We start from the raw sequence: 72,089 nt of genomic DNA, 5'->3' as shown, positions 1-72,089 counted from the left end.
TGGGTAGCTCAGTGGATTGAGAGCCAGGCTTAGAGACAGGAGGTCCTAGGTTCAAATCTGGCCTCAGACACTTCCCAACTGTGTGACCTTGGGCAAGTCACTTGACTCCCATTGCTGAGTCCTTACCATTTTTGTGCCTTGGAGCCAATATACAGTATTGATTCCAAGATGGAAGGTAAGGGTTTAAAAAAAAAAAAAAGAAAGAAAATGGTCTAGAGTGCAGAGACCTGAGGAAATGGAGAAGGAATAGACGCTACTTAGAGGTGACAAGGGCCTGAAGTAAGGTAGTAGTTGTGCAAGTAGAGAAAAGGATTCAAATATGAAAACTGTTTAGATAAAAATGGCATGATTTAGCAACTAATTGGCTATATGGGGGTGGGGAGAGTGAGGAGTCAAGGATAATACTAAGGTTACGAGCTAGAGAAACTAGATGGTGTCTTTGATATAAAAGATGGGGAAGTAGGGAAGAGAGGGGTAAGGTTGAGAGAGTTGATGAATTCTGCTTTGGATATGTTGACTTGGAAATATTCCCAGGACAGACTTTTTGGAATATCCATAAGTTATTGGTGAGGTGGAATGAATATGCAGAAAGAGAGAGAGAGAGTGGTCAATTGGTGTCACATGTAGCAGATAGGCTAAGAAAGTTCAGAGTGGCTACTGGTAATAGTGTCTAAGTTCAGCATTTGGTTTGAATTATTTCCTTGAGTACCCTGATAACTGAGGGAACCTTCAAAGGGGAACTAATTCGTTGTTATACCATTTGCTCTGTGTAGCTGGGAATTCTCATGAAACAGGTTAAACTTCTCTGCCAGAATGGAAGATAATAGATGTTTCTAGAGCAGGAAACGCTTATGAAGGCTAAGAAGTATAAGTGTGAATGGGGTGGCTATTTTTATTTTCTTACACAGAGGCCTAAAGGGCCAAATTCTGGTGGTGGCCAACATTACCAACAGAACTGCAGCTGATATCTGTCTCTCTTCTTCTCTCCTAGGACATAACAGCCTTCTTAGGTAGGTAAGTGTTACTTTTTAGTGTTCTCATTGTCTTTATCTGGGCCTTTGATGACTATCTAAGAAGAGGTACTTTGTGTTCCCTTGCAGCTTGGAAAAAGGAATTGAAGTATTAGCCCCAAGACACTTCATTTCTGGGCAACTGAGCCTGGGCAAGTTCAAGGGCCCTATCCAATACATGACATGGAAGGAAATGAGATCCATCCTCACTCCAGGTATCAGGGGAATGTGGCTAGTTTTTTTCTGGGGCTATTAATCCCTTATACCTCTGGGATATTCTGTGTTCTTACAGTTTGTTCAGTCATTCCCCAGTGGATAATAACCCATTCTGTTTTCAATTCTTTGTTTCTACAAAAAATGTGCTATAAACATATATATGGAATTTTTCTTGTCTTTTGACCTTCTTGGGGTATACATCTAGTGGTGATGTTGTTGGGTCAACTGGTATGCACAATTTAGTGAAATTTTTTTTTGCTCTAGAATGGTCAGACCAATTCATAACTTTTCTTAACTTTCTTCAGATAAAATGTCCCAACACTTACCATTTTGTCTTTTACAAAGTTACTTAGTTTGAAGCTGGCTCTCTAGGGTGATTTACTTTATATTTCTCTAATTATTATTAATTTGAAGTATTTTTTCAGGAAGTTGTTGAGCTGTAATTCTTTTTTTTTTTTTCAAAGCCACTCATTCATAACCTTGGATAATTTTTCTAATGGGTAATGGGGTCTTGTTCCCTCCCCTCACCCAAGCTGGGATGGTAAACAATTTCATAGATTTTACATGTGCAATTATGTAAAACATTTTTCCATATTAATCTTTTGTAAAAGGAAACTTGAATAAAAACATTTTTTTTTAGTGAAAAAAGTTTGCTTTAGCTGAGATTCAAGACTCCATCAGTTCCTTCTCTGTAAGCAGATGGCATTTTTTTTCGTGAATTCTTTGGGATTGTTTTGGATCATTGTATTATTGAAAAGAGCTAAGTAATTCATAGCTGTTAATGGTGTACTATTCCTGTCACTAAGTACAAAGTTCCTCTGTTCAGCTTACTTCATTCTGTTTCAGTTCCAGTCTTTTCAAGTTTTTTTGAGCTCCTCCTACTCATCCTTTCTTATAATACAATAGCATCCCACTACTATTCCATCATATACTATTAGTCAGCCATTCATCAATTGATGAGTATCCCCTCACTTTCTAATTCTTTGGCCTTCCCTTTTTTAATTTTTTGCCTCTTTGGGACACAAGCTAGTACTAGTATTGCTGGGTCAAAGGCTATGTAATGTTTTATATAGCCTTTTGGGCACAGGTCCAAATTGTTCTCCAGAATGGTTCACGACTCCCCTAACAGTGCATACTGTCTCAATTTTCCCTCATCCCCTCCAAGTTTTGCCACTTTTCTTTTCTGTTGTAATAACCAATCTGATACATGTGGGGTGGTACCTCAGAATTATTTTAATTTGCATTTCTCTAATAATGATTTAGGGCATTTTTTGCAGGACTATAGAGAACTTTAACTACTTTGAGAACTGCCTATTCATAGCCTTTAACTATTTATCAATTAGGGAATGACTTGTATTCTTATATATTCAATTCATTTCTCTATGTATTTGAGAAATGAGATCTTCATTAGATAGCCCTGTAAAAAGTTTCTGCACCATTATGATTACTATGTATTATTCTCCATCCTATTTCCCCCCTGTTTAATTTCCAACCACCACCTCTCCCAATTTGTTCTCTTTTCTATCAGCTCCACTCCCCTTCTTTTATTCCCTCTCCTCCCCACCAGCTTTCTTGTAAAGTCAGATGGATTTCTATACTCAATGAACTATGCTGCTTGTTCTTCCTTCATTGAAACAATTCTGATGAGAATAAGGTTCATGTGCTCCCTTCACCACTTCCCCCATCTTCCCCTCCATTGTAAAGCTCTTTCATGTCTCTTTTATGTGAGATAATTTACCTCATTCTACTTTTCCTTTCTCGTCCCAATGCATTCCTCTTTCTCATGTCTTAATTTTATTTTGTCTTTATATCAACTCACACCCTTATCATCTATCTATGTATACTCCTTCTAACTGCCCTAATAATGATAAAGTTCTTAGAAGTTATACGATTCATCTTCCCATTTAAGTATGTAAATAGCTTAGTCTTATTAAATATCTTTTGATTTCTCTTTCCTGTTTGCCTTTTTTATGCTTCTCTTGAATCTTGTATTTTAGAGTCAAATTTTCCATTTAGCTCTGGTCTTTTCATCAGGAATATGTCTGAAAGTCCTTTATTTTATTTAAGGATTATACTTAGTTTTCCTGGGTGATTCTTGGTTGAAGTCCTAGCTCCTTTGCCCTCTAGAATATCATATTCCAGGGCCTCTGATCATTTAATGTAGAAGCTGCTAAATTTTGTATTATACTGACTATGGCTCCATGATATTTGAATTGTTTCTTTTTGGCTACTTGCAAAATTTTCTTCTTGACCTGGGAATTCTGGATTTGGCTATAATATTCCTGGGAATTATCGTTTTGGAATCTCTTTCAGGAGGTGAACAGTGGATTCTTTCTATTTCTATTTTACTCTCTGGTTCTAGAATATTGGGTTGGTTTTCCTTGATAATTTCTTAAAAGATGATGTCTAAACTTTTTTTTTGATCATAGCTTTCAGGTAGTCCAATAATTTCTTGGATGATCTCTTCTGGGTTTATTTTCTAGATCAGTTATTTATAATATAAGTTATAAACCAATTAGATATTTCATGTTTTCTTTTTTTTCAGTGAATATGTGTACTTCTTTTTCTATTTGGCCCAATTCTGCTTTTTAAGTAGTTTTTTCAGTTGACTTTTGTGCCTCTTTTACCAATTGGCCTATTCTGTTTTCTAAGGTATTAATTTCTTCAGTATTTTTTATGCCTCCTTTACCAAGCCATTGACTTAAAAAAAAAAGATTTTCTTATTATATTTCTCATTTCTTTTCCCAATTTTTCTTTTACCTCTCTTATTTATTTTTAAAATCTTTTTTTGAGCTCCTCCATTAATTCTTTTTGGGCTTGAGATCAATTCATATTTTTCTTAGAGACTTTGGATGCAACAGTATTGGCTTTGTTATCTTCTGAGTTTGAATGTACCCTGTTACAAAAATAACTTTCTATGTTGAGTTTCTTTTTTGTTGTTTGCTCATTTTTTTCTTTTCTTTTTCTTTCTCATTTCTTTTAATTTAAAAAACTGTTAAGTTGGGCTCTGTAACTGTGGTGCTTTCCCCTGAGATTGTGCCCCAGGACTGCTACCTGGATCTGTGTATAAGCAATGCAACAAGAGTCTTGCACCCAGAGCTAGCAAATGGACCCCTGTAATTACCTCCTGAGCAGTTGTCTGATCCCTTACCAACTGTGATTGAGAGCTCTGGAAGCCTTTGCTGCTGATTCAGCTGCTTTCAAGGCCTGTTGCTGTGGTGAGGTCTGCCTTGTTATGCTGCTTTGTACTCTACTTCCACCTATGTACACTAGATATTTTGTGGCAGCCTTCTAAGTTGTTTTGGGCTGAAAAATTATTTCATCCCATATTTTTCTGGGTTATACTGCTCTGAAATTAGTTAATTAATTAATTAGTTTTTTGTTTTATCATATTTTTTATTCATTTTGTCGAATATTTCCCTTTAAATCTTTTTTAAAATTTTTAATCATTTATTAATATTCATTTTTAACATGGTTACATGATTCATGCTCCTACTTTCCCCTTCATCCCCCGCATACCCCCACCCCCACCCATGGCCGACACACATTTCCACTGGTTTTATCATGTGTCCTTCTGAAATTTACTTTGAGGCATTATATAATAGTTTTTTGGGGGATAATTTGGTAGGTCTGTGTACCTTCTCTGCCATCTTGGCTCTGCTATACCCAAACTATTCTTAGCGATGCACTAGTCACACCTCAAAGACAGCCAGGAATCAAAGTGCCTTACTTGAATGAGAAAGGAGTTTGGATCCTACTCCAATTATTGTGGCCAAAGCAGCTTAAGGGACACAATGCTGTAGAAGAAATGAAAAAAAAGGTCTAGACTTTTTGATCATAGATGCCTTTTGCTTATGGATCATACATCTGCTCAGCCTATAAATAAAATTGTCTTAAGAATCCATTAAATTTTAACATTTAAGAAATATTGATTCTAACTTTAAATATGAAGAGCAAAAACCATACAAGGGTAAATAAATGTCACAACAATGTCTTTTCTGCATATATTAATTTATGTACATGTTTTCTTATATCTGACATATATACCTCTTATCTCTTTCCCTTTATGTTCCTCTTACCAAATTGATTGGTCTTGTCTGGTTACCTAACACATATGCCTGACAACATCTCTCATAGCCTTTTTAAAAAACAAAACAAAAACAAAAGCCTTATCTTCTGTCTTATTATTAATTCTAAGACAGAAGACTTGGCAAGAGTTAGGCAGTTGGGGTTAAGTAATTTGCCCTGAGTCACAGAGATAGGGAATGTCTGAGGCCAGACTGAACCCAGGTCCTCCTGACTCTAAGTCTGGTGCTTTATCCACTATGTTACTTAGCTGCTCCTCTCATAGACTTCTTGCTCATATTTTAAACTCCAACTACTCCAAAGTAGTCTTCTACATTTTTTAAAAGTTTTATTTGGGTTTTTTTTCAGTAAGCAAAAAATCTGCCTTCTCTCTTTCCTACCAATTGAGGAAAACAAAATTATTGTTACAAACACAAATAATCAACCAAAACAAAATCCTGAATTAAAAAAAAAAGTTGCATCCTACACCTGTGGTGGTGAATGAACAGATGGCATGCATGCCCTCTTTGTGGGCACACCTGTAGTCGCCTCAGCACAGAGTTCACCAGAGTTTGTTGCTAGAAAGTCAGAGGGATGTGGGGCTAGATTGCTCCTCCCCCCCCCCCCTACACATGCACCTGAGGACATCACCCACCCCTCTAAAAGGTTCACCATCAATGTACTTACAGAGTCCTTTCTAACAGGAGATAACTAGAATGTCTCATCATTGGTCATCTGGAATTGTAGTTGGTCATTACACTAGTCAGAGTTCCTAAGTCTTTCAAAGTTTGTCTTTACCACATTGTCATTGTATAGATTATTTTGGTTCTGTTCACTCTACATCAAATCATATACATCTTCACAGGGTTTCTCTGAAACCATTCCCTTCATAATTTCCTAGAGAACAATAATATTTCTCACATTTAAATACCATAACTTGATGGGTACTTTCTTAGATTCGCATTCTTTGCTACTTTATCCAGGAAGTCAGAAAGTTGAGTTGAAGAAGAAAGACATTTTAGGAATGAGAGATAGCCAAAGAAACTGCCTAAACTGAGTGACAGAGTGTCTTGTTTGTGGAATAGCAAGGAGGCCAGTGTCACTGGAATAAAATATAAATGCTGGAGAGTAAGGTGTAAGAAGAGTAGAAAGGCAGGAGGGGCTAAGTTATATAAAGGCTTTGAATGACAGATGAACAGAATTTTCTATTTGATTCTGGTATAAAAAGGGAGTCACTAGGGTTTAATGCATCAGGGAGGTAAAGAATGACATGATTAAAACAGCATTTTAGGAAAATCATTTTAGTGACTGGAGGATGGATTAGAGTGGGAGAAACTTGAAGCTGACATATTAGCAGAGTAATTGCAATAGTCCAGGCATGAGATGATAAGAGCCTGTATCAAAAGAATTTGGCTTGTGACTGAAGGGAGTTCTACACTTGAAAGTGGGAACTGTGCTCTATAGGAACCAAGCTAAGATTTAAACCTAATGCTTTCCCTTTCCTTAGAGACTGAAGTGGTGCAAGATGGGAAGGGAATTAAGTTCCACTTGTTGGGGGAGCATGTCTTTTTTTTAAACCCTTACCTCCTCTTAGAATGAATACTATGCATTGTTCCAAAGCAGAAGAATGGTAAGGGGATTAAGTGACTTGTCCAGGGTGAAAAGTTAGGAAGTGTCTAAGGCTAGATTTAAACCCAGAACCTTCCATCTTTAAGTCTGGCTTCCAATACACTGAAATGCCTAGCAGCCCCCTCAGTTTTGTCTTATGCTTGCTAATATGTCTTTGAAGTAAATATACCTTTGTAAAAAGTAATCTGCTCTTCTATACTTTAAGGGAACACTTTTGGTGGGGGGCTGGAACCAATGGCAGAAAACCTAAACATCCTAAACCTTCTTATGGATAACAGAGAATCCTGGGGGAGGAGTGAAAAGTAATCTATCTGGTCCTTTAGTTAATGAGGTCCATAGTAGTTGTGGTTTTTTTATACATATTTTTATACATAATGGGTCCTTTTCCTCTTTCTTTGATCTTTTTGGGGGTATATGCCTAGTTATACTATTGCTGGGTCAGAGTATGCATAGTTTAGCAAGGACTTTTTGGGGCAAAGTTCCAATTTGCTTTTCAGAATGGCTCAACCAATTCACAAATCTATCAATAGAACATTGAAGTGTCTTTTTTTTCTTCATTCCTTCTAATATTTGTCACTTTCCTTTTTTGACAATTTTGACAATTTGATAGGAGTGAAGTAGAGTCTCTGAGTTGCTTTATTTGTCTTTTCTCATTATGGATTTGAAGCATTTTTCCACATATATATATTGATTGCTTGGAAATTGCTTCCTTAGAAAACTGCCTGTTCATATTATTTGACTTTGTAAGTTGGGTAATGGTTCTTATTTTTATATATTTAAATAAATTTCTTATATTTTGGAAATAAGACCTTTATCAGAAAAATTTGCTTCAAATATCTATTAACTCTAATTTTTCTAGGATTTCATTCGCCTCTCTTATCTCTTTCTTATTTATTTTTTGGTTTGATTTATCTAGATCTGATAGGGGAAGGTTGAGGTCACCAAGTAGTATAATTTTGCTATCTATTTTGTCCTTGAGCTCCACTAGCTTCTCCTAAAAATTTGTTTCAAAGATTCTTCCCTCCCTATTATTTACTTCTCTTCTAATTTTAGTTGCATTGGCTTTGTACAAAATCATTTTCAAATTTATGTTATCAAAATTTTCCATTTCATCCTCTTTAAAACTCTCCTTTCTCTGGTCATGAACTTGTCTCCCTTTCTATAGTTCTGAAAGGTAATTTTTTCCTTGTTCCTTTATTTTATGATGCTACCTTTTTATGTCTAAGTCATGTATCAATTGAGATTATCTTGGCATATGATGTGATAAATTGGACTATACCTAATTTCTGCCAGATTGCTTTCTAAAGATTAGCACTTTTTTTTTTGCTGAAAATATTATTTTTCTTATTAGATTTCAAATTCCTTGAGGGTCAAGAGTGTGCCTAATCTTTACTATGAACTCCTAAATTCCTATTTTGTTAAAAAAAAATACAGACTAACTTGCATGACACTGTGTCTAAATGTAATTCTCAGTAAAGGCACTGCTGAAGGTATAAATGTGACATAATAGGAGTGGGAGGTGGAGGTATTGCACCATTTGTGCCTTCTCCTTGTCCTAAATTGTCTTTTATTTTTTCCCTCCTCTAGACATTAGTCTGATAACTCTGGACCCCAGAACGGCTCACCCAAATTTGGTGATATCAGATGATCAAACCAGTGTATGGCATGGTGACATCAAGCAGATGATTCCTGACAATCCAGAGAGGTTTGACTCAAGTGTGGCTGTGCTTGGTTCAGAAGGCTTCACCTCAGGAAAATGGTACTGGGAGGTAGAAGTAGCCAAGAAAACCAAATGGACAGTGGGAGTGGTCAGAGAGTCAATCAACCGGAAGGGCTGTTGTCCTTTGACTCCTATGGATGGGTTTTGGCTCCTCCGGCTAAGGAACCAGGTTGAGCTAAAGGCCCTAGATGTACCTTCCTTCAGTATGGTGCTGAAATGCAAACTCAACAGAGTGGGAATATATTTGGATTATGACGGGGGACAGGTGTCCTTTTATAATGCTGAAGAGCTGTGTCACATTTATACCTTCAGCAGTACCTTTACTGAGAAAATATTCCCTTACTTCTGCCCCTGCCTGAATGATTCTGGAGATAACTTAGAGCCACTGAGCATCATTCACCCTATAACTTAGGCTAATACAAGCAGTAATGATGCTTTGTTGGTTTGGAGCTTTATTAAAGGTACTGATACAATTTCTTGGATTCAAGACTCATTCTTATTTCAGCCTTCTGTCTTTGCCTCCCTAACTTGATTGGAACAACATCAGTAGCTATAGTAGAAACCTGACAAATTAGTTTCTAGTTTTGCTGTTTTAATTTTACTTGACAAGAGCACTGCAATCATTAAATATCAGAGTTAGAAGGGACTTCAGAGGTATACAGAATACATAAATTCCCACTGCCTTCAAAACCCCAGAAAAATGGTCAATTGACCTGACACCTCTAGTGAAAGAAAACTCATTACTTCCTGGGGCAGCCCATTTAATTCATCTAATTGTTGAGAAGTTTCTACTTGTACTGTATTACTAAGCTGGTTTTCAAAGTGTCCATCTCATTCTTTTAGACTGCTTCCCCTTCTATCTTACTAGGTCAAATGATCTCTTGAGATCCATCATCCTCCATGAATACTTTTCTTTGGTCAGAATTTCTATATCAGAAAATTCTAATATGTTGATATCACATACATCATTGTGTGGCCCACAAGTGGATAAAATTTATTTTTCAGGTACTTTCCCACCTCTACTTTTCACATACCTCTAAGAATTCAGTATTTCCTGGCAGGACAGATTACCCCCTGCCTCCACAGCCCCCTTGCTACCTGGGCCTGGTTTCTCCAGTGTATTGTCCAAATGATCTTTTCTATCCTCACTGGATAGTCCACTAACTGGACCCTCCCTAACTTATCCCCTTTTCCTGAAATAACAACCACAAAATGACTCACATGAAACTCTTCAAGCTTTTTAATTCCATCTGGAGGGTGATCTGATGAATCTAGATTTCACTCAGATAACTAACTGTTAACTGACATGTTAATACTTCACTTGTTTAAAACAAAAGAGTTAAATTTCTATGGAGGAATTTCTTTTAGCAAAGTATTTTTGAAGAAATGGGTCTTTCCAGTCTAAATCCCACCATACAGATCAACTCTACTTAAGACTTATACTGTCCAATATATCTTATAACTTTAGAAGGATAGATTAATGTTCTGTGAAATAGTTTAGAGGAAGAGTAAATTTAGTGTTTCTGTATAGTAGAGAATATAGAGAAAAATAAGATATAAGAAAACTGGAAAGGCAAGAAATAGCCAGATTATGAAGGGCTTTAAAAGCCAAACAGAGAATTTATTTGATCCTGGAGGTAATAGGGAGTAATTGTAGTTTCTTGAATGGGGAGATGAAATGGTCAGAGCTGCATTGTTAGGAAAATCATTTTGATAACTGAGTGGAGGACAGACTGAAGTGAAGAGAAACTTGACACAAGAAACCAACCAGAGGCCTCCATAGGCCAGGAATGAAGTGAGGAAGGCCTATGCTAGGGTGCAGATAAATGGTCAAAGGATTGGGACAGGCACTTCTCAAAGAAATACAAGTGATCAATAGCTATATGAAAAAAAAACCCATTCTATTAGAGAAATGGAAATTAAAGTAATTCTAATGTTCTACTTTAGCTTGGGCAAAAATAAGAAAAAAAGGAAAAGGATAATTGTTAGGGAGGAACAGGAAGACGGTGTAAAAGAAAAATACTGGGAAAAGACCCTCTAAGCAAAACAGATTTTATTGTGGCAGAGTTTCAAAACACACTTAGCCTGGTCTGAAACTCTGAGCTAATCAGCTGACTGATATTTATGTTTAATGCAAAATAGTCAGATTATACAAACTCCCTTGAGAAGGGAAGTTGTCAGCTATATCTTTTTTTCCTTGAAAAGGGGGCACTCACAATTTTTTCTTCTTGAAGGAAGAAGGTCAGATTAAAAAAAAAAGTCAGATTTTTTCCCCATATCTTCTTTCTATGGGGACAAATTACATAGCTGTCTGTTCCATATATACTGAAAATAAAAACGGGCAAGGTAATTCTGTAGTTTCAAAGTCAAATGAGATTATCATAAAGCCATGGCCTCAGGCATGTCCGGACACATTCTAGGATGCTGAAAGCATACACAAACTCCCCTTGGCAAATATATATTTTTTTTAAACCCTTGTACTTCAGTGTATTGTCTCATAGGTGGAAGATTGGTAAGGGTGGGCAATGGGGGTCAAGTGACTTACCCAGGGTCACACAGCTGGGAAGTGGCTGAGGCCGGGTTTGAACCTAGGACCTCCTGTCTCTAGGCCTGACTCTCACTCCACTGAGCTACCCAGCTGCCCCCGGCAAATATATTTTGCAGAGAACACATTTTCATTTTACTTACACTATGATTATTGCTTAGTGATTTTCATACAAAATTATTCAATCAACAATTGGGATTAAATCTTATGATTCAATTTATTATTAAGACTGGATATCTAATAGACTTATATGCACAGGACTTATAGACTTATAAAAAGGCATAAAACAATAAATATAAACTGATTAAAGCTACTTAATTAGATTATCCTTTACAATTAGGCATACTAATGCATCACTGATGGACTTATGAATGGTTCAACTATGGAAAGCAGAAGACACTAAATTGTGCATTTCTCATTGACACTACTATAAGATTCATAACCCACAAGAGAGGGAAAATATCAATATGTACAAAACTATCTCAATTTAAAAAATTTTAACAAAGAAATGGAAACTAAGAGGAGTGCCCATCAATCAGAGAGTGACTGAACAAATTATGATATATGAATATAATGAAGCTACAAGAAATGATTAAAGGGTTTCAGAAAAACCTGAGGTCTAATATGAATTGATACATAGTGCAGTGAGCTGCTATAGATATTTTTGTACATATACATCATGTTCTTTTTTTTTTTTTAAAGCTTTACAGACCTAGTAACAGTATTGCTGGTTCAAAGGATATGTACTAGTTTATATCACTTTGGGCAAAGTTCCAAATTCCTTTCCAGAATGGTTGAATCAGTTTACAACTCCCCCAACAGTGCATTAGTGTCTCAATTTTCCCACATCCCCTTCAACTTTTGTAATTTTCCTTTTCTTTCACAATAACCAATCTGATGGATGTGAGGTGGTACCTTGGAGTTGATTTAATTTTCATTTCTCTAGTAGTAATTTAGAGGTTTTTTTCACATAACCATAGATAGCTTTGATTACGTCATCTGAAAACTGCATTTTCATATCCTTTTTACCATTTATCAATTGGAGAATGACATATTCTTATACAGACTTGTTTAGCCACGTTTTTAAGAAATAAGGCCTTTATTAAAGAAACATAAAAAATATTACTCATCTTATTTTCCTCATTCATCCTATTCTCTCTCCTATCCTATCATTCTCTTCAAAAGTATTTGTTTTTGGGGGCAGCTGGGTGGCTCAGTGGATTGAGAGCCAAGCCCAGAGAGGAGAGGTCCGTCCTTCAAATCTGACTTTGGAAACTTCCTAGCTGTGTGGCCCTAAATAAATCACTTAACACTCATTGCCTAGCCCTTACAACTCTTCTGCCTTGGAATCAATACACAGTATTAATTCTAGGACAGAAAGTAAGGGTTATAATGAAGAAAAAAAGTATTTGCTTCTGACCACTGCATCTCCCAATCTGTCCTCCCTATCTTCTTTTATCTCCTTCCTCTCTTACTTTTCTGGTAGGGTAAGATAGATTTCTATGGCTGCTGGGCATCAGCTATCACATGTGCCTCCAGGTATGGGGGTGTGGGCACCTCCAGTTGGCCCTGTTGTTCTTCACTGCTGCAGGCTCCACTATCACACTGGCTGGGCTCCACAAGGATGGGGTTTGCTTGGGGGGAAGGCAGGGTTGCCTCTGTCTGGGCTAAAGGAAAGGGGCTGGAGTGGCCACCCCATAGAAGTGATAGGAGGCCACCCTACAGAAATCCACTCCTTGGGAGAGTGGATGCTAGTGGTAGTGGGAACAGCTCCCTAGTGGAGATGAAGGTAGAAGGGCTGCTCCCCAGAGGATGTGACCCAGGGTGTGTGTGTAAAACTCAATGCTCCCTAAAGAGGTCTCTGGGTTGGTCTAGGGCACTACTGGATTGGTTGGGGCTCTAGATGGATGTGGGGGTGGTTTTTGTGGGAGTCCTGGCAGGGTATGTGGAGGATTCTGTGTGTGGAGGACAAAAGGAAGGAGGCCTCTAGTGTGATCCCTGGGTAACCTTGGAGGAAAGAGGGCCTCCGAGGTGGGAAGAGATCCATCCTCCTGCCAGAAGACAACGAAATAAGTATGGCAGATGGTGTGTTCTGAGGGGGAACTTGGATGCCTGTGGGGATCCCAGTTGGGGAGAGCATGTTACCCTGGAGGGAGGAGAGGGATAGGTATTTCAGGGTTGGGAGGAGTTCAGGGAGCTAGGGGTTCTAGGTAGGATGAAGGGGACGATGATCTGGTGCAAGGAGGGGAAGGCCATGGCATGGGGAAAAGGGGAAGTGCTGGTTAGGCTGGGTTGCGTTTCTAGCCCATGACAGTGGAGGCGATTATGGAGAGACTCGAGATTAGATGGTCAAATGGGGTAGAGAGTGTGTGGGGAGGGTCAGAGTCATGCTGGCTGGGAAAGCACTGGTAACAGGTACAGAAGTGGTGCTTTGGAAGAGAGTGAAGGATTAATCCTGGAAAAGCAGAACTTAAAAGTGTATTGAGTAGGGTGGAATGGGAAGGAAGGGTTAAGGTGTAATGTAAAGGAAGAAGGCAGGGGTGGGGGCTCTATCTGTACCTTTGGGAGTGCCTTACAGAGGTGGAGGCCAGAAAATGTGACTCACTTGGGGAGGAATTATGTCTGTGGGGACTTCCTAAATGAGAAGGGGCTGGCTGCTCTTGGAGGGTGGACAGAAGGGAAGCAAGGATCTCTCCTTTTGGATCTCCATTGTGTGTATGGTTGGAAGTCTGCCTTCTCTGTCTTCTCTAGTTGAAGGGCAACCTCCCCAACAATCAGTCAATCATAAGTCAGAGGCAGCTTAAAATGGTGCATGTGTGACCTTGTGGACCAATTCTGTACCTAAGTGGTTTTTGAAAGGCCCTTCAGATTCGCCTGGAATGTAATGCTTCATACAAAAGTGAGGGTATGAATAGGTTTGATGTGGGTGTCAAGCTGTCTAATATCAGTTATCACTTTCAGGTTCTGCAAGATCACTGTGATTTATTTTTGAGAGGGGAAAGGGAGTGTAGCTCCCAAGTGGTAAAGACTGCACACACACACACACAATTCTGCAATATTAACTGAATAATAAAATAACAAATATACCAAGAAAAGATAGATCTCTATACTCAATTGAGTGTGTATGTTCTTCCTTCATTGGGCTAATTCCTATGAAAGTTGGTTCAAGTACTCCATGCTCCATTCCTCTATCTCTCCCTCTATTGTAAAAGCTCTTTTCTACTCTTATGAGATAATTTACCCCCTTCCACTTACTTCTCCCTCCATTTCTCAGTGCATTCCTTTTTCTCACCCCTTATTTTTATTCTTTTAGATATCATTCTATCATATCACAGTTGTGTCCTCTGCCTATGTATACTTCTAATTGCTCTAATAATGATAAAGTTCTTAGGAGTTACAAGTATTATCCTCCCATATAGGGATAGAAACAGTTTAACCTTATTGAATCCCTTATGATTTCTCTTTCCTGTTAGACTTCTCTTGAGTCTTGTATTTGAAAGTCAAAATTTTTATTCAGCTTTGGTCTTTTCATTAGGAAGAGTCTTTCAAGTGCTCTATTTTGTTGAATCCTGTTTTTTTCCCTTTAGGGAAAATACTGAGTTTTGCTGAGTAGTAATTCTTGCTTATAATCCTAACTCTTCTGCCCTCCAGAATACATTCCAAGCCTTTCAATCTTTTATTGCAGAAGCTGCTAACTCCTGTGCTATCTTGACTGTGGCACCATGACATCTCAATTGTTCCTTTTTGGCTGTTTGCAATATTTTCTACTTGACCTGGTAGTTCTGGAATTTGGCTATAATATTCCTGGGAGTTTTCCTTTTGGGATCTCTTCCAGTAGTTAGGATCTCTTCCAGTAGTTGATCAGTGGATTCTTTCTATTTCATTTACTTTCTAGTTTTAGAATATCAGGGTATTTTTTCCTTGAAAATTTCTTGAAAGATAATGCCTATACCGTTTTTTTTTTTTATACTTTTGATTATATCTTGATATATCATGGCTTCTGCTTGCCCAATTCTTTTTTTTTTTTTTTTTTTTTTTTTTAACATTTTAAACCCTTACCTTCTGTCCTAGAATCAATACTGTGTATTGGTTCTAAGGCAGAAGAGTGGTAAGGGCTAGGCAATGGGGGTTACGTGACTTGCCCAAGGTCACACAGCTAGGAAGTATCTGAGGCCAGATTTGAACCTAGAACCTCCTGTCTCTAGGATTGGCTTTCAATCTACTGAGCCACCTAGCTGCTCATTCCCCACCCCCACTTGCTCATTTCTAATATTTAAGCACTTTTTTCTTGAGCTTTTGTACCTCCTTTTCCTTTTGGCTAATTGTACAATTTATGTTCTTCTTTTCAGTAGATTTTTGTGTCTCTTTTACCAAGTGGCCTATTGTTTGTGTTGTTTTTTTTTTTAACCCTTAATTTCTGTGTATTGGCTCATAGTGGAAGGTAAGGGTGGGCAATGGGGGTCAAGTGACTTGCTCAGGGTCACACAGCTGGGAAGTGTCTGAGGCTGGATTTGAACCTAGGACCTCCCATCTCTAGGCCTGACTCTCAATCCACTGAGTTACCCAGCTGCCTCCTATTGTGTTTTTTTAAGGTATTATTTTCTTCAACTTTTTGTGTCTCCTTTACCAAGCTGTTGATTCTTTTTTTCATTTTTTCCTACATCACTCTAATTTGTTTTCCCAATTTTACTTCTATCTCTCTTATTTGATTTTGAAAATTCTTTTTGTGTTCCTCCAGGTATTGTTTTTGACTTGAGACTAATTCACATTTTTCTTTGAGCTTTTGGATGCCACAGTATTAACTTTGTTGTCTGCTACTGAGTTTGTGTTTTGGTCTTCTCTGACACCAAAATAATTTTCAAGGCTGAATTTCTCTCTTGTTTGTTTGTTGCTTGCTCATTTTCCCAACCTTTTTCTTGACATTTACCTTAGGGGAAAAAACTGTTAAAGTTAAGTCTGTTTCTGTGGTGAAGGGTACATTGTCCCAAGCTTCATGTTCTTTGTGAAGCTGCTTTCACAGCTCGCTTTGGGGATTCTGTATGTTTTTGATTCTTCTAAGTTGATATGATTTAAGGAGAGATGTGTTTAATATTACCTGGCCTGTGCTCCAATCTAAGAGTGAGCACAAACACTCTTTTCCACCCTGGAACTGTAACCAGGGTCCCCTGCTACCCTGGGACTGCAAACATTGGTGTGCTAGTGCTCCTCCTTGTCCTGGGACCAAGACCTAGGATTGCTACCTAGATCTGTACATAGGCAATGCAATAGAGTCCTGCATCCAAAGCCAGCAAAGGGATTTCTGTAATCTCCTGATTAGTTGTCCAACCCTATTACCATCAATAGAATGAGAGCTCTGGAAGCCTTTGCTGTTTATTCAGCCTCTCCCAGGCCTGCAAGTTGTGGAGGCAGGACCTGCTGTGGCATGGTGGTTTTTGCACTCTACTCTTGCTTCAGTGTGACAGACATTTCCTTGATGACCTTCTAGGGTGTCTTGAGCTGAAAAACAGTTTCATCCCTCTTTTTTGTGGGTTCTGCCACTTTAGAATTCATTTTGAGGCATAATATCAAAATTGTTTGGAGGGTAATTTAAGAGAAATCAGGAGGGTCCCATATCTTAGCTCTGCCTTGCTAAGTATCTTTTGAATACTAAAATATCCACCAGAAAAATGTCTGGGGGAGTTTTTTACTTCTAATGGGCCTAAGGCACTAGTAGCCCCATTGAAGTAATGTTGAACCCTGATAAACAATGATATACTGAGAAGCAGAATTGTCCCAGAATTATAGATTCTGCAGCATAGCTTTATATCATGCCACACATTATAAAGTTAAGTTTATCTAAGAGATGGAACTAAATATCTTTCAATGAATTAGAAGTTTTCCTGATTTTTTTTATATTAAAAAACTTGGGGGAAAAGATTTTATTAGTATAAATTGAGACATATGATGAATTAAAGAATGTCAAATCTTGTGACCTCCAATGTCAAATTGTATAAAACAAATGACTACAGCAAAATTTTAAAAGATGTTCAAAAGTTTTAAGATTTATTGCTTAAGTCAACAAATTTAATTATTTTATTTTGCCTCTTAATTTGCATAATTCTGTCTTTTACTTGGGTGTAGTGACTTGAACTCATAAAAGGCACTGAACTTTATAAAGGGCATCAGGTACTCTTTCACTTCTAATGTTTTGGGATATTACTTTCCTATAGGTCATCTTTTTCTGAGAGAACAGAAGCAAAATAAAGACTGAGCAGTTTTGCTTTTCCTGCCCTGTTAGTTATCACTATTTGATACTGATCATCCATCAAGTCTATCCCTTCTTTTAGTATTTCACCAATATAGCTTAACCCTATCCCCCACCTTTTTGTTAGTATTCCTCTTCAGCCTACTTGAAACTAGCTATCAATTAGGCTTCATCTCTTCTCCAGACTAAATATTTTCAGTTCTTTCAATAACTCCATAACCGAGTGCTTACATGTGCTCTAACTATGCTTCCAATTGCCTCTAACAGAGGTGTCAAATTAGTAGCTTCCAAAACTCCTGGGGATGGTTGGCGCCAGATTAAAAAGTTAACTGGGAAATGTTTAACAAATAAAAAAATTACAACAAAGATAATGCTAATTTGTGGTTCTTTCTCTTCGTTCCTACTGCCACCATTCTAGTTCAGGCTCTCATATTTAGATTACTTAAGATCTTCAAAATAATGTGCTGGTCTTTCTCCCCTCCAAATTATACTGTCACCAGACTGATTTTCCTAAAGCAGAGATCTGATTGTGTCATTACCTAATCTAAAATAGCTTGCTCTTGCCTATTCCATCAAATTTAAATTCCTCTTTCAGGTTATTATCCTATTACATCTTGGTATAACAGCTAGGAAGCTGCACTTGGGCATCAGGAAGCTTGTTTGAATACTTCCTAGTATTCAAACACTATAAATAATTCCTATCTACAGCTTCTATTTATAAAATGGAAATAACATCAAGACCCACCTCACTGGATTGTAATAAGGATCAAATCAGTAATCTATATCATGGCTTGCTTTGCAAACTTTAAAATACTATAGGAATGTGAGTTACTTATTACTACCCAACAGCAATTTTTGCTCCAGTCAGGCCAATACCCTCGTTCCTACATACTATTTTAATTTCAACATATATCTATCTTCTACTTATTTTTCCATGACCCAGTTCAAGTTTCAATCCTTCCACAATTCAACAAAGTGCCTATTTTGTACCAGGCACAGTGTCTGGCACAAACACATAGCCGCTTATTAAATGCTTGTTGATTTATCGACTGAATGCTAGATGCTGAGGTACAGTGAGATATAAAGTAGATGAAGAACACATATAAGTAAATAATCTTAATGCATGCTGGAATAATTAGAAGGGTCAGAGTAATTTATTGGCTTTCTAGAATATTCCCAATCCCATTCTCTGAAGTCCTAATAGACTTCTACAAACTGTCAGTTGATTATATATTTGTCTAATGGTTTCCTTCGTGTTGATCGCCTCCCAACGTTACTGTAAACTTCTTGAAAGCAGAGACCAAGAGAGGATGTGAAGTGGCCTAGCACCTACCTAGTCTCAGGTTTGGAGTAATACAACCAGGATTCAGACCCCAGCTCCGAGACCACAAATTTCTTCATCTGTCACCCTAAGAGGGTGGTCGAGATGACTCCAAGGTTCGGACAGTAGGTTCCTTTACCAAAGTCAGCCATGACTTCTTATCAGTCAAGTTAAGGTTAAAGGAGAACCAGACACGACAGCTAAGACAACCAGGTTCCAGCACCCCTCCCCCACCGCGGTGGCTACAGGAGCGGCCTGGCGCCCTTCCCGCCCATCCCCTCTCAGGGACCAATCAACGAGCTCATGAGGACCAATCAGCGAGCTTGGAAGGGGTTCACGCGCTAAGTCAGGGGAAGGTGGCAGCGGCGGCGGTAACATGTTCAGGGACCAGCGAGCCTGGTTCTGTCGGAGCGTGGGCAAGGATCTGCAGGAACTCTGGGGTAGGGGATGTGTGGCCTTTGGGGTCACCCCGCCTGGATTGGCTCCCATCATCGTAGGGGGACCTGTGGAAGAGCTGGGTGAGCGCACTGCAGCCTTTGGCCTCCCGCACTCGTATTTTAACACCTCTTTCTCTCTACAGTGGCCCATGGCGGAGTAATATGCAACCCTCGCGAGGCCGACTTCCTGTTCAGCTGTGACGCTTCGCACCCAGACACGATGAGGTATCCTTCCGCTCCAGCAACTTACACCACGTGGCCTCTTCTTACCTGTTCTGCTTCCTCGTCTTTCAGGACCCAAAACGCCCGACATTTTGTGGTTGACAAACCACCACAGCCTCGATCTGCACACCTCACAAATAAGGAAACAAGGGCCAAGGGCACGAGATACACAGAGCAGAGCTGACATTCTGTCAATCAATATGCATATGTGTTTAGATTTGGGGAGTCAAAAACAAAAGTGAGAGTTCCTGGAGCTTACACTTTCCTGGAAGATGTAAAGTGTTCAATTAATAAAAATGGGATATATGCTAGAATAAAACAATGCTAGAGTATATACAAGGGTGAGAGGTGGGGAGGAGGCAAATCAAGAAGTGACTCTTGAAGGGAAGTAGTGTGGTCTGAGACCTGAAGAAAATTAGGAGTTCCAAGGATCTGGTTGTGAAAAGAGTATTTTGGGGAGAAGGATAGAATGCCATGTAAAGCTTGGCTAGAGTTTAGAGATTAGTGTGTCATCATCCTGAAATATAGACTTGAACCATATTTTTAAAAGGTCTTTTAAATCAGATTTTTTAAAAAGAGAACAGAAAAACTCTGCTTTGCTTTATATTAAAGGCAATAGGAAGCCATTGAATCAAGGGAGTGACATGCTTTAGGAAAAGCTATTTCTCGGCTTGCCTGAGACTTGGTTAGAGAAGGGAGAGTCAGTATTCAGGGAGCCCAATTAGAAGGTTACTTTAATAGGCCAGGTGAGAATCTAGAGATTAAGGTCTATCCCCATTGGTGAAGATGTGGCACACATGCAGAGCAGGCACTGGGGGGAGCTGCCTCATTCTCCCTCTTCCTAGGCCCCAGGACATTTTTTTTTGCAGGCAGAGCTGGCATTGGGGGAGCTGCTCTATTCTCCCTCTTCCCAGCACCCCAGGACATTTTTTGCATGCCCCACTTCTCTGTCCAGCCTCCCAAAGCAAGCACTTTCTCCCTCAGTTCTTTCTGGTAATGATGGTGGTGGTGGTGGTGGTGGTGGTGGTGGTCACAGCCTGAATTTGCCCTTTGGGCATTCAAACTCTTTAAAGATTCACCAATGCTGGAAGTGACTAATGTGACTAGAGATTTAGAGTTCAATATGAGAGATAGTGAAGGGATAGAATTTATGAAACCTGGCATTTGATTGCATATGGGCAAGTATGGCTCCTAGGTTATTAAACTGGCCTGCCAAAAGAATGTGGGAGCCTTTAACAGAAAGATAGAAGTTAGAGAAAAGCTAAGTTTAAGGGTTCTGTTTTGGATAAGACTTGCTGTGGCTGTCAGGACATCCAGGTAGACATCCAAAGATAATTAACTGGAACTCAAGATAAGATGTTGATCTGGAGCAAAGAAATAATGGTTGAATTGATGAAAACAAATGTGATCATTGAGAGGGATTCTAGGGAGAAAAAGATGAAAGGGCCCAAAGAGAACTGGAGTACAATTACAATAGGGGGAGGAATATGGATGATATAGTCAGTTAACTAAAAAGTTGATATTTTGAAGGGAGAAAAAAAAAAGCTAGAGCATGACTGATGTCTTGAGAAAACAGTAATAAAGACAGAATGGCTTTAGGAGGAATGAGATTCTGGTCAAATATGAGAATTCACCATCACCTCAGGGTTTAAAAACAAAAGAAAAATCACATTAAATGTTTAAATAGGCTCCTGTTTATGGAATTGATTAAATTCTTGGTGTGGACTCTAGTTTACTTCTTTTCCCTTTCCCTAATACTTTATCCTCTTTGCCTTTTAAAGATTTGAAGTTTGAATTTAAACAGATCATTTCACCTTTTTCTTTTATTCACCAAATCTGTTTTAAAGTAGATTAAGGTATTAAATGCTGTAATGTTTATTTTGTAAATGAAAACATTTCCTTTTTTTTTCTCCTAGAATATATCAAAGCTTTGATTACATGGAAGATAATGCTACCGTGTTTCATGCTTATTATCTCTCAGCAGTAGCCAAAGCTGATATGAAAAAAACAGTACCTTTGGGTCACTACGTCCTTCCACCTACCTGCCTACAGAAAGGTTAGGAAAAGTAAAAAGTATATAAAGATATTGAAGCATTTCAACAAGTTCAGTTATTCACCCCAAACCAAATCATTAACTATTTTTTTCAGTCCTGTTCTTCATAACCCCATTTGGAATTTTCTTGGCAAAGATACTGGAGTGGTTTGCCATTTCCTTCTTTAACTCACTTTACATATGAGAAAACTGAGGCAAACAAGGTTAAGTGACTTGCCCAGAGTCACACAGTTTCTTTATGTCAGATTTGAAGTCAGGAAGATTCATATATTAAATCACAAGTTTTCTAAGTCTTTTACACTATTTTCTCTTAGTTTGAGAGTTTTCTTCACTAAATTTTATTGTCTTCTATCTTATTGCAAGAAAATCCTTCTTTATACCCAAAGATGTTGCAAGAAAATTCTTCCTTATACCCAATGATACTGTTGGCTAATTTTTTTCCTGCTGTTTCAATTTTGGTGGTTAAAGAGAAGAAATTTTCATGTATTATCATCAGTATTTTTAAATAGATTCTGAATGCTACTAATTCTTCACTCCATATTTCTTCTTTTTGCCTTCTTTCACATTAATTTTCTAGCTTCATCAAAAAACTAAATTACATGGTTATTTTATATTCCAAATATATCCTGGCATTCAAATCCCTCTACAGCTTTAATTCAGCAAAATAATTTGAATTTAATTAAAAAGCAAATAAACATCATACCATATACCAGGTGCTTAGGATACAATGACAAAAATGAAAACAATCCTGCCTCAAGGAGCTTCCATCCTACAGAAGATTACAACATGTCTGGTCCAATGGAAGGAACATTAGATTTAGAGATAGAAAACTTTGTGTTCAAATCCAGCTCTGCCATTCAATACCCATGTGACTTTGGAAAGCTAGCTAGCCTATCTGGGCTTCATTTTCCTCATCTGTAAATAAGGGGGTTGGACTAGAGGGACCCTAAGATCGCTTCTAACTTTTAAATCTATAATTCCACATAACAGATAATGAAATAAAAAGTGCTTTGAGGCAGGTGAGAACACCAACACTCCAAGAATTTCAGGGAAACCTTCATAGAGAATTTTGAAGCTAAGCTGAGCTTTGAAGATAAGGCTTCTGAGAGGTAAAGAGAGGAAGGGTGAATTCTTTGGATAAGAGATGGCTTATAGGAAATGCATGGAAAAGAAATGGAATGTTTGCTTTGGGGAATAGCAAGTAGGCCAAGAAGTTATGAGGATGAAAAATAGATTTTGGAGACATTGAGGGACAAAATAACTATGATCGGAGATTATATAATCAGAAAGAAAGAACTTGATTTTTGATTCTGAGTTCAAGGTCAGGGAAGTGGCACAATTGTAGACTGTAGTGAATTCTCAAGATCGATCATACTCTAGATGGCTGAATTGGAGTAAAGATGTAGGTTTGGAGTGATGAAGAGACTATTTGCAATTCAAAATACATTTTCCCATAAAAATCAATCTTACAAGTGGAAGTCAAGAAAGTCAAGCCAGACTAGAAAACTTCATGAGGTAACTGAGTCATATTATGCTGTATTACTGCCACTATAGTTTCCATGGGAAAATTCATTCTGATTTTTAGTTTAAGACTGGGAACATACCTCCCCCTACTTTGGTAGGAGGCACCTTCCCTTTCTCACCTCTTCTCTAGCTATTCTGCTGGTGGCACCAGCAAAGGGGGAAGTCCTTCAGGTTAAAAATGTCATGGTGAGGAGTGTTGGCTCTATTAGGAGGAGTGTGGGCTGGGAAAGAAAGGAAAAAGGACCTAGACCTAGAGCATCCATCAGCTGGCTAAAGAAGGAAGTTAGATAATGGTTAGTTTGAAAGAAATCTGGGAGTTTAGAAGATAGTAATTCTGCTGTATAAATTGAGTAATTAACAAAGGAGGCCTTAGGCCTACTGTACCCTTGTTAGACTATATCTGGAGTATTGTTTTTGATGCCACATTTTAGAAAAGACACTGATATTTTGAGTGTTTCCAAATTGAGAGTGATTAGTTTGGTAACAGTACTGGAATTTATGCCATGATGACTGGTTATAGGAGCTAAACTTATTAATGATACTAGCTAGTATACATAATTCTTTAAAATTTACAAAGTGCCTTACAAATTTTATCACCTTATCCTGATACATAAGTGCTGTTATTATTCCCATTTTACAGATCAGGAAACTGAGGCATATTACAGTTAAACAACCAAATCACACAATTTGTGAATGTCTAAGGCTGATTTGAACTCAAATTACAAGTTTTATTACAAGTCCAGTTCTCTATCTACTCTGCCAACTAACTGTCTCATATTTTAGCCTGGAAGAAAGATTAGAGAATCATTTATGATCCCTGCCTGTCACTCCCCACCTGTCCCCATTTTGTTAATACGATGTAAGTATTTTGTGTATGTACTTCTGGAGAATTTTTTTTTTCTATAAGGGAAATAGCTATTTCTGTTTTCATATAAGCAGATATAACTAAAATATATACATTGCTTTACACTTTCAACACTCAGCCTAACAGTCTTATTCTCTAGACTTTTTCCATTTTATTCATTATTTTTATCATGCACTTCATTTAACAGTTTTCCCAGAATACCTATTCAGTTGGTGGTATTTTTTTATTATTATGCATAATAATTGGCTTCCATAGCATCAAGAGAATTCCCTAGAGGGCAGAGGGCTGTGAATCAGAGTTTCAGAGAGCCAGATTTAGGTATCAGATAAGGAAAAATTTCCTGTCATTTGAAGTTGATCAAAAGAGGAATGGGCTGCCTTAGGGAACAATGGGTCCTCTATCCCTAGGAATCTTCAAGCAAAGACTAATGACTCCTTGTCAATATTGTTGTAGAGGGGATTTGTGTTAAGGCATGTGATGAACTAGATGATTTCCCCTACCCCTACCCCCAATCCCCATAAAAGTCCTTTATAAGTCCTAAGAATCCATAATTCCTTGAGTGGATCTTAGCCATTCCAAAAGGAGTGTGTTGTTGAAATAAACCAAAAAAAACTTCTCCCACATTCTTTTTAAAGTTGTGATTTGTTTATATTCAGTTGCTTAAAAATTAAAAATAAAATTTAAAATATAGTTTTAATACTGAACCTAAACATGCAGAAAAGAACACAAAAAAGAAGATTCTACATGAAGTTATGCATTAATTTCATACTGCTTTACTTTTAAAAAAGCATTTAATAAATTTATTTTTGAAACTTTCCCGTTTGTACTTTCTTCTTTTGCTTTTAAAAATAGTAAAGCTATCATTTTTTTCATAACAATTGCCTTTTTCAGTTTCAGAAAAGAATGAGACTCCTTCAATGTTCACTCCCCCTACCCCTTCTTCCATGTTTGTACATTTCTTCTCATAAACTCCATTTATGAAAAATAGCACCCTGTACCCTCCTCTTCTTGCTTTTCCCATTATCGCATTCTTCCTTTTATCCTCCCTTTTCTTTCTCCTCTTGGGACCCTCAGAACAGAACCAATCCAGGGGAGCCTCTATTTTATTTATAATTTCCCCCATTACCCTTTGAAGACATTAAGATTTTGAAGAGAAACTTGTTTCTTTCCCTTCCTCATACTAACTACCTCATTATACAGTTCCTTCCAAAATCCCAAATAAATTTACCTTTCTAGGTTTCTCTGGGCTTTTATGTTTCTATTTTAGAGTTCCTGCTCAGATCTGATCTTTTCATCAGAAATGCTTGAAATTAATTCTATTAAATTCTGTTAATTCTATTAAAGATTCATTCCCTTCCCCCCCCAATAGGATTATACTCAGCTTTTCAGGGCAAGTTATTCTTGATTGGAAATCTATAATCTTTTGCCATTTGGAATATCATATTACAAGATCTCCTTTTATTTTTAATAGAAGCTTCAATGTCATGAAATCTTGATGGTGGTTCCTTGGTTCATCAACTCACTTTTGGATGCTTACAGTCTTTTTTCTTTGATATGGAAGCTCCAGATTTTGGTTATAACATTCCTGGGTTATTTACTTTGGGGGTTTTATTTCAGGTCATTGGGAGATTCTATCTTTACTTTGCCCTCTGGCAAATAGATCTGGGCAGTTTTCATTCACAATTTTTTTGAAAGAGTATCTAGACTTAAAAAAATAATAGTTTTCAAGGAATCTTATGATTATTAAATTAATTCTTCTTTATTGGTTTTCCACATCATTTGTTTTTGATAAGTTATCTTATATCTTCTTCTATTTTGTCCTCCTATTTCTTGCTTTTTCACAGAGTAACTGATTTCTGTTTGGTTTATTCCTATTTTCAGAGAGTCCTTTTTTGAGTAAGGTTTAATACTTTCCCTTTTAAGCTATCTATATATTCAGTTACTACTGCTTTTAAAAACTTTCACTAATCGAATACTGGATTTGAGAAAGCTCATGATCACAGGAAACTCACCTAGTTAGAACTTATTAATACAAAGACAAAGTATATGTTGAAGACCTATCCCTGTCTGTGACATAGTCATCAAGTTCCCTTTTGTCCTGACTTGAATGTGCTATGGCATATATGAAATCCAACCAGGAGCTACTGGACACCTAGAACTTTTGACTGACCATGAGTAGCACCTGAACACAAGGGATTATATATATATTTTTACTTGTTAGTTTTTTGTTGTTGTTTTTAAGGAGCTGGCACCCTTAATAAAATAATTTAGAGCAAGCAAACCCCCAGGCACTTGTTATGAGTGGATAAACACACACACACACACACACACACACACGTTTATATAATTCCTTTGGTGTCCCTCCACTTCCCTACTTAGCTAAATCTGACCAGACTACCTCAAAACTATAAAGAAAATTCTGTTGTTTCCTGCATTTTAATTCTTCACAGTTGCATTAAAATAGCATAACAGCCATGTTTTTTACTCAAACATTTCATGAGAATTAAAGTAATCCCAGAATTTAGCCCCCAAATCTTCATATAGTCTGGGGGCAAAGCAGTTTTTAAAAGCAAATGTAAAATTTAAACATTTGTAATCCTGATGATTCCACATATTAAAAAACGTATTTAATAAAAGTTTGTAAATTATGTAAACTGGAGATTTTAGGCAAAGCTAGAAAAATGCTACAATGTAAAATTAAAAATTAAAAATGTGTTTTTTTCTGAAGTGCATTTATTTTCTTTACTACAGAAATAAGAAAAAAAATTGGTAGTTTTATTTGGGAGCAGAGCAATCATGTAATGACAGAGAAGGTAAGAGTAAATGAATGTTACACTGATTTAAAAGTGCCCTTTTCTTCATTTTATGTGGTGAAATATTTCATTCACTTTTTTTTTTTTAACCCTTGTACTTCGGTGTATTGTCTCATAGGTGGAAGATTGGTAAGGGTGGGCAATGGGGGTCAAGTGACTTGCCCAGGGTCACACAGCTGGGAAGTGGCTGAGGCCGGGTTTGAACCTAGGACCTCCTGTCTCTAGGCCTGACTCTCACTCCACTGAGCTACCCAGCTGCCCCTATTTCATTCACTTTTAACTATTTCCATGAAGTTGATGAATAGATGATAATAATAATAGTGATACTAATAGATAATGTTTATATAGCACCTTCTGTTTGTGAGGCACTGTGCTAAGTGCTTTACAAATATCTCATCTGATCCTTACAACCCTGGAAAGTAGGTGCCATTATTATTCCCATTTTAAGTTAAGGAAACTGAGGAAAATGGAAACTATGTACTTACTTAGAGTCACACAACTGGTAAGTGTCTAAGACTGGATTATAACTTGGGTCTTCCTGATTCCATGCCCAGAGTTATATCAACTGGATCATCTGGCCTCTAAGATTTTTTTTTTACGTAGCGTTCATTTTCAAGTATATTCATTTCCATTCCTCTATCTGGAGATATATTCTTTGTAATGAAGAACAAAAAAGGAAAAAAAAAGTATTTCAGTAAAACAAAATCATATGATGATTAAATATGTGAGCTGTTGCTATCACTGGGTTAAATGAAATTAAAAGTGCTGATTATTATTTCATAATTAATTTGCTGCTCTGTTACGTTATATAGATTCATATAAATGTAAAATTATGCATGAGAGAATCAAGAATGTAGTCACATTTATTCCATTAAATGAGAGATACCTATATAACCCCAGTAACTCTGCTAGTATAGTCTTTGTACCTCCTTCTCCTAAATTATACCTCTTCAGTAGCTATAGAAAGTACACTTTTCACTTTTTCTTTGCAAAAGGTGATAATTAGTTATATTTTCTATCATCAAACTGACAACATTTCTAAATATATTGGGATAATTTTACATTTTTCCCCTTTTCTTATTTTTATTTATTGGCTCCCCACCTCCCCATTTCCCACACCCTTATTCTTCATTTGGTAATATCTACATAGTTTTATTTATTTTTGTGTATTTAAAAAAAAACTTAAGTCCCTGAGGACATACTGTTAAATTTTTTGAAATTGCTGCCTCTGGAGGGCAGCTGGGTGGCTCAATGGATTGAGAGCCAGGCCTAGAGATGGGAGGTCCTATGTTCAGATCTGGCCTCAGATACTTCCTAGCTATGTGACCCTGGGCAAGTCACTTGACCCCCCCATTGCCTAGCCCTTACCACTCTTCTGCTTTGGAACCAATACCCAGTATTGATTCTAAGATGGAAGATAAAGAATTTTTTTTAAAAAAGGAAATTTCTGCCTCTATACTTAGAAAAATAAAATTAGATTGTAAAAAATGTTTTATTGATGCTTAAAATTTTTTTTATCATAGTCATTTGCTAATTCAATCCTCTCCCAATGGAATCCTCCTTTAAGCAAAACCAATTGGCACAGCTTGCCTTTGATTCCAAGCAGATTTCTAGGAATTATTCATAACTATCTAGATAAGGAAGTTGGGATCACAGCCAGCATAGATGGCTTCATTAGAACAAGATGCCAAACTAATTTTACTTCTTTTTTGAGTTAGGCTTATGGATCAAGAGGGCTGCTATAGACATCATTTGCTAGATTTTAGCAATGTATTTAAAAAAGTCTTTAATGGTGTTCTTTTGGGGAAAAAATGGAGAGATAAGGTTAGATGATAATTCAGCTAGGTGGGTTCAGGTGGGGTTGAATGACTGGATCCAAAGATTAGTCATTAATTGTTCAATATCAGATTGAAAGGGGAGCTTCAGATTAAATACTCTATGTTTCTGTGCCTGGCTCTTATGGCTGAACATTCTTACTAGTGACTGCAGTAAGATACAAGATGATGCGCTTATCGGACTTACAGATTAACAAAACTGGGTGGGATAACTAACATTTGAATAAGAGCCAGGATACAAAAAGATTTTGCCAAGCTTAAATCTTTCTTAAAATTATTACACAGTATATGTAATAGCATTGCAGTCATTTAAAAATACAAACAAGATCTATGTGCTCTTAACACATTTTTTCAGTAAATACTCCCTATTCATTCTCAATATTAGTAATATTCATAATAATTCTACCCCATTAAAGCAGTGCATTAAAATACTATTTTTAGTAGCAGGATGATGTAGTAGGTTTTCTTTTCTTTTTTGAACCATTACCTTCTGTCTTGGAATCAGTATTAAGTATTGCTTCCAAGGTAGAAGAGTGGTAAGGGCTAGGCAACTGGGGTTAAGTGACTTGCCCAGGGTCACTCAGCTAGGAAGCTTTTGAGGCTAGATTTGAACCCATGACCTCCTAGCTCTTAATCTACTTAGCCATCTAGCTTCCCTGATGTGACTTATTTTCATCCTTCCTCTTTGGCAGTGCCTGAGTTTTCATTTAAAGTAATGCCAATGCAGAGGACTAAATTATATTGAAATTAATGTGGAACATCATAGAATAAATATCCTTCAAAAAATCTGCCCCTCCCATTGTGCTCCCCTTAATTGAGCAATTAAGTCCCCCTCCCTAAATAAACAAGCTTAAATTTTAATGAAGATAAACATAAAGTTTTATACCTGAGTTAAAAAAAATCAGCTTTGTAAGATTGAGATGGTATGGCTAGACAATAGTTCATCTGAGAAAGATTTGGAAATTTTTGTAGATTGCAGGTTCAACATGAGTCAACAATGTGAGATAATAGTAAAAAAATGCTGATCTAGTTTTGGTCTTCATTAATTGAAGAAAGAGTGTCAGGATTAGGAAGGTGATAGGCTTGTTATATATAATCTGTTCTGGTCAGGTTATTTAGATTACATGTTCAATCACAGGTATTGCTTTTTTAGGAAGGATCCTGGAAAACAGTAGCCCTTCTAGAGAGAAGAATAGGGATAGTATTGATGTCTCAAGATCATGCCATATGAAGAAGTGGGGAAGGATATTTAAGGTGGAATAGAAAAGTCATAGAGGAGACATGGCAGCCATCAGATATTTGAAGAGTCATGTGGAAGACAGAGTAGACTTGCTTTGCTTGGCTTCAGGAGAAACTGGGAATGATAGGTGGAAAGTTTGAAAAGTCAAATTTGGGCTTGATAGAAGGAAAAATTTTTTATAAAACAAAATGGCATGGATCACCTGCAGAGATAGTAGTGAGTTCCCCCTCGTTGGAGGTTTTCAATTAAAGACTAGGTGATTACTTTTCTGGGATATTATAGGAAGCTTTCTCATATAGTTATGAATTAGAGCCTCTTCCTACTCTGAGAGGTTGCAATTCTGTGAAGCAATAATGCATATAGTTTTGTATGCCCATGGTCTACCACTTCTCTATCTAAAGAGGAAAGTGTATTTTATTATTTAGCCACTGGAGCCAAGATTAGTCATTATATTTAACTTGATTCCTATTGCTTCCTAGTCTGGTTTTCATTTACATTATTCTAGACATTGTGCATACTATTTTCCTGATTTGGTTTTCTTTGTTTGGATCATTACATGCAAGTCTTCCCATGTTCCTCTAAATATTTCATTACATTTCTATACCCCAGTTTGTTCAGTTTTTCTTCAGTTGTTGGGCAACTGCTTTATTTCCAATTATTTGCTGCTGCAAAAAGGACTGCTTTCAGTGTTTTGATATGGGTAGGATGTTTCTATATATAAAAGATGATGAAGAATTTGATAACTTTTCTTGCATAATTCCAAATTGCTCTCATAGTTTTATATGATAGGAGAGAGTCTCTCAAGCTATGTCCTGAAATATCGAAACTTTGGTTAGTCATGGAAGTTTGATTCTGTATTTGTTGGAATGTATGGTTTGACAACCAGCTCAAGTGTATATAATTATTGGGCAGAAAGGCACATTAGAAATCATGTCCAAATTGGGAAAAAATCTTTATAACAAAAACCTCTGACAAAGATCTAATTACTCAAATTTATAAGGAGCTAAATCAATTGTACAAAAAAGCAAGCCATTCCCCATTTGATAAGTGGGCAATTTTCAGATAAAGAAATTAAAACTATCAATAAGCACAGGAAAAATTGCTCTAAATCTCTAATAATTAGAGAAATGCAAATCAAAACAACTCTGAGATATCACCTCACACCTAGCAGATTGGCTAACATGAGAGTAAAGGAAAGTGGTGAAAGTTGGAGGGGATGTGGCAAAATTGGGACATTAATGCATTGCTGGTGGAGCTGTGAATTGATCCAACCATTCTGGCTGGCAATTTGGAACTATGCTCAAGAACCTAAAAGACTGCCTGCCCTTTGATCCAGCCATACCACTGCTGGGTTTATACCCCAAAGAGATCATAGGGAAAAAGACTTGTACAAAAATATTTATAGCCATGCTCTTTGTGGTGGCAAAAAACTGGAAAATGAGGGGCTGCCCTTTGATTGGGGATTGGCTGAACAAATTGTGGTATATGCGGGTGATGGAATACTATTGTGCTCAAAGGAATAATGAATTGGAGGAATTCCATATAACACATGTGAACTGGAATGACCTCCAGGAATTGATGTAGAGTGAAAGGAGCAGAACCAGGAGAACGGATATATAGTGGCACTATCGAATGTAATGGACTTCTGTACTAGCAACAATGCAGTGATCCAGGACAATTTTGAGGAACTTATGAGAAAGAATGCTATCCACATCCAGAGAAAGAACTGTGGGAGCAGAAACACAGAAGAAAAAACAACTGCTTGACCACATGGTCAATGGGGATATGATTGGGGATGCAGACTCTAAACGATCACCTTAATGTAAATATTAATAATATGGAAATAAGTCTTGATCAATGATACATGTGAAACCCAGTGGAATTGTGTGTTGGTTATGGGAAGGGGGTGGGAGGAGGGGAGAGAAAGAACTTGAATCATGTAACTATGGAAAAATATTCTAAATTAATTAATTAAACAAAAAATTTAAAAATGCTAAACTAACTAACTAAATAAAACATACCAAAAAAAAGCAGTCATGTTATCAAACTCACTAATTTTATACAAAAGGAGACCAAAGTCCAAAGAAGAAGTTTTTTATCCAATTGACACAACAAATAACAAAGCCAGAATGAAAACTCTTGACAATAATTAGGAAATTAATAGATTGTACCTGTGTGGACTATGGTGAATGACCATAATGTAACCTGAATGAAGGTATAGATGGCAAGCTTTTCACATTTGTGGATGACACAAAGGTGAGAGGGGTAGTTAACACATTAAAGAACAGACTGAAAATCCCCAAATATCTTGAGTTTAGAAAGAGAAGGCTAAATCAAATATGGTGAAATTTAGTAGTGTTAAATGCAAAGTCATAAATGAGTTTAAAAAATCACTTGTACAAGTTCAGGGTTTGGGGAGTTATAGTGTGGTAGAGATATTGCTAAATAATAGTCTTTGAACAAAAGACATGACAATTTTAGTGGACACCAAGTCCCACATGAGTCAACAATATAACATAGCAAACAAAAAATAGAAATTCTATTTTAGGTTTCATGAAGAGAAGTATTCAAAATGAGAATGGTGATAATCCTTTGTACTCTGTCCTGGTCAGATGATATCTGAAGTATAATTTAGTTTTAGGCATCACATTGTTTTTTGGTTTATTTTTTAAAGTGATGTATAATCATTAGAAGTCTTCAAGCAGAGGCTAGATGATCATTGGTTGAGGATTTTATTGAGGGGATCTCTAATCAAGTATGGTTTGAACTGGATGATTCTGGAGGTACCTTTCAAAAACTGAGATGCTATGATTATCAGTACTGTTTCAAAGGTAATAATAGCTTAGGGGGCAGCAGGGTGGCTCAGTGGTTTGCAAGCCAAGGCTAGAGACGGGAGGTCCAAGGTTTGAATCTGGCCTCAGACACTTCCTAGCTGTGTGACCCTGGGCAAGTCACTTATCCCCTATTGCCTAACCCTTACCATTCTTCTGCCTTGGAAAGATGGAAGGAAAGAGTTTAAACAAACAAACATAATAATAATAGCTTATTTAATTGATAGCAGGCCTTTTCTCAATTGGGCTATCACATCAAAATATTTTTTGGTTGAACTTAGTGAAATACAGATTAATGTTTACTTGTTGTTGCCAGACTTTGACCATAACACATACAAAAGTAGCAATAAAAGAACCTTAAGGTTGGTGACAGTAAGAGGGACAAATTCTGTAAGTTTTAGAATTTAATTCAAATATATTTTCTTTTGTGAGGGATACCAGTAATAGAAGTAGTTGCAGTACCCATCTTTTGAATGAAGCTGAGTCCATATTCAGTTATTTTAGAGCTAAATGCTCCATTTGGAACTTTTAAAAAATTTTAGGTTTTCATTTCTTGTCATATCTCAATTTGGTTTATTTCCTTGACTTATAACCTTTATGGAACTTATTAGTCTGCTAAGAGGGTCCGAATGTTCATTTTTCTAATGTTTAAAACATTTTATTTTTGTTTAAGAAATCATAAGCTGTAGAATAATTTGTAAACTCTTTTTTTACACAATTTACTTTCCTGTTCACAGCATGATGAGGTAATGCAGAAGCACAGGGAAAGTACTAAATTATTGACAGAGCCTAAAATGGATCCATCTATAAGGTATTGTGTTTATCTCCACTTGTTTTTGGGATAATTATAAAAATTATAAAAAATAAATTCAAATCAATACTTTTGAATTTATAGGGAGTAGAATGATGAATAAAGGAAGAAAAAATCAATACTATTTTGTTTCCTTAATATCTAGATGAATTATTAAAAGACCAATAATACAACTATATAAAGTTTAATTTGTGTTACCAATCACAATTTTCTATATTCCTTCATTGCTTCATTTATTCAACAAGCATTCTGTATTAAGGAGCTGAAAAGTTTCATTAGACCACAAGTTTATAATATAAAACTGTCGGTAAAACCAACAAGAATTAGGAAACAAACTGATTTTTGCTTGTTTTTAAGTAGAGCTGCTGTGTTTTGAAGTCTAGGTACTAACAAAATACCAATTTACTCATACTCTGGCTCCCATCCTCTATTCTCTTTCTTTTTGGAAAGCTGATTTTCCTTTTGAATAACTTTAAAGAGGGCTCTTGGTTTAGAAACTTGTTTGGAGGAAGTCAATAGGAGAGGGGCTGGTATGATTCTGGTAGGAGGAAAAAGAAATTAGAGACAAAAGTATTAAGGGATTAAGAAGAGAGAATAAGTGTAATTTTTAGTACTTTAAAGGATGGGGGAATAATTATGCAGCAAATGCAATAGCTCAAATAAGAAAAAGAACAGAGATTCTGTTCTCTGTCCTAGGATCCTTAAATTCAAAGTTTTTCTGTTTTCCCTAAAATTTCTTTAGATATCTACACAGGGCTTTTCCATATCTGACCACCAGAGGACGCTATAGGAGCACAGATTAAAATTTAGGTTTTCTTACCCTCAAAAATGCTTTAAATAACTAGACCTGAAGAAGAGGAAAGAATTTGTGAAGAGGGAATTCTGACTTTAATTGTTGTGACAGAAGAGGAATTTATTTTGCCTGAATTATTTGACTTGGGCTTTTAGGACAAACTCTTCTCAAATTGTTAAAATAATTTTGCAGATCTTTTATTTGGGAATCATACAAATATTTGTGGTTTACATTTTCTATGAGCAATGTTACTTATTCTTAGAAGAATTTAAATGAGCCTTATTTTTAGACATTTAAGGTTTCTTAATAATATATTTCAAGATTAGTCTTTTTTATCTTTTAAAATTTTTAAATCTTTTAATTTATTTCTTAGATGTTTCCCAATTACATGGAAAAATTTCCTAACATTCATTTAAAAATTTTTTTGAGTTTTATATTCACTCCTTCCACTTGCCTCTTCCTGATCCCTTAAAAAGACAAGCAACATGATAGTGATTATACATATAGTCATGTGAAACATATTAGTCATGTTGCAAAAGAAAGCTCTCTCACACACTCTCTCTCTTTCTCTCACTCTCTCTCTCTCTCTCTCTCTCTCTCACACACACACACACATACACTCAAGAAAAAAATTTAAAAGTATGCTTCAATCTGTACTTAAGAGTTCATTAGTTTTCTGTCTGGAGATGAATAGCATTTTTCATCATGGAAAGACCAACTTTTTAATTGAAAATTTATATTTGTGTTACTGTAGTCAGATTTATGGAATCTGAGTGGTTTTCTAAACCTCAAATGAAGCAAAACTCACTAAAGAAAAGACTTTCTGGGGGGCAGCTGGGTAGCTCAGTGGATTGAGAGCCAGGCCTAGAGACCGGAGGTCCTAGGTTGAAATCTGACCTCAGATATTTCCCAGCTGTGTGACTTTGGGGAAGTCACTTAACCCCCATTGCCTAACCCTTACCACTCTTCTGCCTTGGAGCCAATGCACAGTATTGATTCTAAGGTGGAAAGTAAGGGTTTAAAAAAGGAAAAACTTTCTTGTTCCAAGAAAAGTATTTTATCTGGAATAGTAAAGAATAGTGTATTCTTGTTAATAACCATTTATAGCTTACTTAGCTTTTGAAAAGGTTAAAATTTGGTTAAATATAGAGAATGAAAACGATATTCACCATATTTTAAATTTGTTTAATGATTCTAAAGACATTTCAAAATCTTATTCAGAATCTTGAGGTTATTAGGGATATTATCATTAAGATAATGGTGGGTGGACATACTACTTAATAGAGTTCTCATCAATATAATGCTGAATAATAAGAGTTTGCTATTTATATTTTATGATTATAATATATGTAGCAATTTTTGAAATGTATCTACTATGCCTGTCTCCTTTTTTGTTGTATTTGAATCCTTTGTGCAAAATTGCATGGAATAATAATGAACTAACCCTTTCAAGGCTAATGGTCCAAATGAACCAAAACTGTCCTCCCTTTAACTATTAACTTTGTAATCATGATTGCACAGAAAATAATATATATACAAATAAGACACCATTTAATAGTTTTATGCAATAAGACCTGAGATCAGAACAATGAGCCATTGAAGTTACCAAATGTTAAATTAAAATAAAGTATTCTATAGAGTGTGCTTTTTAAAATCTGAAGTAGAATCCAGGAAAAGAAATACAGATTGTAACATATGGGGCTTTGCCCTGTATATTTCATTTTGCAGCACAAAAAAGCATTTCTCAAGGACTCCGGTTACAGGAAAGCAACTATTTTATCCTCTTCACAATTATCCAGTGAATAACATGGTAACAGGTAAAAAAATACAGAAAACAAACAACAAAACTAATGGAACCATAGCCAATGAGGAAAAGAAAATAGTGAGCGGGTAGAGTTAAGTGTGCACATATTAATTTTTTTATTTAATTTTTTTTGTTATGAACTTAACAGATATGAACATTTCATTAAACAAAGAGGAACAAAAAAGCAGTTAGCACCACCTTATAGGCAGCATGATACTGAAGAGCCGAATTTGTTCTATTCAGTTTTAAAAAACATTGAATTTAACACATTAGTGACAAAATTGATTTTTGTTCCTTTCTGAATTTTTTTCTGCTATACACTTTTTATAAATTATTAATTTTATTTTTATTGGCATGCAAAACACCCTTCTATATTGGACATTGTTGTAAGAGCACACTTACACGTAACCAAAACCCTTAAATAAAACCATAAATACACTGATGCGTGAAAGATGACTCCAACAGTTCTTTCTGTGGAGGCAGATAGCATTGTCTGTCATAAGTCTTTTCAGGATTTTCCCAGACCATTGCATTGCTGAGAGTAGGCAAGTTTTCACAGATAATCATCACACAGTATTGCTGTTACTGTGTACCATGTTCTCCTAGTTCTTCTTATTTAGCCCTGCATCAGTTCTTATAGATCTTTCCAGCTTTTTCTGAAATCATATTGCTTATCATTTCTTAAAGCACAATAGTATTCCATTACCAACATGCACCACAATTTGTTCAGCCATTCCCCAATTGATGGACATCCCCTCAATTTCCAATTCTTTCCTGAAGTTTATTTAATTTCTCCTTTAAAAATTTGGAGACTAGGGGGCAGCTGGGTGGCTCAGTGGATTGAGAGCCAGGCCCAGAGTCAAGAGGTCCTAGGTTCAAATCTGGCCTCAAACACTTCCCAGCTGTGTGACCCTGGGCAAGTCACTTAATTCCTATTGCCTAGCCCTTACTCCTCCTTCTGCCTTAGAACCAATACATAGTATTGATTCTAAGTTGGAAGGTAAGGGTTATAAAAAAAAAAATTGGAGGCTATACCATTTGGTACATTATGTTTTACTTCATTCTTTATAGTACCTTTTAACAAGATATAATTTCCTTATCTCTTTTAATCAGATCTATTTTTGCTTTAGCTTTGTGTGAGATAATAATTGCCTTTCCTGCTTTTTTTTTTTACTTCAGATGATACACAATAAATTCTTCTCTGACTCCTTACTTTTATTCTGTGTGTGTCTCCCTGCCTCAATTGTGTTCCTTTTAACAATATATAGTAGGATTCTGGTTTTTAATCCACTCTGCTGTCCATTTCTCTTTTATGGGTGAGTTTATCCCGTTCACATTTCCAGTTAAGATTACCAACTCTGTATTCCCCTCCATCTTATTTTCTCCTTTTGATCCTGCTCTTTTCCCTTTCACTTTGTACCTCACAAATGTTTTGCTTTTTATCACCCCTTCTTCTTCCCTTTCCCTTCTATCACTCCTTCCTCCCCCTTGTCTTATGCCCCTCCTACTTCTCTATAGGATTCTATACCCTGATGAATATGGTTATTATTCTCTCTAAGCAGTTAGGATGAAAATAAGATTTAAGCACCATCACCTCCCCTCCCCTATAATACTCTTCATGCCTCTTTAGGTGAGATAATTTACCCCATTCTATCTCTCCATTCCCTTTTGTCTCAGTACAATCCTCTTTTTCATCCCTTGGTTTTTTTTTCTTTTTTGCATATCATGTCATCCTAATCAGCTTACTTCCACATACTCTGTCTATGTATACTCCTTCTAACTGTTCTAATACTGATAAAAATTTAACATATCAGGTGTACAGTGCAGACTGCCTCATGCTGGAATTCCAGACCTTACTGTAGGCTTGGAACTTTACTGGGTATGTGTTGGGTTGCACTGCTATTGTAGGCAGGTTCTCAGGGTCTGGATGCTGTCTTGAGCCCAGGTCCAGAATCTGGAACAGTTGATGTGGGGTTGGGGAGCTTGCTGTTGGCTTGTGCTCTTACTCCTTGTTGTAGCTTCCTGCTGGTTTTGCTTTCCTCTCATCCCAGTGAACCAGAAGTTTTCTGCCTGCCTTTCAAGTTGTTCTCTGTATGAATTCTGCTTCACTCCAATTTCTTGTTGGTTCTTTCACTCCAGTGTTTATTTTGTGACATTATTTTGAGGTTGATTGAAAAGGATTCTCATAGTGATTTGAGCTTTCCCTGCTTCTACTCTATCATCTTGTCCCCCGCCTCTGGGCTTCTGCTCTGCACTTTAAAAATATTTTATTAATGCAATTTTCTGCCCCTTTGGCATCTCTGTCACTACCTATCAAATCACCCTTCTCATCAGATAGAAATAATCTCTTGTTAGAATAAGTATAGTCAAATGTGGAAGGTGAAAGATGAAATACCTGAGGAAACAAAGGTTTGATCTTCCAAAAAATTTTGATTTATTAAGCCATATATAGCAGTTTATTAACAAATTGGGGCCAGACCTCCGAAGCTTGGCACTGTACTCTGGATATAGGGGGAAAGAGACTTTTACACATTAAAAACAATAAATAAGTCCAAGTAATTAAAAGGAAACATTATAACATTAGGCAATCTAATTTCTAACTGGATGAAAGATGAGGTATTTTCCAAGTTGCGAGGGAAGAACAAACAGATGCAATTCCCTGAATTCAGAGAAAGAGGTGTCCCATTCCTCCCATCTATGTAAACAATCAAATGAATATGAAAAAAAAATAATTGATTGATCAGTATGGGACCAGTTTCAGATAAGACATAAGGGTTGCTTGAGATGCACAAAATGGAGAAAACTTGCATCAATCTTTGGTTCTGATTGAGTTTCTAGTGAGCATAACTTAGGTCCTTAGTTAAGGTTCTCTAAGAAGCAGTTCAAGGTGGTCCACTTGCCCAGGCACATAGAACTAGGTTCAAACATTTCAATAAAGTTTTCTCCCAATTCTCATAACTGAATAAAAATTTCCCACAAATCAGAAATTGGATTAGACCTATAATGGAATAGCGTACTGAGCTAGCTCAAGAAATGAATCATAATGACTCAGTGTATTGAGAGTCAGACTTAGGATTAGGTTTATATCTGGCCTTAGATACTTCCTAGCTGTGTGACCCTGGGTAAGTCACTTAACCCCCATTGCCTAGTCCTCACCACTCTTCTGCTTTGGAAACAATCCACAGTATTGATTCTAAGAATCAAAAAAAGAATTGTCACAAGATGGAGTTAATGTGGATCACTTAATTCCCACTATTAACCACTTGCTGTCCTAATCCTCTCAATTCTCTCACAAGCAAAACATTTCAACACATTGGTCATATCTGAAAATGTATGTCTCATTCTATACCTCTACTTTATAACCTTTCTAACAAAAGGGTGGGGGGTGCTAAGCTTCATCTTCAGACTTTTTGAAATTGTAAGTGGTTACTGTACTGAATAGAGTTGTGCAGTCTTTCAGAAGTGTTTTACATTTCATTATTGTGGTTGTCATGTAAATTGTTCTCTTGTTAGCACCTTACAGATGCTATGATGCTGCATTTATTAAAAAAAGAAAAATGCTGTCAGTAATTAGTTGGCTTAGCTTCTTGTGTGCTTAAAGGTGACAAGTAACATCTAAAGATCGATGAAAGACATTAATATTGATGATGTAACTAAGATATGAAGATTTAGACATGTAATAGTGCTACTATAACTTATTCTTCATTGCTGGATAAAGAGAAGAGTTGGGTTATATAATGGTTAAATTGGTGTTTTGACTAAGAGAATTATAAAGAAGTAGTTGCGAATTATTATCCCTTAAGTCAGGAAAAGTATTAGCAGCTTTTAACAATTTTGTTTAATTGGAATATTAGTAAAAAGAGGGAAATGTGGAAGGGAAAGAGGTAAGGAGATTGCCTAGCCTACCCTAAATGCTGATCCAATGAAATGAAGCTCGCTCCCCAACAGAGTTCCAGTCTCCACTTGGGAATCCTAGTCACTCACCAAGCAAGCTGGGCAGGATCCAGGCAAGGTCCCAGTGCAGAAAAGCCCTTGTGAGCTAAGCCCATGGAGGCAGCAGTGAACCCAACAAGACAGTCTCCAACTCCAAGAAACTCCAAATCTGAAAGTCAAAGTCCTGAAGCTGGAAACTCCAGTTGAAAAGTCCAAAGCTCCAAGTCAAAGTCGAAGTCCAAAAGCACCAAGGAGCCATCCTCCAAAGAAGAAGTCCAAAGGAGAAGATCCAAGGAGCAGAGACTCCAAAGAAGAATTCCAAAGGAGAAGCCTCAAGGAGAAGTCCCTTGGACAGGAAGTTCAGGACTTTTTATAGTCCTTTTTTCTATGTCCCTTCCTGTCCCTTCCCCACTTTACTGGAACCAATCACAGTTTTTTGATTTGCTTAGCACTGCCCGAGGGGTGGGCAGTGGCCTCTGGAGTTGTCACCCATTCTAGCAAGTGACTTGTGAACTCTCATGCTGGTAAGGTACTAAGTAGGAATACTTAAGTTTTTTGATTGATTAACTTAAAAGTTGCTGATTGATAGACAAAGAGAGTTTTTGATTCACTCTTCACAATCCTCCCTGTGATTCTTTGGGAGACTAGTCTCCCCAATGAATCATTTAACATAACCAGCTTAAAGCTTGGTAAGATCTTCTAGTTAAAGGTGCATACAATATTGTACTTTCTAAGAGGAAATTATAATACTTGGAGATAAGAGAGAAATAAAAGAGAGAGCAAAACCAATGTTTGCTAGGTGCATTGACAAAAAATCAATTAGGGGGGCAGCTGGGTAGCTCAGTGGATTGAGAGCCAGGCCTAGAGACAGGAGGTCCTAGGTTCAAATCCGGCCTCAGACACTTCCCAGCTGTGTGACCCTGGGCAAGTCACTTGACCCCCATTGCCTACCCTTACCACTCTTTCACCTATAAGTCAATACACAGAAGTTAAGGGTTTAAAATTAAAAAAAAAGTCTATTAGGGGGCAGTCCCCTTTGGCATAAGAGTTTACATTCAGAATAAATGTGTTTAACCACCTTCAGTTCAATCAATTACATCCCAAAGTTCATTCTGGATCTTCTGATGCAGTGTAGGTTTCTTTATGGCACTTTCTTCAAAAAGTTCACTTATTTGATTTAAGAAGTTAGTTAGCTTCTTTTCCTGAAATTTTTCTAAAAAAATTTTAAGTCTTGGATTTTATGAAAATTATACAGCTATTACCCCTTCTCAATCCCACCCCATACACTACCATCATTCCCTCTGCCATCAAAAACAAGGTCAAATATAATTCTAGGAAATGGTTGGTGGTCATACTAACAATTATCTTAGTCAGCTCAAGGTTTGATAATTTATGTTGGGGTATCTCTGCGATAAAATGGATGGACTGTTGAATTTGGAGAGCTGAGTTCAAATCCATCCTCAGACACTAATAGTGTGAACCTTACAAGTCATAGTCTTTTGGTGCCTCAGTTTAATCACTTGTAAAATAGGGATAATAATAGCACATATGTTTCAGGGTTATTGTAAGGATCAAATGAGATAATATTTGTTAAGTGCTTTGTAAATCTTAAAGCAATTTCTTAGTTCTAGCTACCATTATTATTGATGATCTGAAGGAAAAATAAGTATTTGTTTTGTTTTCTTATGTATTTATACATTGACAAATAATTCTTCCCTCCCCCATTTATATTTCTGTATTCAACATTTTAAAAAAATCCAATTTGGGGAAGAGTTGGGGGAGGCGGGGTTAGGAAAGAGCAATTTGTTAGTAGCTTTTAGTATTCTCTATGGTAATTTATTATTCTTTGACCCTTCAAAGAACAAGCATTTGCTAAGTATCTTCAATGTATTGGGGTACAAAAAAATAGACATCCAGTTCTTGAACTGAAGATGCTCACATTTTTTTGTGGGAAATGACACTCATACATCAAAACAAAATACATACCAGGTAAATACAAAGGAATGAGGAGGGTAGAAGGGTCTCTAGTATCTGGGGGCTCAAGGAAGGACCTCCTGTAGAAGGTGACATGAGTTGAGACAGGATTCTAAGAGGTAAAAGTGAGGAGAGAGTTCACTATAGGTATGGGAGGGACAACCTGAGCAAAGACTCTTGTCATATGTAGGAAACAAGGAAGCCTGTCTTCCAGGACCTTAGAATAGAAAAAAGTAGTATCTGTATGTAAGTGTTTGCATTTGAACACACATATATGTGAATCTCTATAACATCCAGCTGGCTTAAAATAACAACATATGTAATAGTTAAACATTTGATTCTCAAAACTGTCACCTTGGTCTTTATTTCCTTCTGAATTTCCTTATTTCCTTCTCTTCTGTGTATTTTTTAGAATCCCTCCCCCTCCCTTTCTTTCTCTCCACCGTTTTCCCCCAACCCTGTGCTCAAATTATTCAGTTCAATGAATTCAATAAAAATTCAGCACCAAAAGCTCTGGAGATACAAAAAGAGGCAAAAGACAGCTCCTCAAGGAGTTTACATTCAAATGGTGGAGAAAACATGTAAACAAATATATATGAAGTGAGCTATATAAAGGACAAATAGGAAATAATTAACAGAGGGAAGGCACTGGAATTAAGAGGGGTTGGGAAAGGTTTCCTGCAGAAGGTGGGATTTTAGTTGGGACTTAAAAGAAGCCAGGGAGGTCAGTAGTCAGAGCAGAGGAAAGAGAGTATTCCAGGCATAGGGGCCTGAAAAAAATACCCAGAACTGAGAGATGGAATGTCTTGTTCATGGTACATCAAGGAGACCAGTGTTACTGGATTGAACAACACATCCCAGTAAGATGTAAGAAAGGTAGAAAGGAGCTAGATTATTTTTCTCTTTTTTTAATTTAGAATAATTTTCCATGGTTACATGATTCATGATTCCCACCACCCCTTCTTCCCCACTCTCTCCTGGAGTTGACAAGCAGTTCTACTGGGTTATACATATATCACTGTTCAAAACCTATTTCCATGTTATTCATATTTACAGTAGAATGATCTTTTAACTTAAAAACCCTAATCATATCCCCATCGAAGTACACGTTGAATCATATGTTTTTCTTCCACATTTCTGTTCCCACAGTCCTTTCTCTGGTTGTGGATAGCATTCTTTCTCATAAGTTCCTCTGTATGTCCTGGGTCATTGCATTGTTGCTAGTAGAAAAGTCTATTACATTCTGTTGTGCCATAATATATTAGACTCTGTGTACAATGTACTACTGGTTCTGCTCCTTTTGCTCTGCGTAAATTCCTGGAGGTCTTTCCAGTTTACATGGAATTCCTCCAGTTTATTATTCTGTTCAGCACAATAATATTCTATCGCCATCAGATACCACAATTTATTCAACCATTCCCCAATTGATGAACACTCCCTCATTTTCCAATTTTTTGCCACCACAAAGAGCACGGCTATGAATATTTTTGTATAAGTCTTTCCCCCTATTATCTCTTTGGGGTATTAACCCAGCAGTGATATGGTTGGGTCAAAGGGTAGGCATTCTTTTAAAGCCCTTTGGGCATAGTTCCAAATTGCCCTCCAGAATGGTTGGACCAATCCAGAACTCCACCAACAGTGTATTAGAGTCCCAATTTTGCCACATCCCTTCCAACATTTATCACTTTCCTTTGCTGCCATATTGGTCATTTGGCCACTTGTAAGGTGGTACTTCAGAGTTCTTTTAATTTGTATTTCTCTAATCATGAGGGATTTAGAACACTTTTTCATATACTTATTGATAGTTTTTTTTTTTCATCATGTGAAAACTGCCTCTTCATGTCCCTTGACCATTTGTTGATTGGGGAATGGCTTGATTTTTTGTAAGTTTGACTTAAGGAGCTAGATTATAAAGGGCTTAGCATTTTGTAGTTGATCTTGGAGGAAATAGGGAGCCACTGGAATTTGTTGAGAAGGAAGGTGACACGATTAGAACTTCATTTTAGGAAAATCACTTTAGTAGCTAAATGGAGGATGGATTGGAGAATGGAAAGACTTGAAGCATAAGCTATTACAATGTAAGGTGATAAGATCCTGCCCCTAGGAATAGCAGTGTCAGAGGAGAGAAGGTGTATTTGAAACATGTTGCAAAGATCAAATCCATAGGCCTTGGCAACAGCTTGGTTTTGGGGTGGGGAGGGGTGAAAGATAGTGAGGAATCCAAGATGATGACTAGGTTGTGAGCCTGAGGAACTGGGAAGATAGTGCTGACTTCCACAGAAATAGGGAAGATAGGAGGGAGGGATAATGAGTTTTGTTTTGAATATATTGAGTTTAAGATGTCCATTGTTCTTTCATTTTAAGATGTCTAAAAGGGAGTTGGGGATGTAAGACTGGAGGTCAGGAGAGAGTTTGGGGTAGGAAAGGTAGATTTGAGAATCATCAACATAAAGATGGTAATTAAATCCACAGGTGCTGATGAGGTCACCCAATGAAGGAGTTTAGAGGAGGAAAAGGACTCAGGACAGAACCCCAAGTGATACTTACAATTAGAGGACAGGATCCAGCAAAGGAGACAGAGAAGGAATGGTCAGATAGGCAGGAAGAGACCCAGGAGAGAATGGGTCTCAAAAACCTAGAGAAGAGATTACCAAGGAGGAGAGATTCTTCAGCAGTGTCAAAGGCTGCAGAGAGGTCAAAGAGGATGAAGACTGAGAAAGGTCATTGGATTTGGCAACTAAGAGATCATGAGCAACTTTGGAGAAAGAAGTAAGAATGATAAAGTGAGGAGATTGGAAGGAGTTAAGAAGAGTGAGAAGAGAAAAATGTGGAGGCATTTTTTTTTTTGTAGGCAGCCTTTTTGAGGGTTTTAGCTATAAAGAGCAGAAGAGAAATAAGATGGTAGTTAGCAGGGTTGAAAACACAGTTCTTATAACAAATAGCACAGTCAAGCAAGCAAATGCACACATTTTCTATGTCCAAAAATATGTCACATTCTGTACCTTGAATCCATTTCCCCCTCTGTTAGGAGGTGAACAGCTTGTTTTATCATCTTCTCTGGAGTCTTTGTGTTTCTTACATTGATCAGAGTTCTTAAGTCTTTCAGAATTCTTTTTCTTTACAGTGTTTTTGTATAAATTATCTGATCCCCTGCTCCCACCTATTCAAAGAATTCCAGTGGCTCCTTATTACCTCTTAGGATCAATGATTAAGTCTTTTTTGGCTTTTAAAGCCCTTTATAGCCTTTATATCCCTCCTATTTGGCTGCTTATTATTGAAATGAATAGAGTACTGAGTCTGGAGTCAAGAATACCTGAATTAAAATGTGGCCTCCATATTTTATGTCATAGCCATAATACCCTGAGACTGCCACTTAACCTCCATCTGCTTCTATTTTCTCAAGTGAAAAATTGGGACAATAATAGCACTTACCTCCTAAGGTTGTTGTGAGAATGAAATGAAATCAGTTTAGAAATGTGCACAGTGCCTGGCACATAGTAGACTTTAAATAAATGCTTGTTTCTTTCCTTCTTTCCTACTTCTCCAATTTTCTCATATCTTACACCTTACTACATACTCAGTTATCCAGTGATAATGACCTCCTTGCTGCCCTTCGAATAAAACACTCTACCTCCTTATTCTGGGCATCCTCTCTGGCTATTCCCCATACCACTCTTGCCTAATCTTTATCTCCTGACTTTCTTCAAGTCCCACCTAAAATTCCACCTTCTACAAGAGGCCTTTCCTGGTTCCCCTTAATACTAAGGCCTTTCCTCTGCTGATTATCTCCAGTTTTTCCTGTCTACATCTTGTTTGTAAATAGTTGTTTGCCTTTTTTTCTCCCCTATTAGGCTGTTCCCCTTCTAAACAGTTTCACTGTGATGACTGGAATCTTACCTTCTTTTCTATGTAGCTTTTCATTAGTTCTAACTCAAAGGACCAAAAAAATTGAAAACAAGAAGTCTGACACTTCAAATATGGTTTTCCCTCTGTAGGTTATGTCTCTATTGATACCATGAAGAAATTCCTTGGGGAACTACATGACTTCATTCCTGGAAGCTCAGGATACTTGGCATATCATGTTCAGAAAGAAATCAATGTCTTTTCTGCTGTAAAAAATAAATTGAAGAGAAAATGTTAAATTGGATTATCCTCCGCTCACCTATTTTCTATAAAATGTTACTAAATTAAGCATTGATTAATTTTACTGTTCTTTTTTAATTATATTTTTTCTTCTTCAATATTAATGTTAGAACTTTTTCTCATTAGAAAACTTAAAACCATTTTGGTAATAGAAGATCTGTAGCAGATTATTTTGCCCTGATTTTTAGCATTAAGCAAAGAAATTATGAAATTACAGGGTTTTATGTTGTAATTGTTCTTGAAATATTCATTGTTATGTCTTATATCTACCCTTTATTACTCACAATTTTTATTTTGGCTTAAAATTGTTGTATAGTAAATTCGATGCTGCTCAGGACTTATAAACATGAAAGTACTTCTACTGACAAGAACTTAATTTGACATGAGGTGCTATGGAAAACTAGAGTAAATTTTCAACTAACACAGAAAAGTTAGTAACTTTCCTTTGCTAAAAATTGAATAGTGCCACAGTTTAGGAATTTTGATTTCTTGTGCTAAAAGCTACTGATAAGAATGATGTGTACAAAAATTAAGATTAAATCTGATAATTATTTTAAATATATTTTACATGTATAATTAACAATTAATAAGTTTAATGTTAAGCTTGGTATGGAGAAAAATTGAGAAAAATATGCTTTCTCCCTTCTTAGCACAGGTTCTGGGGTTTGAATATTATATATGCTGTCAAGCTTAGTTTGTGTGGTATTATTTTTGTTCAGTTGGTTTTTTTTCCCAAATCACTAGATATGGCTCTCCTGGTAAGGGAAAGAGGAGAGATATATTTTGAATTAAAGGTGATGTTAAAATAAATGATAGCAATAAATTTAAAGAGAACAAACATGTAGATATACTTTTAAAGTTTTTACTAACATAGAGTTATTAAAAGCTTTAATGCAAACTAGTGTTACATCAACTGACACTAACTGGTTCCGTATCTCTGAGCATAGAACTGGAAGAAGCCTTAGAGATCATTTAGCCCATGTATCTCATTTTATAGATGAGGAAAAACTGAGGCCAGAAGTTTGACCAAGGTTATAGTATAATTAGTATATTAGTATAAATAAGTCTAGAATTAGTTATTAATATTAGTATAATTAGTATAAAATAAGTATAAAAGTGAATTAGTATAAAACCAAGACTAGAATCCAAGACTCTTGTCTCCAAGGCCATTTCACTCTATCATATGAAATATGCCATAGCATATATGTCACAGTTACCTGGATATATTGCTGAATGGTCCCAGATGCCAACATACCTTGAAAGATTTAATGAGTCAGAGGAACTCTCCTCTCTTTAGAATGTTATCATGTAAATATTTTGGTCCTTTGCTAAGAGATTTTATCTCTAGTATAAATCACAGTACATAGAAGTTAGAAATATTTAATACTCATGGGGAATAATTACCCTTTATATCTATTTAGGTATGTTGGGCAACCTTCTTGTGATCACTATTCTGCCAAGAACCAGATCATTTCCTTTTTCTACCCCTTAAATGATCATATACAAGTAATCTCTATTTAGACCACAAGATACATAGAACAAAATAGAACATGGAAGCATTTTACCATCAGGAAATTACGCATACTTTAAAGGAATTCTGTATAGATTTAATTAGGGATTAAAATGGAATTTTTATTATGTTTCATTATAGTGAATGGTATCAATTATCATGAATGTTATCATGAATATTAGAGTAGGAGGATTGAAGACTAACCGATAAGTGCATCTCAATAATATTTTGATAATTCGAGAGGACAATACCACATTTTTTAGTACCACATTTCTTTTTAATGTTCCTGCAGCAATTCTAACATGTCACAAGGAAATAACTTAGCATGTAACCATTTCTAATGCACTGAATTCTTTAACTGGAAACTTTTACAGTGGGAGTTCTGATGACACAAGTAACAGTGGAAATGTGAGGAAGATTATCTTTTTCTTTCCTCTTCATTTTTCTGATACTAGGGTTTACAGGTTAGTGAACTACATCCTCCCACAGGTCCCTTTCTCCTAAATTTTCACCAGTGAGTATATTCAAGTATTCTAATGCCAGGTCATTTTGATAGTTACTGGGCTGACCCCCTAGTAAACAAATTTCTGAATCTGAATCATAAAGTCTTAAGTCATCAGAAGTGATCATTTATCAATACTTAGTCCCATTGTGACCTGTTAAGAATCTTTGCAGAAATACAAGGTAGCCTGATATTGTTTTCTCCTAACAGTTCACTCAAATAGTATTGAGAAATAGTGATAGAAAGAAAACAGCTTTCATCAGTATATGAGTGTGTTATATTTCAACTGCTGAAATGGATAGGGAAATATCTCCACATGCTTAGTTGGCTTTGACAGTAATAATAGTCTTTTAGTCATCTTGCTTCCCTTGTGCTTTCACCTGTAACGTTTTTTTCAACCAGGTTCATAGACCCTAGGTTAAGAATTTCTGGTTTAGGACAAGCCTCTATTATCTTCCTATTTATAGAACCACTGCTACTAGAGTCATATTACTTATAGAATTACCTAAGAAAATGCATGTACCAGGATCTGGACCAATGTCTTTGATGAATTTATGTAATTTTGGCTAGATTTGAACAGTAGAAAATTGGAAAAGTTCCCTAGGCATAAGTATTGAAGGCTTTACCACTTACCTTGGGTGGTTTGCCTAATTTTTATGAATATAGTAAGCAACTTTTGAACTTACTAGGAATAAATAACTTTATAAGCCTTTCCTGGATCATTTCATTATGTTTAGCTTCCTTAAAAAATTTCTGTCTTAGTCACATTAAACTAGAAGATGTATATCTGGTTATTCTTCCTATATAGAAAAGCAAACCTTCCTTCAGGTGTTAAAACTATTCTTGGAAATTACAGGTAAAACCTAAACCAGTTAATGTGTATTCAAGTTTCTTGGAAGCATTCAGCATTCAGGAATGATTATTCATGTTAGATTAAAAAGCTCAACTGTTTCTCAAACATCAATATATATATATATACATATATATATATATGTATATATATATATATATATATATAAATAGAAAAAGTCAGAAACTATTTAGCCTTGGAGAACTTCCAGCAGAGAAATGAAATGGTCAGGCCTAATGATTCATGATGATAACTATTTGTAGATTCAATGAGACATAGAAAACACCAGCCTTGTAACTATTGTTACATTCTCTTTTATTTACTTTATTGAGTCTAATGGATTTTGTGTGTATCTCTGTCTTCCACCTCCCCTATGCTCTCTACCTTCCAGCCAAACTGGCCTTCTTTCTGTTCCCTGAAAACAGAATTATGTCTCTTGCTTTTGTACAGGCTCTTCTCTCATAACTGGAATTCTCTCCCTCCTTATTACTGCCTCTTGAAATTCCTAGCTACCTTCCAGGCTCTCAGTTCATGTGCTTATATGAGTCCTTTACTTTACTGGTCCCATCAAAATTGGAATAGATTACAAAGAAGAAGAACCAGAAGAGACCAAAAAGAAATCAAATACTTTATGAGACAAGAAACATTAGAACAAAATCAAAAGATTAGAAAAATAGAAGAAAATGGAAACTATCTGACATTAAAAAATGACTGACCTTGAAAACAGGTCAAGGAAAGACAATTTGAGTATAAGGAAGGAAAGAAGTCAGGAGATTCACACGATCCTGGAAATCTAAATTGGAACTCTAAATGCATAGAGTATTGTTGGTATAGTACTTCATTAGTACAGAAAAGCAGAGCAACAGAATCAAGAGAATACTATCAGAAAATGGCCTGTCAGGTTGTCGTCAGTTGTCTCCAAATCAGGTTTCGAAATGGACAATGTGACTGTCTTGACTCAGGCTAGGGAGTGTAAAAAAAGATAGGGCAAAGGATACATGTAGATAGTCCTAATTCTGGTTTCATTTCTTTTGAGCTCCATGACCTCTCCTTTGCCTCTCTTTTTCTTCATGGAGACTATGTTAGGGTGGTGGTGGACTTGAGAGGAAGTACTCCCATTGGACTTCTGGGCAGAGGGGTGGGTGAAGTGAAAAATGTCCTCAGGCACTTGTGGAGAGGGGGAAAGGAGCAGCTCTCTCCAACATGCATGACATAGGTTTGCCAACATGGGCAAAGAGGCCTCATTCTTGAAAAATCTATATCCCAGACCCTAAATGATCTATATGTGGTCTCCCCCAGAAAGAGGTTTCAAAGCTCATTTAGTCCAACATGAATCCTTTTTGGAAAATTCCTCAAAAGTGTCCATCTAGCGTTTGCATGAAGTCCTTCAATTATGAGCATTTTTCATATATGGTATTAAATCTTATATCAGGGCTCTTGAATAAAAAGGTCCTAAATCAATTCCTGTATAGTAGAATTACTGTGTATTCCTATGTCTGGGATCTGAGTCAGAGAGTTCCCCCCAGTCTACTGCTTTTTTTATATTCTTTGTCTATAGGAATTCCAAGAAATGCCCCCCTCTTTTTTTAAACAGAATTTGGTTAATAAGTGAAGGAGACCAGGATTCTTTTCCTGCTTACATGATCTGGCCACTATAGGAATAGGAAAGGGCACATGGCTTGATTGACCAACTCTTAATTAGCTATCCACTAATTAGAAATATCTTGGGATGTTTCAAGGCAGGAACTGAATAATGAGCTCCTAAAACTATTAAACTGTTTGATTCAGCTTCCAGTTTGTCTCTGGTCACTAGAGACAATCATGGAGACCTATGTCTCTTTATTGGTTATGATGCTGGCCTAACCAATAAGGGGATGTATCCAATAAATTGATATTCTAACTCAAAATTAAGTCTCAAGATTATTTTTAATCATAACACAGTGGAAGGGAGCCCACTGCCTCCCAGGGTAGGCCATTTCACTTTAGCTATAATCATAAAGAAGTCTTGCCATGCATCAAACAAATGTGTCTCTGCAAATTCCACCCAAAGCTCTTAGTTCTATTTTCTGAGACCAAGCAACATGAGTCTAAGCCCTCAAATGAGATAATATATTTGCAAAGTACTTAGCACAGTGCCTGGCACATACTAGGTGCTTAATAAATGTTTATTCCACCTATTCCCTGTCCCCAGTCAATCTGACAGCACACCAAATACTTAAAAGACAATTGTCATATTCTCCCAGTCCATATCCTTCTATCTAGTGCCATTTCTCCTTATTTTGAATCACTTCACTATCCTGATTGTACTCATCAATATTATTTCCAGTTTATTGATGTCCTTTTTGAAACGTAACATTCAGAAATGAATTCAGGGGTAGCCAGATGGCTCAGTGAATAAAGAGCCAGGCATGGAGATAGGAGGTCCTGGGTTCAAATCCGACCTCAAACATTTCCTAACTGTTTGACCATGGACTAATATGGCCTCAGATATTTCCTAGCTGTGTAACCCTGGGCAAGTCACTTAACCCCAGTTGCCTATCCTTTAATGCTCTTCTGCCTTGGACCTGATCCTTAGTGTTGATTCTAAGATAGAAAATAAGGGTGTAACGAAAAGAAAAAAAAAACTGAATACATTACTCTAGATGTCAGTCAATCATTAAGTCATTCAGTCAACTTGCACTTAATAAGCACCTATCATATGCCAGACACTGTCTAAGCAAGGCACTATATAATAAAATGATTACCTCTTTAATCCTGGATACTAAGCTTCTCAATCTAAACTAACATTGCAGTTGATTTTTTCAGCCCAAGTATGAAACTTGATTCTACTATGTCATTTGTTGTTTAGTTGTTTTTCAGTTGTGTCCAACTCTTCATGACCCCATTTAACAAAGGTCCTGAAGTGGCTTGTCATTTCCTTCTCCGGGTCAATTTCCAGAGGAGGAAACGGAGGCAAACAGGGTTAAGTGACTTGTCCAGGATCACACATCTAATCTAGTAAGTGTCTGAAACTAGATTTGAATTTAGGAAGAAGAGTCTTTCTGACTCCAGACCCAGCACTATACCCACTGTACCCTTGCTGCCCAAGTCATCTCATGTCTCTATATGTTTGTGTAGTTTTGGGGGCTACTAGCCACAATTAGTCACTGCCAGAAAGAAGGGATTCATATATAGCAATGCGTTTATAGGAGCACTTTTTGTAGCAGTAAAAAACTGGAAACAAAGTAGGTGTCTATCAATTAGGAAACAATTAACCAGATTGTGATATGTAAATATTATGGGATATTGTTCTGCTATAAGGGATGAATGGTATAATGAATATAAAGAGTCATGAAAAGACTTACATGAACTGATCCAAAGAAAAGTAGGCAGAGTAGGAAAGGGATATACACAATGTAAGTGGAAAGAACAATAATTACACAATCATAAAAACAGAATGACAAGAAATTGGAAAGATGCTCATCCCAGAGAAGATATCTTCTCCAGCTCCTTTGTAGAAGTAAGGCTCCACAGGGGGAGAGAGCATTGCATATGGTGTTAGATTGTTTTTAATGCATTGATTAGTTTGATTGATTTTCTATCTTTCTTCCTGTTTTTCAAAAAAGTCTTTGTTATAAGGAATGCCTTTCTGAGAGAAAAGAGGAAGAAAAAAAGAGGGGGAAAGCTAGATGACACAAAACTAAAAAATATTAATATAATTCCATCTTAAAAGAATTTTTTTTCATTCTCCATTGTGCCCAATGTTCTAGGCAGCTAAGTAGCTCAGTGGACAGAGAGCTGAGCCTGAAGTTAGGAAGACCCGAGTTCAAATCCAGCCTTAGATAATTCTTAGCTATGTTGAACAATTCATTTTCCCTCCTCTCAGGCTCAGTTTCTTCATCTATAAAATGGGGATAACAATAGCATCTATTTCAAAAGGTTTTTGTAGGATCAAATGAGATAACAAAGCGCCTGGCACATAGTAAGCTCTATATAAATGTTAGCTATTATTTTTCTAGTCTATTAATTGTTTGCAAATCTGAGAAGTTTATTATCTATGTCTTTATTCAAGTTGGAACAGTACTAAATGAGTCCACTGCTATGCTTCAGGAATATTTGTGGAACATTATTTTTATATGGGAGGGAAAAAAGGCATATTTCTCTAAGAATTTTATGCAGCTCTTAAGTTGGATGCTATTTGTTTTACTAATAATAGGGATAGGAACTAAATGTGTGATCTCACTGCTATAGGGAACTCCTTGGTAAGTAAACCCCCTTTACCAATAATGCACATTATCTGTAATTTATAGTCTTAGAGGATTACCCAGAATGCCAGAAAATTAACTTACTTGCTCAGGATCACATAGTGAGAGGAGAGACTTGTACCCAGGTATTCCTAGCTCCACTAGGCCAGGTTTTTTTTTTTTAATCTTTATTTTATGCAGGTCCTGGATTCTTTGGCAATCAGGTGAAACCTACGAACCCCCTTTCAGAATAATGTTTATAAAGGCATAACATAAAATACATAAGATTACAAAGGAAACTAATAATATTGAAACACAGTTCTTAAAACATTTGAAGGGCCAGCTAGGGAACACAGTGGATAGAGCATCATTCCTGGAATTGGGAGGACCTGGGTTCAAAAGTGACCTCAGAAACTTCCTAGCTGTGTGACCCTGGGCAAATTTCTTAACCCTGATTGCCTGGTCCTTGCTACTCCTCTGTCCTCAAGTTGATACTAAGACAGAGCATAAGAGTTTTAAAAAAACTGAAAACCAAGTTTATACCTCCCCTCAAGAAGATTTCTAATGCTCCCTGTCATTGTTAATACTGGTCTAATAGACATCTCCTCACTAATAACCAGATTTTTTTTTCAGAGCAGCAGGAAAAGATCAAAATCATCTTATTTCTGTGTGTTTTTGTGAGTCAACTGATAAACAGACTGACCATTTCCCTGAAATCTTCAGTATCTTAGTCAAAAGAGCTACCTAATTCAACCTGTTTACCACTAGATGTCAGGAGAATCCACTTGAAATTAGTTAATTTTACTACAAAGCCCACAAATTCATAAATCTGGGTCACTGGCAGCTTTTGCTTGATCCTGTTTTTCTCCATAGTAAGCAAGACAAATGTACTTACAAAATGACACTTAGAATATTCTCATTTTCTAGTCATCTTGGCATTCACTAAACTCAAAATGAGGTTTAAGTTCACCTACGGGTGAGGAAGAGTGCAGGGAACCCTGCACAGTATCATCTGGTTTGTAGTACTTTAAAGTTTGCAAAACATTTTGCAAATCTTGACTCTTTTTTTTTTGTCCTCATAACAACCTTAGGACGTAGATGATATTATTATCTCCATTTTGTAGACAAGGAAACCAAGACAGACTGAGATAAAATAACTTATTCAGGAGCACACAACTAGTAATAGTTTCTAGGGTCAGATTTGGACTCTAAGTCCAGGGGTCTATCCCCTACTATAAATGGGTAGAACAGGGGAAAATGTATATATGTACAAAACAGGCAGATTCTTGAGACCTTGGATAATTAGGAATGAAAAGTTCTTTAGGTAGCTGATGGTAACCAGGTATTCTGCAATATTTACTCAGGGAGCTTGGAGAGTGGGCAACCTTAAGGAAAATATTTTATTTTATTCACCTAGATTTCCATTTTTATTAAAAAATTGTTAGAAACTAAAGAAATCGGCAATAAACGTGGAACATTTCAACATGTGAACAAATGTGTGAACCTGTGACATACAACTTTTAAAAAATATGCATGAAACTAAACATAGTTGTATCACCATTGCCCTCTCTTGCCTATAATGCCTTCTGAACTTCCTTCTGATTTCTTCTATTTATTTTAAACTTTTTCTTTGGTGCCCTCTTCCTATACTTCCTCTTCTTTCTTCCCTTCCTGGTGAGAGTGAGAGAGTAGTGGCATGTATAGGTGCCACACCCTAGTAAAACCATCTCAGCAGACGGGCTAAACCAGGTTGAGGGTAACCAACAAGCCTCAAATCTGTCAGTGACTTAAAAGGATGCCTACCCTGAGCATGGGAAGACTTCCCTTGGTGGAACAGGTGGATGAGAACAACTTGTTCCAAGAGCCAGGAAGCTGAAGGAGGTGCTGTAATACACTTAGAGCTTGGTTAGACATCTAAGAGGCCAAGGCCATCCACTGCATCGAAGGGCCATGGCCAGTTGTCTGGACTTTTGCCTTACCACTGGATTTGGATGACTCTGGAAGAGAGGGTGAAGTTGATGACTTTGTGCAACTCTGGCCCACTTAAACACAATTCACATGCAAGCTAAGACATCATCCCCCACGATGTCATTGACCCTTTTGGAAAAAGGATGATGAAATAGCACCCTCTCTGACGATGAAAATATGATGAGGTATTAAGGATACAAATGCAAAAACTAGGTAGACCCTTATCCTAAGAAATTCACATCCTACTGCATTAAATACCTTAAAGAAAGGCAGCATGTTGTCTGGGTAGAGAACCAGTCTTGGGAGTCAGGAAGCTTGGGGGCCAAATTCTACTATTTGTGTGTAACCATGGGCAAATCTCTTAATTTCCATAACTGAACATTTAATTTAATTTTTAAATTTAGTTTATTTATTTAGAATATTTATCCATGGTTACATGATTCATGTTCTTTTCCTTCCCTCTTCCCTCCCCGCTCCTGGAGCTGATGAGCAATTTCACTGGATTATATACATGTATCATTCATAACTGAACATTTTATTTACTTATTTATTTTTACTCTTACCTTCCATCTTAGAATCAATACCATGTATTCTAAGGCAGAAGAGTGGTAAGGGCTAGGCAATGGGGGGTTAAGTGACTTGCCCAGGGTCACACAGCTGGGAAGTGTCTGAGATTTGGCTCTCTGTCCACTGAGCCACCCAGCTGCTCCCTTATAACTAAACATTTTAAAGGAGAGGTTGGAAGACTATTTGTTGGGGATATTTAGAGAGGATTACTTTTCTGGCATGGAGTCAGACTATATTACCTTTGGTGGCTTCTTTCAAATCTGAGGTTCTATAATTCCCTGAAAGGGGGCAAAGGATATGACCTGGAGACTGGGAAATGTTTATAATAGTTTGGGTAAGAAGTCAGAGTGAATAAATAAATGAATGAGTGAAAAAAAATTAAGCACTCACTATATATAAAGCATTGTGCTAAATGTAAGGATTCAAATAAGATGGAACAATCCTTGTTTGCAAGAAGCTCACATTCTAATGAATAAGGCCAACCTTGGATCAGGATGATGGCAAAGTGTGGAGAGATCACAGGTGTAGGTTGTCCCTTGTACATATAGCCTTATATATAAACAGACAAGGTATTGCTTATGGAATAATTTTTTGTATGTTGTTCACTCATAACGATTAACATGTCAGACTGACTCATCTCTCTTTTTCTTTGCAATTTGGCCAGTTTGGGGCTTTCTTGGAGTTTCCAATGATTAGGAACCAGATATGGGCAGCTGAATAGTTTGGTGGATAGAACCCTGGGCCTGGAGTCAAGAAGACCAAGTTTTAGGTACTTACTGGCTGTATGACTTTGGGAAAATCACTTAACTTCTGTTTGCCTCAATTTTCTCCACTGTAAAATGGAGATAATAATAGTACATACCTCCCAGAATTATTGTATGGATCAAATGAAGTGAGATTTGTAAAGCGCTTAGCACATTGCCTAGCACATTGTTGTTGTTAAGCTGTTTTTCAGTTGTATTCATCTCTTGCCAACCCTGATGTTGGGGTGAGATTAGTATCTTATTCCAAGAATTAGTGACTCAGCCAATCTCCATGGCAAGGGAACAAGCTTTATTGAGAGAGGTAGCAAGGTCGTGGAATGGTCCTGGTGATGGAGTGGCTATGTCAAGGGAAAGGTACAGGGAGGGAAAGATTTTCAGGAATGTTTTTTATCTTGCTTGGTTACTAAGGAACAAGTCATTTGTTTGGGTGGTTGTTGCCCTGCAGTTCCCAAAGTACTGATGTCACTTTATCCATGGTTCACTTGTTTCCCCCCTGGGGTGTGTATGTGTGTATGTGAAACAATGCAAATAGGATGCTAATGATTTGCTAAATACTCTGGGGTAACTTCAGATTACTTTTGCCTAATTCTGCATAGACTCCAAAGGAAGGAAAGCCCTTAGTCCACTGTGCCTATGCTGATTGGCTGGTTACAGAACTCCTGCTTACATCTTTATAGCAACCTGTCAGCATCTGTACCCCAACCTGTCTGCATGGCAACCCACATCAGCTCTGCAGGGGACTCATGTTGGGTGTGCTGGCTAGAATAAGCAGAAAGTCCCTAACCACGCCCCGCCTTTCTCCTTTCTTCTTTTAGGTCATGTTTGTGTTCATAACTCATAGAAATCCCTGATTGTGTATGTATCATGTATGGAAACTCTTATGTATGTATCATGTAACCTATGACCCCCCACCCCCTTACCAAAATCTACCCTGAACCTTGGCTAGAGGTGTATAAGGCTGATTGGGTTTTGAGGGGTGTGCATGAGCACAGAAGAGGGTCGGGATTGGATTTAGGGAAGTGATCAAGAGCACGGAGAAGAAGAAGATCGGTTAATTTTCTGGTAGATTGTGAGCCCCTCCAGTGCACAAGGAAACCCCCCACCTTGAAACAATACTTAAACACCTACCTAAAGCTTAGCAGGTGCCTCCCAACTGAGTTTACATCTTGGTTGTGGACTGCCCTCTGCAGATAAGAGTAATAAATTGGCTTGTTGCTTTGTGATCTCAGAACCTTGATGGTTTTTTTTTTTTTTTTTTTTTTTTTTTTTTTTTTGTCAGTGGGCTCACATCCCACACAACTCCATTTGGGGTTTTCTTGGCAAAGATACCAGAGTGGTTTGCTATTTCCATCTCTAGCTTATTTTACAGATGAGGAACTGAGGCAAACGGGGCTCAGCGACTTGTCCAGGTCACAAAGCTAATAAGAATCTGAGGCCAGATTTGAACAAAGGAAGATGAAACTTTTTGACTCCAGATCTAGCACTCCAACTAACCTAGTGAACAATAGATGATTAAATAAATGCTTATTCCCTCCTCTCCACTCCTTTCCTTAGGGACTGCTTCAGAAAATGGTTGTCAGGAACATACTAGCTTTATCTTGTAGCAGGATCAAATGAGATAACAAGTATAAAACACTTAGCAAAGTATGTGGTACATATTATGTGTTCTTCCTTCTCCATCTCCTCCTCCTTCTTACTGGTTCTACAACTCGTAAGTCCCACTAATGCTTCTTTAAAAAACAAAACAAAACAAAATCTTACCTTCTGTCTTAGAACTGATACTAAGCATTGGCTTCAAGTTAGAAGAATGGTAAGGGCTAGGCAATTGGGGTTACAGGATCACACATCTAGGATATCTAAATCAGATGCAATGCTCTCATTCACTAATGGTTTGCACTCATGCCTTCCTTAACTTTCAAGAAGTTAGGCATTGCCATCTCCTCACACAGTAGGAAGGACATATATCCATCACTAGCAGCACAAAATTAGGCTTGGAGAGTGCTGATTTCTTCATCCAGGATCCAGATAATTACTGAAACCTGAAACCATTGTTCTTGCTGTCACCATCGAGGTTCAAATGGGAATCCAGAGTTCAGGACACAGCTGCCAATTTCTTCCTGTCTCTTCCCTACTAACCTTCATACTTTTCCAACACTAAATCTAATCCAGGCTTCTCCTGTTGTTTGTCAAAACTTCTGTGCTTGGAGGCTTCTTATGCCTTGAATTCATCTATAGCCTTTTGGGAATAAGATTATTAAAGAAGATATAGTACTGATTATATGTTCATTGAATGTTGCAGAATGTATGATACTCTTTATAGTGTATTTCCCCCCTTTTTTGTATTTTAATTCAGCTTAGATCTTAACACTGTAAAAAGAACTCATAAAAATTTCTTGTTATATAGTGAGGACATTATCAGGCATTACATACTTGGTCATGAGTTGCTGATGCCTAGTCCCCATGCAGTAAAGAAGCAAACAAAAGGTGCAGGGAAGAGTTGAGGCCATCTACATTTCTTCACCTCAACCCTTTCCTGTTGTAAATTCCTACATATTTTTTCCATGTCGGGATAGGAATGTGCAAGTAGGAGATCACTGAGAAAAGGGACATGAGATTTAAACTTTAGGTAGATTTTCCTCCTTGTCAGAATTATTTCTCTTTATATTTTCAAAATTTGTTTTCTTGAGAATTCCCTGTCCTTACTAGGCTGACTTCTCCTATAGTATTTTCCAAGGTCATGAGATCCTATCTATCCTTTCACTGAACACTTTGAAATTTGCTGTTTCTAAATCTAGGATAAAAGATAAACTATTTTTGTTTTTTTTTTCCCTCCTCTTCTCCTCTATAACCAATTCTAAGAAGGGGTCACTTTCTCCTAGAGTTCCCATCATTTTAACCATCAATAACCAATTCCTCTTTGTTAATGGGAATTTAATCCAGAAGTTCCCTTCACTGGTTCCTTCACCTTTTGAAGAATGGAATTATCATCCATCTTTTGCCTCCTTGCATTCACAGAAACCGTTTGCCTTGTTTGGAAAGCATGACCTTTTCATCTTCCCTCTGAGAATCATTGCCTTCCTTCAAACTTCAACTCAGGTATCAACTCCTGTGATCTCCCAAGTACTGTTTCAGATTTTTTTATGTGTTTTTGTTATCCGTCAGGAGAATGTAAGTTCCTTGAGGGCAGAGACTGTTTTGGTTCTTTTGTGTTCCCAATCCTTAGTACCATGTAGAGGACCAATGACATCATGGAGAAATGTCTTGATTTGTGCATAAATTGGATTTAAGTGAGTTATAGAAAGTTATTAGCCTCATTCTTTCTTCCAGTCATCCAAGTCCAGTGGCCAGACAAAAGTCAGGATGACTGGTGATGGCCCAGAATGCAGTGGATGACTCTGGCATCTTTGATGTCTGACCAAGCTCTAGGCACTCCACAGTGCCCACTTAAACTGCCTCCATGGCTACTGGAACAAATTGTTCTCATCTGCCCATTCTTCTGGGGGAAGTCTTCACATGCTTGGAGTAGACACCCCTCTAATTCACCAAAGGATTTATGCTCATCAATTATCCTCAACCTGCTTTAGCTTCTCTGCTGATAAGATTTACTGAGGCATGGCTGCTGTGCATGCTATAGCTTCTTGCCAGAGGTGAGATTTGAGTATCAAGCAGACACCAAAGGTGGATGAGCAGCCCTGAAAAGGGCCCAGCAAACCCTTGTGCCATAAGTACTAATCTTCCTTGAACATTCATACACCCCACTGTATGTAATAAGTGCTTGTTGAATTGAATTTTTTGAAGCATAGACACATAAAAAATAATTGAGGACTATGACTACTTAACAGTAAAAATCTTAAACCACCTGAAGAGCTCAAAGCACCTACTGGTAATAGTCAAGTATCTTATTTGAAGGAAATTGTGTTTACATTAACAAAGACCTTGGTTATCTCAATTATGCAGAATTAATCACTATGTTATAAAGGATTCATTGTAACACGAAGAACTGGTTCTGAGACATCTACTATGACAGAAAATCATTCTTTATAATATATTTTTTGTAATGAGATTCTCATTGGTTCATAGAGATAGAGCTAGAAAGGATCTTGGAGATTATCTAGTCCGACCTCCTCATTTTGTAGATGAGGTAAATGAAACAAAAAAGGGAACAATGACTTTGCCTGGGGATCACAATGCCTAGTGTCAGGGGCAGAATTTGGAACCGTTTGACTCCAAGTCCAGCACTCTCTCCAGACTCTCTCAGTACTCTTGGTCAGACATTAAAGATACCAAAGTCATCCACTGCATCCTGGGCCATCACCAGTCATCCTGACTTGTCTGGCCCCTAGCCTTGGGTGATTCTGGAAGAAAGAGGAAGCTAACAACTTTCTGCAACTCTGCCTCACTTAAATCCAAATTATGCTCAAATTAAGACATTATCCCATAATGTCATTGTGTGATAATGAAATTAAAACTACCCTGCTCATTCTTAGATCTAATCACCAAAAGTGTAAACAACCCCACTTCTCAAGTGGGGAGGTCTGTAACCCACTTGTGCAAGAGTGGGTGACAAATCAGAATTGACTGACTGTCCCCCGGGCAGTCCTAAGTAAAGCATCTGTTGTGATTGAACATGTAAACTAAGAGGAAGACACAGGAAATGACAAAAAAGAAGTGCCTTTAAAAGGGAGTGACAACTTCCTGTAACTAACTTCTTGTTCGTTTCTTAGACCTGGAGGAGCTCTGGCTGGGACCTTGAACTTGGTGATACTGTTCTTAAATCTCTCCCTTAGAACTACACGTGGTGAGTGTAAAGACTGACCTTTCCTGGATTTCTCTGAAGGAACTCTCCTTTCAAGAGAGGCATCCTAACTGGAGCTTTTGCTTTATCCACCCCCCGGCCCTTGGTCCTTAGCCCTCGACCCAAGGCTGAGTCTTCTCTGGGTGAGGACTAATTAGCCCTGCCTGGGTTGAGCCAGGGTCTGGAGCAAATTATTTAGTTAGGTTAATTATCTTACCTTATCCTCTCTCTGATTTTCTTACTCTCTCTCATTTGTAAATAAACTACCATAAAAGTCATTTTGACTGGAGGTTTTTTATTAGGAATTGATATTTATTCAATTCCTTGGCAAACACCGCTTTTTAACATTTAGTCAACCAAACCCTACTTTTTCTCCCTTACAATTGATTCTCTTCAAAAAATGAAGAATGAGGGGGCAGCTAATTGGCTCAGTGGATTAAGGGTCAGACCTAGAGACAGGAGGTCCTCAGTTCAAATCTGATCAAAGCTGTATGACCCTGGGCATGTCACTTAATCCCCATTGAGTACCCCTTACCACCCTTCTGTCTGCATAGTATTGGTTCCAAGACAGAAAGTAAGAGTTTTTTTAAAAAAAAGAATGAACACCAGGGGGCAGCTGGGTAGCTCAGTGGATTAAGAGCCAAGCTTAGAGACAGGAGGTCCTAGGTTCAAATCTGGCCTCAGACACTTCCTAGCTGTGTGACCCTGGGCAAGTCACTTGACCCCCATTGCCTAGCCCTTGCCACTCTTCTTCTGCCTTGGAGCCAATACACAGTATTGATTCTAAGATGGAAGGTAAAGGTTTTAAAAAAAAAAGAATGAACAACAACTGTGTACTGAATTAAGTAAATGAGGGAACCATGTAAAGTTTCTAGGTAATGGGTTGTGGGTTGGACCAGTGCTGTAGACCCAATGTAGTCTGCCCACAGTATAGAGCCAAGTGGTAGGCCTCAGTCCTATGGGTTGCAGACAACACAATCTGACTGCTCAGAAGGATGTAAAAAACAGATCTTGGTTTATCAGAGAAACTCAGGATGGGTTGTGGACCAGGGAACCTGGAGAGCCCTAACTCTTCTAACTCCTCCTACCTCCTGACCCACAAGGGTCCACTTCTGTCCCAATAAATTGGGCTGCTCTATTATACTGTATCTGTCTGCCTATGATTATTCCAGCTATCTTCACCTAGAACTAACTGGTCCCCTGAATAAACAGGGACAGTAAAGTCAATGCAGATGGATTGGCTAGAAGGCCAAAAGCCAAAGCCTTGGTGGTCTGGCTCTGTTAGGCAAGATAGAGATCAGGTCCATGGCTCTCACATAGAATGGGTAGAAATGTTGATAAAGCCAAGAAATAGGTCACAATGTATTGGGCTCAGGAAAGACTTCTTGAGATTCGGGAAACCTCTAAGGCAGTGGTTCCCAAACTTTTTTGGCCTACCACCCCCTTTCCAGAAAAAATATTACTTAGCGCCCCCTGGAAATTATGAAACTATTTATTGAACTCAGAATAGAATGTAATACAAAAAAAGTGTGGCCATAACTGCCCCCCTGGATCGCTGCAGCACCCACCAGGGGGTGGTAGTGACCACTTTGGGAATCATTGCTCTAAGGGAAGTCAGGAACACAGCTTCTTTCTCAGGCTTGATCTAAAGATGGCCACAGGAAGGAAGGTCTTGCTCTCATCAGTCTCCAGATATCAACCCTATCTCCTCTTATCTGGTCCTGTCCCTTCCAGAACCTCCACCCATTCAGTTCTGCCGGTATGCCAGCTCTCCTTTGCAATTCATTTGCAAATGCCCAAACCCTCTGCAAGTTTTCCATTCTTTCTATTTTGTACATGGTTCTCTACTAAGGATTGTGGACACAAAGAGAACCAAAACAGCCTCTGCTCTCTCCTGTTGTCTATCCTGTATCTTTTTTTTTTTTTGTCTCTAGTTTTTTTCCTTCATTTTACTGTTTTATGTGTTAACATTTAACCTGGTTACAAAACATTTCACAAGATACATCCCAGCTTTCATCCTGTTTAGTTTACTTGACTTCATCCAGAATAAAATTCCTTTTCTAGACTTTGTACCTTTGTCCAGATCATTTGATCTTTTTCTAAAAAGTTTTTCTCTTCTGTCAGTATCAATTCTAAGATAAGAGAGTGGCAAGGCTAGTCAATCAAGGTTAAGTGACTTGCCCAAGGTCACACGCACCTAGGAAGTTTCTGAGGCCACAGACCATTTATTCCTCATGGCTATAAGAACCTTTCTTTTCTCATGACTTTCTCTTTCTCTTATAACCTATCTCTTGAATAAATTATGGTTTATTAATATAATATTTTAGTTCTGAGACAGTATGGTATAGTGAAGAGAGCTACCCTTGGAGCCAGGGAGACCCCCCCATTTGTGATTTTCTTGGCAAAGATGCTAGAGTGGTTTACCATGTCCTTCTCCAGATCATTTCCAGATAAGGAAACTATTGGCCAACAGCCAATAGCTGGACTTGCTCCGAATCACACAGTTAATAAGTGTCTGAGGCCAGATTTGAACTCAGGAAGATGAGTCTTTCAGGGTAGACACTATCTACTGTGTCAACTAGCTGTCCATACAAGGCACCTTACCTTGTATATATCATGTGCTGAATAAATGCTTTTTGGACAGAGTGAGAAAGAATAAAATCAAAGGTAGTAGAACTTCAAAAAGGAGCACTAAGGAAATAAATTGTTTGGGCCTCTGTTTATTTCTTTGAGTTTACTTTGTTAAACAGTATACAAGTTAAAGGTTTTATGTATGAGTTTTGTGAGAGTAGTGGATAGGTTGCTGGTCTTAGATCAAATGAGATATTTGTAAAGAACTTAACATAATACCTGGCACATAATAGGTGCTTAATAAATCCTTGTCTCTCTGCCTATCTCACTCCCTTTCTCTCTCTCTCTCTCTCTTTCTCTCTCTCTCTCTCTCTCTCTCTCTCTCTCTCTCTCTCACACACACACACACACACACACACACACACACACACACACACACACACACACACACCCCTCAGTTCAAGTCCTACCTCATACACTTAATAGCTGGATGACCCTGGGCAAAGCATTTAACCTTTCTCAGCCTTAGTTCCTTATCTGCTAATTGGGGACAATAATAGTCCTTGCTTCACAGTGTTATTAGGACCAAATGAGCTAATATGTTTGTAAAGCACTTTGCAAACTTTAAAGAGCTGTATGTTGGCTATTTTATATGTTTATTAGCTTTTGTTTTTAGTCAGCTTTAATGAAAAAAAATTGAAAGCAAATAAAACTTGTCAAGTACCAGTTCCTCCCCTTAATTTTTCTCTACTGAAGTTAAACCCTAAGCCATGGTTTGCAATTAAAGCTCACTTTAATGAACACCTAGGATTATCCACAAGATGAAGAAACTTCTGTGGAGTATTCTTGTACGTTGTTCATTTAGGGGCCAGGACACAGTTCTGAATGAGAAGAAGAAATTGAGAATTGATGCCTAACCCAGTGGTGTTTTCTACACTGGCCATTAGCCACTTGTGTTAAACTAGCAATATGTTGTGTTGGAAAAAAATCCTTGATTGGAATAGTAATAATAGTATCATATGTTGTCTTATAGTTTACATAGAAGTTTATAAATCTTGTCTCATTTCATTCTCAAAACAACTCTAAGAGGGGGCAGCTGGATGGTCCAGTGGATTGAGAGCTAGGTCTAGAGATGGGAAATCCTGGGTTCAAATCTGGATGCAGACACTTCCTAGCTCTGTGACCCTGGGCAAGTCACTTAACCCCCATTGCCTAGCCCTTACCACTCTTCTGCCTTGGAGCCAATACACAGTATATTGACTCCAACATGGAAGGTAAGAGTTAAAAAAAAACAAAAACAACTCAGAGGTAGGTGCAATTATTACCCCTATTTTACCAATTAGGAAACTAAGGCAGAGAGAAGTGAAGTGACTTGCCTAGAGTCAAATAGCCTGTAAATATCTGAAGCTGGATTTGAACTGAGAACTTCCTGATGCCAGGCCCAGGCCTATATCCACCATTTGATATAACCTAAAATTGAATACTGGAACTGCTGTTTACTTGTATGACTGTGGGCAGGTCCATTTATGCTCTTTGAACATAAGCTCCCTCAGATGTAAAATAAAGGGGTGGGACCTTCAGTGATATACTAGATTCAGCTCATACAAGCTTGAGCTGATTGTTAAATTTTCAGCATGAACATCATTACTTGGAAATCAGAAAATACTACAAATTGGGGTTTGATTTATTATCTAAATTTAAGAAAGTTAGAGAAAATATTAGTAACATATTAAACTTTACAGTATGTTCTACATATATTCTTTACCTCTTCCCCCTCCCAAGGGCTAGGTGTTAAAATATTTTTTAGCTTACTCTAATGATCTCCAAGGGTCCATTCCGGCTTTCAGTCTTAATCCTGTGATGACGGAACAATAGCTCACTGTTGATGTGGAATAACTAGGATTCAGAGATGCCATTTGCATGAATTTTACCACCTCTACCAATAAATCAAAGAAATTACATTTCAATGCTAGATTGTCTGGTAAGTGGACTCTAAGCCTGACATTTCATACCTTCGGTGGTTCCCAGTGGGGTTAGCTGATTGTAAGTAAAAGGAGTACAGATCCTCTTGGAAACAACTGGCCTAAGCAATCGCCATTTAACTCAGAAGATGAGGCTGAACTAAGAACTGGGTACAGAGTAGACATTTACTTAAGACTTGCTGATTGGGTGATTAAAAAAAAAACATCAGATGATTTCCATTTGCCAAAGGTAACAGTCCATAGTCTAGGAATGGAAAGCAGTGAACAATAAATAAAAAGATCACTGAGTGAACCTAGCCATGTGGAATTTATACTGTCACCTTCAGAATCATACCATATTAGAATTGGAATGAACTTTATCATCTTATTTTGCTGCCTCTTTTTATGGATGAGGAAGATGAGAAGAGCGATTCAGCAACTTGTCTGAGGTTATGTAACTGGTTAGTCCAAAGCCAGAAACTAATCTCTTGGTTGCTAGTCTAGAGGTTTTACTCTTTCTTTTCTCATTTCCCCTCAATGCTAGTGTTTTCTCTCTGTTGATTACCTCCCATTTATACTGTACACATCTTATTTGCACATAATTGTTATGTTGTATCTCCCATTAGATTGCGAGTTCCTGGAGACCTGGAACCACAGGTTTTCCTCCCTTTCTTTGCATCTCCAGTGTTTAGCAGAGAGTCTGGCACAAAGTAGGCCTTTAATAAATGCTTGTTTGACTGGCTTCCTACAACAAGTGTCCTTGACACAGAAACGGATTCTGAACTCACCCAGGGTACATATTTTACCACGTGGAGAGGAAGAATTAAGGTCAGGGAGTATCACAAACCTGCCCATTCAACATGCTGTCCACTTGACTCCTCATGCAGGGTAGGACATTCATGTCCATCAATAAGGAGATAGTTCCATACCATTGGAAAGGGGTTACAAGAATGACAGATGACTTCTGGCTATTTGCTGGAGCTCTTGTTTTGCACAAAAGCAGAAAAAGCAACTAAATTCTTGGCTCTCCATAATAAGAAACTTACAAGGGAATCTGCTATTTTGGACAGGATTCTGACCCACAAGATTGCCTATAGTGGATAGAGTACTGGACTTGGGCAGAGGAAGAACAAGACTCAAATTCCACACTGGGCAAATAAATTAATCTTCCTCAATCTGAGTTCCTTATCTGTATAATGAAGGATTCAGAATAGGATGACCTCTGAGACCTTTTCTGGCTCTAAATCTATAAACTTATGATTGGAATCTGGAGAAGTGCCTCATTCATTTTTAAAAATTTTGACAGATGGTGAGGAAGGTTGGCCATAGTCTGGTAGGAATCTTAAATTTGTGGGGAGCAGTTTTCAAAGAGTCCAGAAAAAGGAAAAATTAAGTCACCTAGCTCAAGACCCTCTAGGACAAGTGGACTCAAGACATCAAAAGCTCTCAAAACCAAAATTTAACTATATATACATAAAGGATTCTGCTGAAGATGAAAAGGAACATTTCTCTAAAGACACGGATGTAGACAAACAAGGAAATAATCAACTTGGGGTTTTCCCCCCCTTCCTTTTCTAGACGATCTGACTATCCCTTTAATAACATCGCAGAATTTTTTCAGGAACAAAGTCAGGTTTACTGGACCAGAGTTTTCAGGCTCCACTTTCTTTCCATCTTTGAACATTGTGACATTCACCCCTCTCTAGTCATGTGTCACCATTCCCTTTCTCCATGGTCACTCAGAGGCCACTGTCACCAGATCAGCAGTCACACCAGTGCCAGTTTTTTTAGTGTTTTAAAACAACAGTTCTCAAAGTGTAGTCCAGGGACCCTTTTAGGAGGTCTATGAGGTCAAAACTAGTTTCATAATAATATGTTTTAATTTTCAACATGATAAATATTGATATTATCCAATTAAACAAAACAATTGATAAAAATCACTACATAAACAAAAACTCTTTTGGGGAATAGCCTCAATAATATTTAAGAATGAAAAGGGACCCTGAGACTGAAAAGAATGTATTAAATCAAGAATGGAATTTGTCTTGGCCTTGCCACTTGAATTCATCAAGGGCAGCTAGGTGCTTTCTTCTATTATTGGACCCAGGTTACAACTGGTATATGTGATTTCTGAGCCTCTATCAGTGATTGTTGGAAAATAACTTAGATTTTTAAAAAGTATATAAGGTATAAGCAAGGGAAAACATTGAAAAACGATTATAAAAGAGTGAAATAGACCTATAAATATAATCCATATTATTAACATTTTCTACATCACTTTATTAGGTCTAGACAATCAACAAATCAATCAAGGCCTGATTTGTAGTGTTGGTTGATTTCAGAATTGTAAATGCTCACACTGAATATTGGGAGCTGGCTTCAGCACACTCATTCATTTATCCCCATTAAATTTCATTTGTTGGGTTCAGTCTACCATTTTGACATATTGAGAACTTTTTGTACTCACTCTCTAATCTAATCTAGTTATCCCTTCCAATTTTAAGTAATATGCATATTTGATAACCATATCATCTTTGCTTTCTTTCTAATCCCTAATGAGAAATGTTGACCAAAATGGGGCCAAAGATAGAATCCCATGGGACTTTTCTGGAGATCTCCATCCAAGTTTCAATTCAACAATAATTCAATTCAACAAGCATTAAATAGGCACTGGTTATGGAGGGTCTACTACAGTGCCTTGTACAGAACAGATGTTTAACGAATGCACCTTTAAAAAACTATTTAATTTGGAATTATTTTCCATGGTTACATGATTCATGTCCTTTCCTTCCCTTCCTCTCCTGGAGCCAATGAACAATTCCACTGATTTTACATGCATCATTGTTCGAAGCCTATTTCCATATTAGTAATGTTTGTGACAGAGTGATCATTTAAAGTCAACATAAATCCCCAATCATATCACCATTGAACCATGTGATCAAGCAAATGCTTTTCTTCTGCATTTCTACTCCCACAGTTCTTTCTCTGGATGTGGATAGCATTTTTTCTCATAAGGCCCTCAAAATTGTCCTGGATCATTGTATTACTGCTAGTAAAGAAGCCCGTTATGTTTGATCATACCACAGTATATCAGTCTCTGTGTACAACGTTTTCCTGCTTTGCTCCTTTTGCTCTGCATCCATTGTTGGAGGTCTTTCCAGTTCACATGGAATTCCTCCAGTTCATTATTTTCAGCACAATAGTATTCCATCACTATCAGATATCACAATTGTTCAGCCATTCCCCAATCGATGGACACCTCATTTTCCATTTTTTTCCCACCACAAAGAGCATAGATATAAATATTTTTGTACAAGTGTTTTTCCTTATTATCTCTTTGGGGGTACAAACCCAGCAGTGGTATGGCTGGATCAAAGGATAAGCATTCTTTTAAAGCCCTTTGGGTATAATTCCAAATTGCATTCCAGAATGCTTGGTTCAATTCACAATTCTACCAGCAATGCATTAGTGTCCCAATTTTGCCACATCCCCTCCAACATTTATTACTTTCCTTTGTTATCATATTGGCCAATCTTCTATATGTGAGGTGTTTTGATTTGCATTTTTCTCAGACCTGTTTTGATTTGTACTTCTCTAATTATGAGAGATTTAGAACACTTTTTCTTGGGCTTATTGATAGTTTTGATTTCCTTATCTGAAAATTGTCTATTCATGTCCCTTGCCCATTTATCAATTGGGAAATGGCTTGATTTTTTTGTACAATTGATTTAGCTCCTTATAAATTTGAGAAATTAGACCTTTGTCAGAGGTTTTTGTTATAAAGATTTTTTCCCCCAATTTGTTGCTTCCCTTAAAATTTTGGTTGCATTGGTTTTTTTTTGTACAAAAACCTTTTGATTTAATATAATCAACATTATTTATTTTACTTTTTGTAATATTCTCTATCTCTTGCTTGGTCTTAAGTTCTTTCCTTTCCCATAGATCTGACAGATATACTATTCTATGTTTACCCAATTTACTTAGTTTCCTTCTTTATATTTAAGTCATTTACCCATTCTGAATTTATCTTGGTGTAAGGTGTGAGATGTTGATCTAAACCTAACATCTTCCATACTGTTTTCCAATTTTCCCAGCAGTTTTTGTCAAATAGTGGGTTCTTGTCCCAAAAGCTGGGATCTTTGCATTTATTGTATACTATTTTGCCGAGTACATTTACCCCAAGCCTATTCCATTGATCCTCCCTTCTGTCTCTTAGCCAGTATATTGTTTTGATGATCACTGCTTTATAGCATAGTTTAAGATCTGGTACTGCTAGGCCCCGATCCTTCATATTTTTTCATTAGTTCCCTTGATATTCTTGATATTTTGTTCTTCCAAATGAACTTTGTTAGTTTTTTCTAATTCACTAAAAAAGTCTCTTGGTAGTTTGATAGTTATGGTATTGAATAAGTAAATTAATTTGGGTAGGATTGTCTTTTTATCATATTAGCTCATCCTACTTATGAACAATTAATGTTTTCCCAATGATTTAGATTTAGTTTTGTGTGGAAAGTGTTTTGTAGTTGTGTTCATATAATTCCTGTGTTTGTAATGGCAAATAGATTCCTAAATATTTTATATTGTCTAGGGTAATTTTAAATGGAATTTCTCTTTCTAACTCTTGCTGTTGAGTTGTGTTGGAAGCATATAGAAATGCTAATTTATGTGGGTTTATGTTGTATCCAGTAACTTTGCTAAAGTTGCTGATTATTTCCACTAGCTTTTTAGTTGATTCTCTAGGATTCTTTAAGTAGACCATCATATCATCTGCAAAGAGTGATAGTTTAGTCTCCTCATTGCCTATTTTAATCCCTTCAATTTCAATTTCTTTTTCTTCTCTAATTGCTACTGCTAGCATTTCTAGTACAATGTTAAATAATAGAGATGATAATGGGCATCCTTGCTTCACTCTTTATCTTATTGGGAAGGCTTCTAACATCTCCATTGCATTTGATGCTTGCTGATGGTTTTAAATATATACCGTTTATTATTTTTAGGAAAAGCCCATCTAGTCCTATACTTTCTAATGTTTTCAATATGAATGAGTGTTGTATTTTGTCAAAGGTTTTTTCAGCATCTATTGAGATAATCATATGGTTTCTGTTGGTTTGGTTGTTGATATGTTCAATTAAGCTCAGTGGATTGAGAGCCAGAACTAGAGATGGGAGGTCCTGGGTTCAAATCTGACCTCAGACATTTCCTAGCTGTGTGACCTTGGGCAAGTCACTTAACTCCCATTGCCTAGTCCTTACCACTCTTCTGCCTTGGAGCCAATACACAGTATTGACTCCAAGATGGAAGGTAAAGGTTAAAAAAAGAGATATGTTCCATTATATGAATGGTTTTCCTAATATTAAATCATCCTTGCATTCCTGGTATAAATCCCACCTAATCATAGTGAATAATTCTCATGATCACTTGCTGTCGTCTGTTTGCTAGTATTCTAAGATTTTTGTGTCTATGTTCATTAAGGAGATTGGTCTACAGTTTTCTTCCTGTTTTTGATCTGCTTGGCTTTGGAATCAGTATCATGTTTTTGTCATAAAAGGAATTTGGTAGAACTCCTTCTTTGCTTATTTTGTCAAATAGTTTGTGTAGTATTGGGATTAGATGTTCTTTAAATGTTTGATGGAATTCACTTGCAAATCCATCTGGTCCTGGGGATTTTTTTTTTTTGGGAGTTCTTTGATGGCTTGTTCAATTTCTTTTTCTGATATGGGATTATTTAAGTATTATATTTCTTCTTCTGTTAATCTAGGCAATTTATATTTTTGTAGATATTTATCCATATCACCTAGATTTCTGTATTTATTGCATTATAATTGGGCAAAATAGTTTTTAATGATTGCCTTCATTTTCTCTTCATTAGAGGTGAGGTCTCCCTTTTCATCTTTAGTACTGTTAATTGGTTTTCTTCTTTTTTAAATTAGATTAACAAGTACTTCGATTTTATTTGTTTTTTTTTCAAAGTACCAGCTTCTAGTCTTATTTATTAATTCAATAGTTTTTACTTTTATTAATTTCTCATTTGATTTTTAGGATTTCTAATTTAGTTTTTATCTGGGGATTTTTAATTTGTTCTCTTTTTAGCTTTTTAATTTGCATGTCCAATTCTTTGACCTCTTCTCTCTCTGATTTGTCGATATATTCAGTCAGGGACATAAATTCTCCCCCCCCCCCACCCCCCCGAGTACTAGTTTGGCTGCAGCCCATAGGTTTCGATATGTTGTTTCCTCATTGTAATTCTCTTCAATGAAATCATTGTTTCTATGATTTGTTCTTTAACCAACCAATTTTGGAGAATCATATTTCTAAATTTCCAATTAATTTTTGAATTGTCTCTCCATATA

General features: G+C 37.1%; 2 protein-coding genes across 2 annotated transcripts in view; both read left to right on the top strand.

Annotated features, from left to right (window-relative positions):
- The window catches only part of TRIM69 (tripartite motif containing 69), a 39,360-nt gene extending 30,308 nt beyond the window's left edge, over positions 1-9,052 (top strand). Inside the window, exons 5-7 of the mRNA XM_044660008.1 lie at positions 992-1,014; positions 1,101-1,225; positions 8,508-9,052. Of these exons, the coding sequence (XP_044515943.1) occupies positions 992-1,014; positions 1,101-1,225; positions 8,508-9,052 (693 nt within the window). The remainder of the gene's footprint in view (positions 1-991; positions 1,015-1,100; positions 1,226-8,507) is intronic.
- A 10,074-nt stretch (positions 9,053-19,126) lies between these two features.
- On the top strand, positions 19,127-46,026 carry TERB2 (telomere repeat binding bouquet formation protein 2). Its single transcript, XM_044662168.1, has 7 exons — positions 19,127-19,190; positions 19,331-19,412; positions 21,326-21,465; positions 26,603-26,664; positions 33,308-33,381; positions 35,903-35,991; positions 45,881-46,026. The coding sequence occupies exons 1-7, from the start codon at positions 19,127-19,129 to the stop codon at positions 46,024-46,026; spliced, it is 657 nt and encodes a 218-aa protein (XP_044518103.1).
- The last annotated feature ends 26,063 nt before the right edge of the window (positions 46,027-72,089 follow it).

This window comes from Gracilinanus agilis, chromosome 2 (assembly GCF_016433145.1).
Source record: "Gracilinanus agilis isolate LMUSP501 chromosome 2, AgileGrace, whole genome shotgun sequence".
Taxonomy (NCBI): domain Eukaryota; kingdom Metazoa; phylum Chordata; class Mammalia; order Didelphimorphia; family Didelphidae; genus Gracilinanus; species Gracilinanus agilis.
Note: the sequence above shows the minus strand (reverse complement) of the source record. Positions and strands in the feature narration are given on the sequence as shown.

Excerpts from the sequence above, each read along its gene's own strand:
- TERB2 (XM_044662168.1), top strand. The coding sequence starts at position 19,127 with ATGTTCAGGGACCAGCGAGCCTGGTTCTGTCGGAGCGTGGGCAAGGAT. Across the intron at positions 21,466-26,602 it reads ACCTACCTGCCTACAGAAAG|AAATAAGAAAAAAAATTGGT; the intron begins GTTAGGAAAAGT and ends TCTTTACTACAG. Across the intron at positions 33,382-35,902 it reads AAAATGGATCCATCTATAAG|CACAAAAAAGCATTTCTCAA; the intron begins GTATTGTGTTTA and ends TTCATTTTGCAG.